Source organism: Cornus florida, unplaced genomic scaffold (assembly GCF_030987335.1).
Source record: "Cornus florida cultivar Cherokee Brave unplaced genomic scaffold, ASM3098733v1 CherokeeBrave_3.0.0_Hap2_Chr10, whole genome shotgun sequence".
Classification (NCBI taxonomy): domain Eukaryota; kingdom Viridiplantae; phylum Streptophyta; class Magnoliopsida; order Cornales; family Cornaceae; genus Cornus; species Cornus florida.
This window is the reverse complement of record NW_026775580.1, coordinates 58,630,891-58,702,979: the sequence shown is the minus strand read 5'-3', so window position 1 is coordinate 58,702,979 and position 72,089 is coordinate 58,630,891. Positions and strand designations below refer to the sequence as shown.

At 35.1% G+C, this 72,089-nt stretch overlaps 4 protein-coding genes across 5 annotated transcripts; 2 read left to right on the top strand and 2 right to left on the bottom strand.

Annotated features, from left to right (window-relative positions):
- Positions 1 to 5,231: 5,231 nt before the first annotated feature.
- Positions 5,232 to 17,716, top strand: LOC132277336 (uncharacterized). 2 transcript variants are annotated; one of them, XM_059779177.1, is made up of 9 exons: positions 5,232 to 5,392; positions 5,883 to 5,969; positions 6,099 to 6,186; positions 7,375 to 7,554; positions 7,634 to 7,816; positions 9,403 to 9,576; positions 9,667 to 9,821; positions 9,989 to 10,115; positions 17,373 to 17,716. In XM_059779177.1, the coding sequence occupies exons 2-9, from the start codon at positions 5,923 to 5,925 to the stop codon at positions 17,382 to 17,384; spliced, it is 966 nt and encodes a 321-aa protein (XP_059635160.1). In that variant the 5' UTR covers positions 5,232 to 5,392; positions 5,883 to 5,922; the 3' UTR covers positions 17,385 to 17,716. The 2 variants fall into 2 exon arrangements, with proteins under 2 accessions (XP_059635160.1, XP_059635161.1); XM_059779178.1 differs by lacking the exon at positions 7,375 to 7,554.
- Positions 17,717 to 19,075: 1,359 nt separating this feature from the next.
- On the top strand, positions 19,076 to 24,667 carry LOC132278707 (uncharacterized protein C6C3.02c-like). Its single transcript, XM_059780565.1, has 5 exons — positions 19,076 to 19,219; positions 23,031 to 23,093; positions 23,349 to 23,429; positions 23,555 to 23,724; positions 24,252 to 24,667. The coding sequence occupies exons 1-5, from the start codon at positions 19,192 to 19,194 to the stop codon at positions 24,348 to 24,350; spliced, it is 441 nt and encodes a 146-aa protein (XP_059636548.1). The 5' UTR covers positions 19,076 to 19,191; the 3' UTR covers positions 24,351 to 24,667.
- Positions 24,668 to 29,536: 4,869 nt separating this feature from the next.
- Positions 29,537 to 36,358, bottom strand: LOC132277668 (disease resistance protein RPV1-like). The gene is made up of 6 exons (XM_059779510.1): positions 36,160 to 36,358; positions 33,200 to 33,573; positions 32,969 to 32,981; positions 31,698 to 32,848; positions 31,323 to 31,617; positions 29,537 to 31,232 (listed from the first exon to the last, which is right to left on the bottom strand). The coding sequence occupies exons 1-5, from the start codon at positions 36,356 to 36,358 to the stop codon at positions 31,582 to 31,584; spliced, it is 1,773 nt and encodes a 590-aa protein (XP_059635493.1). The 3' UTR covers positions 29,537 to 31,232; positions 31,323 to 31,581.
- LOC132277669 (disease resistance protein RPP2B-like) lies at positions 29,976 to 31,364 on the bottom strand. The gene is made up of 2 exons (XM_059779511.1): positions 31,323 to 31,364; positions 29,976 to 31,232 (listed from the first exon to the last, which is right to left on the bottom strand). The coding sequence occupies exons 1-2, from the start codon at positions 31,362 to 31,364 to the stop codon at positions 29,976 to 29,978; spliced, it is 1,299 nt and encodes a 432-aa protein (XP_059635494.1).
- Positions 36,359 to 72,089: the final 35,731 nt, after the last annotated feature.

Below are 72,089 nucleotides of genomic sequence, written 5' to 3'. Positions count from 1 at the left end.
TATACTATGAGACTGTTTTGGTTACTGCTGTGCATTGAGTAGTGTTTCTAGATCATATACCGCGAGACTGTTTTTGTGAATATGTACATATACTATAGTCTATAGACTTGCAGATGATAGACTGAGCAGGCTTCTGAAATTCCTTAACTTTCAATACTTGTAGTATGTGAACTGTCGCCTATACAGTTCTATCTCTATAATGTAGTTCTTTTGAAGTGGCTAAATTTTTTTATAGATATGTTCTATTTGCATCATATTTTGCTTTATATTTAAATTTCTGCCTATAATAAAAAAAATCCATTTTATATGATAGCAGGTCAAGTGTAGAAAATACCCTTAAAGTATGCATGCAGTGCGTATCACTCCTGAATTGCCAAAAAAAAATTTTAAGTTTCAATTTGTGTAAGGAGTGTTTGACTAAAATGCCCTTACTAGACATTTTATAAATTATATTAAAAAATACCAAAGGAATGACCAAATAAGTCACAACCTATGTTTTGTGACATTTTGATGGGTTGTTGATAAGAATTTGTCGCTTGAAGTTATGGAGTTTGAAGCTCACCCAAATGCGGTATGAATCTTGGTCAGAGACTCTTTGTTGGTGTATATATATATATATATATATATATAAATCTAAATCTAAATATAAATCTAAATTCAAACAAACCTCTTTCAATAATACATACTACTAATGAGAAAAGAAAAAATAAATCAATCAATCAATAATAACAAAAAAGAATGAAAAAATAATATTATTATTATGGAGAGTATGAATTGAATTAGATTGATTTGAGGTTGGATTGAAGCTTGAGATGGGTTTGGATTTATTTGGTGGATTTATTTATTTGAATATAATCCATCAAAGAAACACATTTAATTACATAATATGTATCATTTAATTTTAATGACCTGTAAGGGTAGGATAGTAATTTAGTCACTATCCTTTCTTTTCTTTTCTCTCCTCTATCTTATCCAAACAAGAATAACTATTCTTTCTTTTCTTTTCTCTCCTATCTATCCAAACACGAATAAAAATTATTACTATCCTTTCTTTTCTTTTCTTTTCTCTCCTAACTAATACTATCCTTTCTTTTCTTTTCTCCCCTATTTATCCAAACACACCCTTAGAGATTCTAAGACCCTTAGTTATGATTTCCCAAAAAAAAAACCCTCCCGGTCAAGTGATTTCCCGATACTGTCACACTAAAATAAGAATATCTCTCAATCGGAATGGAATCTAAAAATGATATTGGTACCATTGGAAAACTAACTCAAAATGATTGAACTTAGACTCAAGAATGACCTAATTTGGATCTGGAATGAGAGAGATATGACTGTTGTAATATCGGGTGAAAAATCTGCCCAATGCATGAATAGTGGTCATTTTACCCCTAGTTTCATATTTTATCCGTTTTGACCCTTTTGATCTTAGCTTCTGCATTCGTCTTCTACTTGAGTCTCGTGATTTCTTATAAGGTCATTTTTTATTTAATTTTATTTTATTGTTTTCTTTTAGAGGAAGTGTCTATCTCTAAAGATATCCTTTCTTTTTTTACTTCCACATTTCGGACTCGTTATCGGGGTCAATTTTTGAGTTACTCACTGACGCTCTGAGTTATAGAAATTTGGGCTGTCACGTGTGTGTGTGTGTATATATATGTATACAAAGTGTTGGTCTCTTACTCACCGTGGAACAAGAATTTTTATCCGTACCATATATAATTACTATGGATATAATCCTACGGTCATATTACAAACCCACCATTTTTCTTTCATAATCCAACAAAACCACTATCCTACCTGTTTAAAAGTTTCTAAACCACTTTTCTCCCCAATTAAAAAGTTTCATAAACTAACATTACTAAAAATAAAATAAAATAGTATTAATCAATAGTTTTGGTGGGTTTGTGTGTCTGTCGGAAGATAAAAAAAAATAAAAAAAACTGAGAATAATGGGGGAAAAAAGAAGAAGAAGCAAAATCAAAGTTCTTATAAAAACCTCTCTCTCCAAATATTGAGCCATTCTTATCTAGACTTGAATGTCTTTCTCTTTAGTCCCTCTTCTATCCATCCTACACATATAAAATTAAAATTAGTTATTGTACCTTTGAATACTAAAAGAACTATATATCAATGTGTTTAAATTATTGATTAATTTGAAAAAAAAAAAAACGTTATTTTTTTTTATATTCAATTAAAATTAGGATAAATATTTGTTCTTATTGATGCATCTTCCTGAATTTTATCACTTTTTATAATGTACACTACATATGATTTGGCCAAAATAAAGAAAATGAAAAATAAAAAAACACTTTGTCTTCTATATGTGATACTAGAGTAAAAAAAAAAAAAAAGAAAAAAAAATTTGTGACATGATCATTACCCTGAGTAAGAAATTATAAGACTAATTTTAATTTACTTGATGTCCATATCCTAATGCAAAATAAAACTATCAATTAACTAAATATGAAAAAGGTTACATGTGATATTCTTATTGTTGATAGTTTATTTTTTGGTTTGGTAATATTAGTTTAGGGAATTTTAAATAAGAAGAAAAGATAGAATAGTAGTTTTATTGGATTAGGAAAGGAGAATGGTGGGTTTGTAATATGACCATAGGATTATATCCAATTGTCAGTGTACATGGTGTGAATTAAGGGTGTTCAAATAATTTGCTAATCCGTCAAATTGATCCGAATTAATCCGATTCGTACAGTTCGGTTCAGTTTGTTAAACTAATGGTTTTCGATAATAGTTTTAAAAATTAGCAATTCGCAATGAGCGGTTTGGTTAACGGATTAAATCCTGAAAAAATCGAACCAATCCGTTAACTGATCTGATCCGTGAATATATAATATATATATATATATATATATATATATATATATAAAATTATATATGTATACTGTAATATATTATCTGAGTTCTATGATTCAAATAAATGAACTTTAATTGTGCATTTTTTTTTTTAATATGTGTATCTGTTGTAATTTGCTGTGGATTGGAGAGGCAAAAGGGAAAGAATGTTTGGGATTTGTTTCTAAACTGAAATGTGATGTGATGACCAGTCATTTGGCTTTTGTAGTTAAATGCTTAGATCTGATTTACTTCTGTTGCATGTTCGAATTGGTGTGTGTGACCAATTTATATGTTTTTTGTGTTTTGTTCTTGTTCGTTTCATGATATTTTTTCTGATTGTTTTTATAAGCTCAATCCATGGGAATCGAACCAAACCAATTGGTTTGGTTCGGATTGAGAGTTATCACGGATCGGTTCGGTTTCAGATTTAGCCAATTCGTGAGGATCGGATTGGTTTGAATTTTACCCAAAATCGAACTAATTCGATTCGTGATCAGCCATAGTGTGAATAAAATTTCTTACTCACAAAGTATTAAATACCTTGGCGGTATGGTACTCAGAGTCATCCTAACCCTTGAATAAGGTGAGACCGACCATCACATCCATGATTCAAAGGTTGTCATTGTGTCATGGTACCCCTTACGTATTTAATATTTTCTCCAGCAAAGATCATCACTCTTATGTATAAACACACTATTATATATATATATGTGTGTGTGTGTGTGTGTGTGTGTGTGTGTATTTTAAGGCCCATTTCATGTCAACTTGAAGTCTTAAAAGTTTGGCCCATCCCAACCATATGACATTGGCCTTCTTAAGAAACTAAACAGCCCAAACCTAATATGATATTAGCCTTTTTAAAAAGCTAAACAACCCAAGCGCCTATACACTAACTATATAATTACTTATAAATTTATTTATTTATTTTATTTTTTATTATTATTTTTTTCAAACTCACATACCACATACACCACACACACACCCACTTTACTCATTTGCACCCACTTTACTCACTTGGAGAATCACTGAATGCCATAAAATCTTGATAATTATTTGTAACTTAAAAAAGCTATTTTATTTTTATTTTTATTTATATTCTTTTGGAATTTTGTTTAACACGAGAATAGAGTAAATTTTGAAGAAAAAAATACTTTCTATAACAAACTAATTTTTTCATAATTAAAACGAAAATTTTGTTTAGCTGATATGGTTTTTCATTCCAATTAGGATGTAAAATTTACCTATTTTATTTATTTATTTTTACTCCACTTTCCAATTTTAATTTTCATTCAACCGAACGAGCCTAAAAGGGTTATTTATTTATGGGTAAAGTGCATTAAACCCGCTTAAACTATTGGTCATTTGCAAGAAATCCCCTGAACTACAAAAAACCCATTGAACTATGTTTTTGTTGCAATTTACCCTCTTGAACTATTGGTCATTTGCAAGAAACCTCCCTGAACTACAAAAAACCCTCCTGAACTATGATTTTGTTGCAATTTACCCCCCTGAACTTTAATTTTGTTGCAATTTACCCCCATGACATCAGCTTCCGGCACCGAAAATTTTGAAAGACCAGTTTACCCTCGTAACATACTGTGTCGTTTTAACTTATACACTTCTTACCTTTTTTTTCTACCAAAAGATGTTTTTCACCCAACAAAACCCAAAACAGAGAACTAGAGAGAGAGGAAGAGACCAAAGAAATTTGAGGTTGGCGGGATGGCTCGGTCTCGGATGATAGCGGCTTGTGCACGGAGGACTCGGCTGTGATGAGAGCTCGGTTGACTCGGCCGTGAACTGTGGAGGCGGCGACGAGCTCAAGGGGGCTCGGCGGTGAACTGTGGACGGTTGTGTGCTCGAAATACGGACGGCGGTGTGCTCGGCTATGGAGATGGTAGAATAGGCCGGCGAGATTAGAATGGACGGTGGAATGGACCAGCGAGCAAGGTGAGCTGAACGGCGGGCAAGGCGGTAACAGCGATGGGCTGACGCAATGGTGCAGAGAAGTGCGATATATATGGCCGACGGATCTGGCAGGTGGTGCAACGGTTATGATGGAGCTATGACAGGAGACCCACCGATCCCAGCAACAAATTCCTCGACTTCATCGTCCCTTTCAGTCAATCAATTCGCACAGATGGGGTAAAGTGCAAAAAAATATATAATTCATGGGGGTTTCTTTCACATACCCCAATAGTTCAGGGGAGCTTTTTGTAACTTTTATAGTTCAAGGAGGTTTCTTATACATACCCTAATAGTTTAGGGATTTTTTTTTTTTTGTAACTTTTATAGTTCAGGAATTTCTTGCATATACCACAATAGTTCGGGGTTTAATGCACTTTACCCTTTATTTATTTATTTTTAGCACACCTCTGCAAGTCATACGCAGGACAATTTGCCATATTCCCAACATTCACGGGGTCTCTCCCACACTTACTCCACTGACGGCGAAGAATCCAAAGATTCCGTCGGCCTGAACGTTGTTCTCCGGCGACGACCTTCAAACAAAGGTTGCTCCTCGCGTACACTGGTAAGCATCTAAAAGCACTGAGTTGTTTGTTACATCCACGATCTTTTTCTCTCACGGTCTCTCATCTCACACACCACTGAGTTTTGTGCTTGTCCCTCGTCGGTACGAAGTTAATAAAATCACATATCTCTGTACCTTTATTCACAAACAAAGTTTGCTGCGATGACTATCCATGGTAATCCCTCCAATTGGCTACAAATTCTCTACACAATCGCAGCCATTCTTGATTGTTTTTCATTTGAAACCCTAGCGCCTGAAATTTTGGTTGATTGAAAGAAAACACTAGCAGTACCCGACTATGGTTGAGCTCGGGTTAAGGGATTTCTATATATATATACATATATCCAGAGACACACTCATATATCTATGTATATTCACATAGAGCCCATTTATTTTGATGGAAATAGATTTTGAAGAACTTTTACCAGGAAAAGAACAATTTCTTTTGAATATCAATGGGTTTCTTACCGTGGTTTAAAAAATTATATAGGAAAACAATTGCAGTTTTGCCTGTGATATTTGGTAGAAGCATGGAGGCGACAAATAACTTGTCGGGTCACAATGAAAGAATAAACAAGTAAGTTTGTTGATAATATTACCTACCAATGAAAAATAATTGCTCGTTGTGGATGATTTCATGTTTGATGTTTATCTCTTAACAAAGTTATCGGGTTGTTGATTTTGGTTTTGAATTGCTTTGGTTCAGAGAAGCTCCTCAATTGGTTTCTTTGTTAAAAGAAATGAGGGAAGGGTTAGATGCAGTGAGGAGTAAAGTGCAAGATTTAACTACAAAGGTAAGAAGCACACTTTGAGACTCACATTTATTCCGGTGGCATTTTCCATTCTTGAATTTGAAGAAAGAGAAACTCTCGGGAATCAAGGGAAGCACAAAGGCTAAAGGGGGTGCTAGGACTTGCAAAACTTGTTGTTTTTGAAATAATAAGAGTTTGTTTTTCTCCTTAATAATTCTTCTTCTGTGACCACCATAGAGACATCCATTAGTGCCATTAAAACTGTCACAACCACAAAAACTTTTAAACAATCAACACCATATTGTTGCCACCACCAGTAGAAGTGGCAATTATTGGCATGACGTGCAAGCCACACTTAAATTTGACACAAATTAGAGGGTCTGGGTTGATCTTAAATACATTTGGGTCATAAATGGATTGACACGATTTACCAATTAAATATACTGGCTGTGAACCCATTTAAAGGCCCTTTTAACATTTGTACTGTGTCAACGCTAATACAACACGATCACTTTAGCTTGTTTAACATGTAATAAACAGCATTTTTAGTGAACATATACATCAATTGACAGACATTTTCATGGTCCAATAAAGGATACACGATAAAGAGAATATGGCAACTGGGTTTCTTTAGTTTATCTGTTTTATTCAAAAACTAAAAAAATTAAATCAAGTAATACAATATTTGTAAATATAAGATAAGTGGATTTAAATTGTTGGTATGAGAATAGGTTCACGGGACAAGTCAAAACTCACATGTTTAAGAAGTAGGTTGTGTTAGGTTCACTGTTTGCATGTATTGATATGGTCAATGAATAGGTCTGTTCAAGTTGACCCATTTAATAGAGTACCCTCACCTTGACACAAAACGATCCAACTACCACCTGTGACTACCAGTGGGTTAATGCCACATCCAATCTTGTCGAGAATCTACATCCAATACTTCTTTTCTCATTGCTGCCATTACAAACAGCTCTGTCTCTGTTTTCAATACAACTTGCTTGACCATCCCCGTTACACCACTTCGGTTGATGCTGCTGCTGGACAAATTCTTATAGTATAGTAGTAAACTGATCTTACTTTTACTTTCTGCTTTAATATTCAGCAGTAGAATGCTAAAGCAAATGGAGTTACTTTTTGTGCCTATTTTTTAGTACTTACAGTATTATTTGTCTCCTTTTTTTTTTTACTTTAACTTTTAATACTATATATGTGTCTAATTTATCTTAGGTAAAAGCAGATCATTTTCGAACAGCAGATGGGATAAGCTATCTTGAGACCAAACATTTACTGCTTCTAAACTATTGTCAATCACTTGTCTATTATTTGCTCCGCAAGGCAAAAGGTTTCTCAATTGAGGGACATCCTGTTGTTCGGAGCCTTGTAGAGATAAGATTGTTTTTGGAAAAGGTTTGGTTATGCTTCCTTTTCACTTTATTCAGATTTTGGCCTGATTTCTGATAGTTTCTCATCGGTCTGTTTTTATCAGATACGCCCAATTGACAAAAAACTACAATACCAAATTGAGAAGCTCACGAGGGTTTCAGGAAATGCAATGGAGAATGTAAGTGTGACTACGAAGGAAGTAGATTCAACTCAGAAGACAGAGGATCCGTTGAAGTATCGCCCAAACCCAGACATGCTTGTTAGCAAAACAAATACAATTACCGAGGTGAGTTTTTTTCCCCCTAAATGGTTGAAATTTTATAAAATAAAACAGTAATAGTACAGATAGCACAGAGGACATACCCTTCGAATGAAACCCAGAAAAACAGCAAACACGGTATAGCATAGAGTAACAGACTACTCCAGCGCAATAAAAATGAAAAACACAATCAGCCACAAGAGAGAGCAGCTTCTCCATAGAAGGACTCAATGCAGCAGCAAGTAAAATTCTATAAACATAAACATAAACATAAATTCCTCCAACCGTATCTTACTAGCCTCTAGCACCTCAAAGAGTACTGCCCTAGCAAGATCAGCAGCCTCTCTCTTCAGGTTTTGTGACACCTTGAGTTTCTCTCATTCCATAAGCCATGGAGGCCAGCTGTGAACAACAATCTACGATTCTACACACCTTGTCTGTGATGGACGCAGTCCCAACAGAAGAAAACCAATCCACCAGAGGCCAGAATGATTGGAATATTGGTATGCCCCATTTGAGCACATTGTCAAACCAACCCCAAAAAGACTGGACGTATGAACATTGAACAAATAAATGGTTTCTAGAGTCATTTCTCTGTAGACAGCGGTGACAAACAGAAGAACATACACACCTCTTCTCCTAAGGTTGCTGAATGTTGGAAGTTTGTCATGAATGATTAGGCACGCAGTAAAAGAGGTTCTAGGTAATTCCATACCAAACTGGCCCATTGAACCTGCGGAGCAGCTACTCTGCATTTATCCCATGCTCTCTTGAAAGAAAACCCACCACTATCCCACAACAGCTCATCTTGGCCCGAAATGTAAATTTGTATAGTGGACAGAAAGTTCCTAAAATTCTGAAGGTCATCAGAATCCAGAAGTTGAAAATTCCAAGAACCATTTGGAATTAAAACATTCATGCTGGCTGCTCTGTCAAAAGGCAGTAGTCTGTAAATTCTGTGCCCAAACTTCTGTTTAATAGATATGCCAGCACACCAAGGGTCATCAAACAAGTTTATAGAAACTTCATTACCAATTCTATATGTGATCAATTTTATAAGTGATGTTCTTAGCTAGAATGTCTCTAGTTGAAAGGATGTCCTTCCAGACAAGAGAGTGAGAGCTAGCAGCAGTACAATTCGAGGAGGACACCCTGTTAGCATACCTTGACTTCATCCGAGCAACCCAGATCCTGTCCTTATTTACAAGATAATCCCAAGCTAAACAACATTTTTTAGCCATGGACAGGTCAGCAACTTTCCTCAGTCGAAATCCACCTTCCTGCTTAGTAGAAGACACGATATTCCATCTGAGAAAGTGTAGTTTTTTAGTAGACTCAGAGCTGTCTCATATGAAGTTCTTAATCTTCCTTTCCACAAGCTGAAACCCAATATTGCAAAATAGACAGAAATTTGTTAAATGTATTAATGTATCAATGTAGTCATTCCAGAAGTTGACTACTGAGGTGAGTTAAATGTATTAATGTTTAAAAATTTATTATTTATTTACTTCTGTTTTCGTCTCATGCCATTTTTTAAAATAAAAATATATCATTACTCAATTTAAAATGAATTTTTACGGTTACGTGTTTATGTCCATGTATATGAATTTTAGGATGGCGTTGGTGTTTATCGACCACCGAAATTTGCCCCTACTTCTATGGGAGAAGAGAAGATCTCAAGACAGGAAAGAAATGCTTTGAGAAAGGAGAAAGAGACCCTACGACAAGCTCGGCAAAGTGCATATGTGAGAGAACTGATGGATGATCTTGAGGGAAGACCTGAAGAGGTAAATTCTGTTCTCTCGTTTCATGGTTACCAATTTTATATGATTCATTTATATAGTATGCTAATTTATAATTGGTTATGGAAAATACAGGTAAGAGAAACTGTTGGAACTGAAAGTAGAGAACTGACTCAATATAAGGCGAAAATGGAAGACCGTTCAAGGCGAGAAGAGGAGCTTTTTACCCGTGCTCCTCTTACAAAAATGGAGAAAAAGAAAATGAAACATTTGAAGAAGTCAAGAAATGGGTATGTGGAATTGAATTTTAATATTGGCTATAGTTGTCTCATTAGGCCTTCATCTATTTGTCTATAATTTCAGTTAATCTGAAAAATCATGATATTTCATATTCGTGGTGCATATTTAATTATCTAGTATTTAATTTGGCCCTACTCTTTGTTATTGGTTGTACCAGGTTGCTTGGTTTGACAGATAGTTTCTATGATGAAATTAAAACTTTACCTTTAGAGGACAATGTTGATGAGGCAACAACAGGCTTCAACGACGGTGGCAGTGGAGAGAGAGAACTCAAGAAGCGCAAGGTAATTTAATTGAAGGGGACTAAGGGACTGTTTACTGATATATGGTCTGCTGTTCATCTGTTTTAAAGTTGTCTTGTTTTGAAATGTTATATTTATGTTGAACTAAAATGCATTAACTTCACTTTTGTTTTTTTAATGTATTATTCTTTTGCATTGTTAACTTTTGAGTCTATGATTACTTATAATTTTATGGAGTCAGATTACATGATCCCTTGGCTTGGTACATTTGAGTATTGAGACGTCTTTGGGGGAGCTTTAGAAGGACTTCTAAGTTCTAATAATAAACCTGGGGTGTTAGTTGAGGCAAGACAAATGGACTTCCAAGAGAAGCCTGATAATGTGAAAGTCTATTTTGCCGAAGCCAATAATACTATGTTTGGTAGGAGGGAAGGAAGGGGGAGTGAGCAAAGAGAGGAGAAATGGAGGAAACTTCCATTGTTTGGTAGTAGGGAGAGGAAGAGGAGAACGATGAGAGGGATGCCTGGAGAAGGATGATAGGGATGAGGCATCCCTCCTGGTCCACCATTCTGCTTCCATCCAAAAGTGGGAGGAAGAGGAGAGAGAAAAATGAAATATCTGTTAGATAAATTTGAAAAGGTGTCCTTACCCTCATTTTGATGTATCAATTTATATGCTTAAGGGTTTCTTTTTTTTTTTTTTTGACAAATAAGAATAAAATAGAAAGCGTTCAAGAGGGGAACACATCCTGATACGTATTTAGGGGTATCTTAGTAAAATAATAATAACATATATTTCCTTCTCTTCCATCCAACCAAACAGAAGGATGCCTCATCCATCCTCTCCATCTCCCTTCCATCCATTTTATCATCCTTCATACCAAAGGAGGCGTAAGAGTCACCTTCGAAAACTGATTCTCACAAAGTCAGATCATTACTTAAGTGATACATTCTAAATGAAAATTTTGTCCCTCATTTGTTAGGTTGCTATCTTGGAAGAAAATCAGAGCAGGTATACTTATCTGCTCATAACTAGTCACAGAGATAGTCTGAGATCCATTCTGATCCATATTTATTCTGTAATATTATGCCAAGGTATGATTTTCTATGGTTACATATGTATTTGCATACACACATGAACAGACACACATAGGGTGGAGGGGGAGGAGGACCATTCATAACCAATGACAACTGTCACAACAGGAGGATTTGATATGATGGTGGCAGCTGCCAGAGGTGGCTTGAAGATGGCTCTCTTGGTGTAGAGAGATATAAGGTTCACTAAGTAGGAGATGATCAAAATCCAAATCATTTCTTCTCGACCGTTTAATTTGTTATATCTACATACATATATATATACACACACAATAGTGTTCAGGTGCTCCACGTCGCAAAGGGAGTGCCATACGCGACTTAAAAAAGAGCCCTTGGATTTAAATCCAAGGGATGAAAAGCGAAACCACTCGTTTCCCTTCAGCTGGTTTATGAAAGAAAGAAAACCACTCAAAAGAGCATTAAATGCGCATTAGTTGTTTCTGCCACAACCTTTCAAAAAAACACTTCTCTGCCATTTTGAAATCCTAACTTGCACAATCTTATGGGTTTTTGTTGATGTGAGTATTTTAGTGATATAGAATTTTTGCTTCCAATGATGCAAAATAACCTTGTTGTCATATTTCCTATAACCAATGTTTAAAGTGGTCTCTACTCTGCTGTTATTCTTCAGGACATGCTGTGACCTACTCGCTTTAGATGATTCAGTTGTTTCAAAATTTTGATTCTGTGTTTTGTTACTCACTTGGGTGGGTTGTCTGAATGTTGATTATTTTCGTCTCCTTGCTGGTTTGGAAGTAAATGATTTCGTGACTCAAATTATTTGGATTCAACTGTCAGAGATATAAAACATCTCTCAAAATGAGGTTGGGGTTTCAAGACCCATTCTAGATTATCGTGATTGCGGAAAATTCTACTTGCACAACCCTTCTCTGACATTCAGAAGCAGAGGACAAGCTCATTTTCTAACGGGAAGCAATCCGTGGATGAATTCGGTGTGACAGTGTCATTAATTGGGCGGATATTGAGAAGACAAGATGAGCACTAGTGCACTACCAGAGGACTAATTCGTTTTTATTTTTAAGATTTTGTAATTAAGAATCTGGATATCTAGAATTAAGATTAGCAATGGAAAAGTTGAAAAACAAATAAAATGTGCATTCACTGACATAGTTCTATGAATTGGAAAATCAATTTGCAAAACAAAAGCAGACTCATTATCAATTTGAAAACAGAAGTAGACCCAGTAGAAGGAAGTGGGAGAAAACAATAGAACACGCACTGTAATTTTGCCCCAATTTTATGATTGATGGATTCTGCAAATTAGGATTCCAAATGACGGGGATTGAACAACATGAGAGGAGAGGTTTTGATTTTGTGAAGAGAATAAGGGATTTCCTCTCTGCTAGTGTGTGTGTGTGTGTTTTTTTTTACCTTCCTATCTAAGAACCTTTGGTTTGGTTGACAGGATATTTCAGTAATTACATCCAGCTTTTTAGTTGGAAGCAACTTATGTGCATGTAATGCTCTTTTGAGTGTTTTTTTTTAATAAACCAGCTGAAGTGAAACAAGCGGTTTCACTTTTCATCCGATTTGATCTTTATACTGGAGATCTTTTTCTCTCTTAGAAGAACTTATAGATTAATAGGAAGGAAGCTTAATCGGAATGAATCAGATATTTTCTTCTATGATCGATCGGTATAAACATCAACAACTCCGAATTGGGTTAGTTTCTCCAATTACCTTTCATTTGTAATTTGTAAAGGAGCCCCACAACACTTGAGGGGAAAAGACCGTTTTCTCAGGACAATAGACATTAGTCTAGGTCCAATCCTTATTAATCTTTCAGTCAATCTCACGAATGAAAGTTCTGAATCCCCTTCCCGATTTTCATAAAGGTGACCACTGGCTGTAAAGCCCCGAGTTGGTTCCCTTTTAAGTCGCGCGTGGCATTCCCTCCGTGACAGAGAGCAACTGAACACTACTCTGTGTGTGTGTGTGTGTGTGTGTGTGTGTGTGTATACGTGCACCTTCTACAATAATTGAGATGTGAGCTTTTGAACCAATTGATCATGGTTGTTTATGGGTGGCGGTGGAAGAGTTGACGGAAAGGAGGGTGCCGTTGATTGGTACTCAATGGTAGAGAAAGGGTTGGAGGTGGAATACCCTGGTAGCATGCCAAAGTTGGTCATAACTCTACGATGAGTTTTCATCGTAGAGAGCCGAGAAAAACATGGGGGTATGGTATATTTTTAATATGGAAACATGAATATGCCATTTCTCATATTAAAGAAACAAAATTATAGTATTGACATGATTTAATACAGGAGCAAAACTTGTGATACACCTTATTGCTGTTATGAAATATGGAAGTCCTTACATCATATTTTTATCATGTGGTCTGTTACACGGACTCTCCTATAATCAACCATCCACATACCCATCGACACGACATTGGTGTGAGGACAATAGATGTATTTGACACGAGTCCAAATCAGACGCCCTGATACTTTACATGAAATGATTGAAGAAGAAAAGCTCAAATTTAATAGTAGAGATGAATTTCCTATCTTTCAGATAGATTGAAACCCTTCCCTTTTACTACAACTGATTTAATTTGAGTAATATTGAGTGCATTCTGATAAAACAACGTTAAACATTATTGGGAAAACTACATTTAGGTAGAGACAGGAGCCCTAAATAACAAAGGGATCTATTTTAAAAGTTTATTTTTCACTTTAGTTGAATTAAGTAAAATAATTACATATGCATAAAAAATTATTGTTCAAGTCGAAAATACCCTCCAAGCTCTTATTTCAAAATACTAAATTATCCTTCTTAAATCAAATAATTCCTTCAATAATAACAATAGTAATAAAAATTGATGGCAATCAAATGAGGATTTGAATAATAGGATCTCAAGCTATAAACCAGAATGAATAATCTATTAAATAACAAATAAAAGATTACATGAAGTAATTAGAACAAAATAACGTTTGCATGATATAGCAGGCCTTGAGAAACTGAGCGATGTTTCTCAAACTAAAACATTGAAAGTCAACCAAACAAGTTAACAGAAAATTAATTAATGTGGCCTTCACGTTAACTGAAAAGTGGTATAACCATTGATCAGGTATCCCATTGTCTTTCCTTGAGGCCAGTCTATTAGGAATTCTCCAGAAATGAAATTGATGATAGCAAGTTTCGCCTATCACATGCACACCTCTAAGAAAAAAAGAAGAAGAAAAGAGCGGGGCGTCACGAATTGCCATATCATCAATAACTATTGATTACTTTCTTATGGTGCTGGCAATGCTAGACACATTCAGTTTCTGTTCCATAAGCACCGTACAATTGCTAGACATATAATATATTTAAATTTTATATACGTAGCATGTATCTACGTGCTTGTTTTCAACTTTTGGCAACATTTTTCTGTATCTTAAGATTGAGGATTTGAGGAGATTCGACACTTACACCTGGACTCGATACACTTATGCGAGTCCAGGAAACACAGGACTCAGTGGAATTATCTCTTAAAGTGGAGCTTTCTTTAGCTAATTGAAAATGGTATTCATGAGTGACACTCTGTGCTCAAATGATAAAATCAATGTTGGTTATTATCGAGTGTAAAGGATAATTTTCAGTCGAAAGTTTTTGTATTAGTTAAATGGACTTCTTAATCTTTTGAGGAAGTTACTTCTGTAAAGGTCATTCAAATGAAAGACTTTTATAGATTTTAAGTATTAGGAAGCTCCCCCAAATGCTACCTTCATCTAGTAGTAGGATTGTGGTTGCTTTTTATTTAGGAATGTAGCTTCATCTGGTAGTCTCTTTAATGCTATTGGTTCATAGACATGAAGGACCTTATAAAAAATTTTGGTGAAGTGGGTAGATGCTAGAAAAAAAGGTCGATGAATACTTGAAGCCTGATACAGTGTTTTCTCACAATGTGAAAAATGTGGGGCAATATATATACTTTTTAGCTGTTTATTCATAAAGCATTGATTCTTTTTACCCATTCAGATTTACATGCTGGAGGCCATACTTGAATTGTGGAGTTGAATACATGGTAAATGATCTAGGCAATTTAGGATCCAAAGCGAGATCCATCACGCTAATGACAACATAGTATGCAGTCACGTCTTGTACAGTTTAAGGGATGGTTGATGGAACTATTTCATGCATGCATATCTTACTGCTTCCTACCTCAGGAGAATAGTTATCTAGGAAGAACTGTATTTAATCATTTCTGGCCTGTTGAATGACCCTCAAACTAATGACTCGCCCAAAAAGTCCGAAAAAGAAGAAAAAGAAGTGGCCTTGCTTGGTTTGCAACTCCTAGAAAAGTTTTCTGTTTTGGGAGTCACAAAAAATCAGAAAACTGATTTTAATCTTGCTCGGAACTGTTTTTTAAAATCAGTTTTTGGAAAACTGAGATACAAGAGTCCAACTTTTTAGAGAACTACAAAATGTTGTTCTTGGAGTTTTGGGTTTCAGTTATCAAAATGAGAAAACACGGAGCACTGTTGTCCACTTAAAAAAAGAGGGAAGGTCGTATCTCATTTATAACACGGGCCACTGGTGGGCGCATCTCTTTCTCTCTCTAAAGCTCACGTCTCTCTCCCTAAAGCTCTAGTGCACGTCTCTCTCTGTATTGCAAATCTATATGTCTCTTTGTGTATCACAAATCTCTGATGATCGTTCCCCTTTCTCTGTACTGCTAAGCTATTGTGAACGTTCTTGTTTTAGATCGCTTTGGATCAATTTGTTATTATATCATTTCGTTAGAGGATTGTGTTATATTTTTGGGTATGCAGTGCAGAAAAGTTTCAATGGGTTAGTGTTCAAGTGTGTGAGAATTTGAAAGAAAATACTCAAAACTAGGTTATTCATTTGGGCAAGAACATCCAGGTTGTCAGATTTTGGGACAGACAGTGACCATGAATTGATTAAAGGAATAAGCCCATTTTTTTGAAAGGAACAGAAGTGAATCATAAGTTCTTATATGTGATTGAGGTAGGATGAGAATAAATTATGATGGACATTATGAAAATTTCAGGCTTGCTAGGTTGTTAATTATAAAACCGTGGCCCTAAAAAAATTAGCACAGGTGGTTTTTTTTTTATAAGGATTCCTTTTTCTAATGCATGTTCAAATAGATGTTTTCTTCGATTTAGTCTTGATCTTCTGTAAATCTTTTTCTTAACTTGAATCAATGAAATATGCTGGTTTAATATATATATATATATATATTCATAAGCAAGTGTGAAACATGCTGGTTTAATATTTGATCCCGAAGATGGAACAAATTGTGCATGATTTGTCATAAGAGATAGTTTGTAAGGCTATTATCAATATTTACAATCCTGTGAGTTTTCAAAATTTTGTTATTTGAAAACTATTTTGTAGTTTTACTTGCCAAGCCAATTTTGATACTCAAAAAATTGAAAACTGTTCTCTGTTATTGTTCTTTGAAAACTATTCTCGAAAACAATTTTATGAGACGCAAACCAAGCAAGACCTGGTTTTCAAAGGTGTCTTCATAATTGGATTTTTTAAAACTTTATTTCAGTGTACAAATTTTGACGAAATGATTTTTGTATTATTTTCTGTTTTTCAGTTATCTGATAACAGAAAGGTATTATGCACAGCTTCATGAGTTGATATTTGTAATTTTGATGGGTAAGACCGAGTTTGTGCTGGTTAAGTACCATCTAAATAGTGGCCGCAAGGCATTGTCTCTAGACCATCATCCTCATTGACTATTCTTTAAAGTGAATATAATACTCTGGAATGACACTGAAAGATGTTGGAATTACTTTTTTCTTACGTGATAATACAGAAGGAATGTATGACACAACTTTGTTTTGGACACGATTATTCAAATCAGAGAAGGTTAAATGCAAATAAATTATGGACAGGGAAAGCCTTAAGTATGTATCTATTATGTTAGTGCTTCCCATACTCCTGAACAAATAACGTGTATAATTATTTTCAAGATGTCTTTCGGTAGGTAAATCAAACATTCACACTCCCATTTGCCCCATTGGGGACTTGAACACTTGGGTTTAGCTCTTGGTGGTAATCTAGTACTTGATTATTTATTTCCTGTTTACATGTCTATATGTTTGTTTTTTTCGTATATGAATATATATTCTGTTCCATATTATATGGTTTTATCTATTGTGCAAAGAGAATTAGATATCCTTGATGGGAATAAACTGACATTTATGCCAATTTTCAGAGGAAGCATTGAGGGAGAAGAAGCTCAATCTTTGGATGCATAGAGCAATGGCAAGCATGCGTTTTTTGTCGTTGGATAAATGTTGTAATTTCAGGCTTATATAGACATGCAAAATATGAATTTTTATTTTTTACCCAGTTAGCTCTTATTTATTAGGCAGTTTTTGTTGCAACAGGTTGACGATGGAATTAAGATTCGAGTCTTTTCCCTTTATAATTTTATATATGTGGATTCAAAACAATTTTTTAACCGTGCGATGTATTTCAGATCTGGGATTGTTACTTAGATGATGAATATATATTTTTTGACTGACTAAAAAATAATTGTATGTTTCATTTTGCTAATTATTAGTAGTGGTGGAAAAGTCTGAATAATATGTTTCCATTGTGCTCATATATGGAAGAATCCTTGATCTTGCTTTTTTAACCTATTGAAGGATATTTATGTGAAGAAGAATGGGATCTTCTGTAGGAGGGTTGTTTCATTGGGTAGTTCAATTAATGAGAGAGGAGATTTTGAAAAATGAGGAGATTTTTAGAGAGAGAAGGTTGACCAGGGAAATGGAGAGACAGCTCTCAATCCCTCCCAAACTATCAAGTCCTCTGTTCTCAACTTTTCTCATGGTTGGATATATTATTGCTGCCTTAACATGCATTGGTATATGTTCATGGTTTACAGAACGCTTTGAATCAATATTGAATATATCGAAGACATCGAAAAATCTCTAATTTTCCTTCGAATCTCCAGGAAAAAATAAAATTGGCGATTCTCTCTCTCTCAAACTAAAAAAATTCCAAGAACTTGAGGCTGGCATCAAACCATAAATTCAAATTTCTAATTTTCCATCCAAAACACATAGCAGTAGCTCCAAAGATGGAGATTGGAGGGACACCCACTCTCGATATTTGAAAAGTATGGGAGTTCGGTTTTGTTATCCTAAATTTTCTTTTTGAAGAAATGGAAGAAAAGACTAGCATTTTTTATTAATTAATTAATTAATTTTTTTAACATCCACACACTTTAACTTAAAACCTCAATTTTTTAGTTTCCTATTAATGAAACTTTTTTTATACCAAATTTACCCTTACAAATCTATGGAAAAAGGTATACACTCATTAAAGTAATTTCATTTCCAATTTTTTTTTTCCATGGTTAATATTTTTCCTTCAACCAAATACACTGGTTTTTTGTTTTTCATTATGCCAAACATAAGAGAAAGAAGGAAAAAAAAAGATTAAATATTAGGAGTTGGTTTTATTATTATTGTTTTTTTACTCATAAGGAGGGGAAGGGGAGATGGTGAGTCGAAGGGCGAGTTGAACTGACTTTCTCCATTGACTTACCATTTGGTGGACTTTTAAAAAAATTAAAAAATAAAAGAAGGATCTAATATGTTAATTTATTGATAATATATTAAAATTAAAATACTGCATGGTTTGATATAGACATCACACGTTGTTGGTAAAAATAATTAAATAAAGAATCAATCTCTTCCTAGAAAACAATCCAGTCAAATTGGGATTTACAACAAATGGCAGATTTTTCTAAAAGTGAAATCGAAAATAAAAAATTATATTTGGAAAATAGAATATTCGAGAAGAAATAGAAGATCACGTGGCAAAGAATTGCTACGCGACACGGTCTTACCGTAGCCCAGGCGAGACCGAGCCCCACCCCGCACCACCTATAAGTACCCTTACCCCTTTCTCAAGTCTAAACCAGGCTTCTCAAGTTTTCATTTCCTCTCACATATTCTCTGTTTCTTCATCTCTCTCCCTCTCTCTCTCTCTTCATCTCGCTTTCTCTCTCTTCGCGTACCATGGCTCGCCGAAGCCGAAGCTTTGGAGGTCCGTCCTCTCTCTCTCTCTCTCTCTATATATATATATACGTAGTTTCTAGTTTGTATGTGAAATGTTTATGTGAATGTATCGATTGAAATGTTTATGCCTTTTATGTTGTATGAGATTATGATTTTTAGAACATTTTTAGTACTCCTAGGGTTTTTGTTGTACGGACTGATGTTTCCGGTGTATTGTGAATATTGATGTTGTACGGAATGATATTTCCGGTGTATTGTGAATGTTGATTGTCCATGTCATCTTCTCTGTTTCTTCATCTCGTTCTCTCTCTCTTTCTTCATCTCGCTTTCTCTCTCTTCGCGTACCATGGCTCACCGAAGCCGAAGCTTTTGAGGTCCGTCCTCTCTCTCTCTCTCTATGTATATATATCTGTAGTTTCTAGTTTGTATGTGAAATGTTTATGCGAATGTATCGATTGAAATGTTTATGCCCCTTTTATGTTGTATGAGATTATGATTTTTAGAACATTTTTGGTACTCGTAGGGTTTTTGTCGTACGGACTGATGTTTCCGGTGTATTGTGAATACTGATTGTCTATGTAATATGTATACGTGTAATTTGTGTGTGTAATGTTTATGTATCGATTTAAATGTTCTTGCCTTTTATGTTGCATGAGATTATGATTTTTAGAAATTTTTGGTACTCCTAGGGTTTTTGTTGTACGGACTGATGTTTCCGGTGTACTGTGAGTATTGATTATGCATATAGTGCGGGACAGTCTGATTATGTTGTTGTTTGTACATTTTAGTATTACCTTTTATGATCTTTTAGTTGATTTTGTGTTTGAATGATTTTGTATGTTCAGATCTGCGAGTATCAATTTCAAACCTAATGTCTTATTGTTTGGTTGCAGATAAAGAGTGAATTGAAAAGAAATTGTGATTTTGAGATTTTCATTCCTATTTAGAAAGCAAAAATAATGGTTCATTTGGATAGTGAATTTGAGTTTAAATAAGAGATTAGCTACTAATAATGAACATCATTTTTTATGTGTGTGAACTTGTGTGTCTAATTGTCTATGGCTTACAAGAAGAGGAGACGCTACATGTTTTTAATGCCCTTTTATTTTTGTTCCTTTCTATTCTTTTTAATTTTAATTAAATGGTTTAAAGCTGTCAATCTGACAAAAATTGGAACAGAGTTTTTCTCAGATATAGTAGGTATTAGCAGTAAATTGAATTGTACAGGTTACAGCAACAATTAGCCGCGTACTTTAATATTCATATAATCTATGAGCACAATATTCTTTCATACGAGAGTCATATCTCCATTGTACATCGAGATGTCAATTTGCTTTCCGCCCTGAATGAGATGGGGAATTTGTAACCCCCTATTTATACGTTTGGGCAATTATGGATATTAATACTTCTCGGATTTTTATAAGATGTTTGCTTCTCCCTAAATTTTTTCATAATTTGAATACCATATACTGTTTTGACCACGTATCCAATTCTCATGTATCATTATGCGTAAAATTATAGCCCTACTTCAAATACGTGGACTATTTCAGAGAAAAACAATTGAGATATAATGAGAACACATCATGTGTTTTTTAACCCAAGTCCATTTTCATACAACATTACTCAGCTTTCCCATATGATTATGTTAGGACAAGGGAATTTTTGTCATATATATGTATATAGAGAATGACAAATAATAATTATTTTAATTTTGTATAAAGGCACAAATTTTTATTTTTTATACATACATACATTCAACATATGCATGCATATATATTATCATGTCATTAGCATGTATGTCTTCTGTTTTTTTTTGCTTTTGTTGTAGAGTAATGTTCACATCGTGTCGTATGAATGAATTTGAAAGTAAGGAATTTGGCCTTAAATAAGAGATTAGCCACTAAATTAGATTCAGAAGTCTAAGTTGATGTTAAATAATGTCTTGTTCCTTTATTTGAAATTCACACATGTAATCCTCTCAAATCAATTCATGATTGTTGTTAATTACTAATTTAAATCTAAACTACATGTTTCAGTAATTTTATCTGAATCCATTCATCTGAAATCCTTCAATCCAAATGGAGCCTAAGTTTTATCTTGTTCTAAGATTCACTATTTGGCTTGATCAGTCGGTTGACACACAGCCATTTTATATATGTGTAAATTTGTGTGTCTATGGTTTATTGGCTTACAAAAAAAGGAGATGTTACAAGATTTTGTTGCCCTTATTTTCATTATTTTTCTCCTTTTAATTTTAATTAATTATTATTATTTTTCTCCTTTTAATTTTAATTACAATGGTTGTAAGTTATTAATCTGATACAAGTCTATGATACAGTAGGTATTAGAAGTAAATTGAATTGTAGGGGTTATAACAACAATTGTCTGCATAGTTTAATATTTGTATCATCTATGAGCGGCTGAGCGCATATACTTTCATATGAGAGTCATATCTCCATTGTATCCATATCCCTATGGATACCAATACTTCTCTGATATTTATAATATGTTAATGTATTCATAATTTGGAATTCTCAGGTATTTTTACACACATTTGATATGCTTTGAACATTAAGTTGTACCATTTCAAGTATAAAATCTAAAAATCATAGTTCAAATACTTGTAGTCTTTTAGAAAAGAACAATTAATATACAATGAGAACATATCATGTGTTATTTAATCTAAAGTCCATGTTCATAACATTACTCTCAGCTTTCCCATATGATTCTTATTGTACAAGGGATTTTTTGTAATAACATGTATATAGAGAATGACATGATTATTATTTTAATTTTATAGGGGCACAAATATTTTATTTTTCATACGTGCACATACGACGTATGCATGCATTTATTTTATCATGTCATTAGCATATCTGTATTCTGTTTTTTATGCTTTTGTAGTAGAGTAATGTTCAGATCGCGTCGTGTTAATATCGTATTTCCGTATCATTACTTCATAGCATATGATGTTGGTTTTATTTTAGCTCGATAGTAGTTCGCATGGAAATCTTATCATTTTTGTATTTTCTGTATTCTATTTTTATTTTTGTTGTTTTTTATCCTTGATCTGTAAGATCAGTCTGTTTTTATGCTGAGCTAGGAGTGTAAAACTTGAATAGGAATGCTGAATGGGAATGGACATAAATTTACAGTAACAATGATATGTAAGGGGCAGAGATAAAGGGATGATAGAGGAAGCAACTTTTGCTGAATTCAGCGTTAAAAATACTTAGTCAAATAGTCTGTGACAGAACTGAACATGGAAAAAAATCTAAACTATGCTAATTTGGCTTAACTTTTTTCAAGCTAATTTCGTATTGGGCGTGTATGCATAGTGCATAATTATTGCAATCTAATTGTCTTAATATGCTTTTCCCACCCAAGGCATGATTATTCCTTCCATTTATTTTTGTAAGTTGAATTTAGTAGTTGGTTGTTTGGCATCTTTTCCCAATTGTATTATTTGAAGGATGTAGTGAAGTGGGGGTTGACACCTGTCAACAGGAAAAGTAGCTGGGAAAAGTTCATTATATTGTGGTTTACTGGGGAGCAGGTTGGTGACTGAAGGGCAAATGATTATATTCTGCGATATTTGTTTGAATGACCAAATCTACTTTAGGTTCAAGGTTGTTGTAGCCTTGATGATATATAGTGATTTAGCGGACATTCACTGTGTCTGCAAATTGAGTATTGCAAGGGAACACATAAAAACTTTCTAACAGAATTCATATGTGACCTTGCTTGTGTGTAACACATTAAATATATATATATTTTTTTGGAATAACAACTAAATTGTTAACATGTGGATACAAAAATGATGGTCTTATCTTTTGCAGGAAAGTCAGCTCCTCGTCCTCGTGCCGCTGCCAGTTCTCCATTGCGTAACCCTCCAAAGCCAGGTAGTCTGCTATTCTTTTATACAAATTTAAAATGGAAACATATACTCTATGGAGGGCATGTACTACAACGCATTAGTTTTTTGTTGCTACGTGTGTCATATTTTACCTTTGCTAGATTAGGCATATCCTGGTTTGGTCATATCGACAGCTGGTTGGACCTTTGGATGTTATTTATGAATTGTTGCCATGTTATCACCACTTTTCTTACTTTTTTGGCTAAGATTTAATATGTTGTGAAATAATTGGTTGTTGCAGTGACTCCTGCTCCTCCCCCAGCACCTGCACCTGCACCACAGGGATCCGCTCTGGGAGGACTTGGTTCTGTTGTTGCTGAAGGTTAGTTGTCCCTTTGCATTTATATTGTAGTGGCACTACATATCCAATGTATGTCAATAATTTGTTTTCGGGTTATGTAACTCCGTAATACTGTCCGATATTTATGTTCATTTGTTGATGCACAGGCATGGCCTTCGGTGGCGGAAGTGCAGTAGCTCACAGGGCTGTGGATGCTGTGATGGGTCCTCGTGTCATCAATACCGAGGTGATCTCGGCAGCTCCTCCTTCTGTTCAGGCACAGGCCGCAGCTCCTCCTTCTGGTGCATGCGATGGTCAATCAAGGGCCTTTCAAGATGTATGTTTCTTAAATTCACTGCATTTCTACTGGTTGCTCGTAGTCTTTATTACGTCCTTGAGCTGCTCGTAAACTGGTCTTGAACCTGGATGTTGTCCAATTTTGAAAAAACTTGCACGGAACATGACTCTGGGCTGGTGTAATGGCTTGCATTTTGGGAGTGACCTGTGTAGGGTGGGAAGGAATGTTGCCTGGGTAACTTTTCTTCCGACTTAGGCATCAGTATTTAGACAATTTGGGAGCTCCATTGTTGTCTTGTTTTTTTAGCTGATTGTTATTTTCCGTTTGCAGCAGTATTTCTAGTAGCTACTAAACAATCACAAGGATAATTTTTGTATTAGGAAGGAAAAGGAAAGATGAAAAGGTCTTTGTTCTTACTAGGGTTGATTGATACAGTTAATTGGTTTATATTATTATTATGAGAACTGTTACTCGTTAGTAACAAGATGGTTTCAATTAAATCAGTATTAAAATCGACTTCGGTGTCTCTTTCTGAACCTAAATTTATTTTGCGTTACCCATTGCAGTGTTTGAACCAGTCTGGGAGTGATATCGGCAAGTGCCAGTTCTACATGGATATGCTGTCGGAGTGCCGCAAAAACTCTAGCAGTGGTCTGAATGTTTGATGCTGTTCATGATTGAGTCCGAAACTTAACCCCCCAAAACTCTAGTCTTGGTCTGAATGCTTGATGTTTGTTGTTCATGATTCAGTCTGAAACTTATCCTAGTAGCTGCAATGTATAAACTAGGTTAGAGAAATATTTTGCAGACTAAAGTGGCTTTTGGTGACTTGGTTTCACATATTATATCTCACCTTCTACAGAATTTCTCGTATCATGAATTCTCTCTTTCAATATTTGAGGGTGAACTTGGGTTAGATTGTTCGGGTCAGTTGTTGCCCTAGCCTTTGTCCCCTCGAGGTTTAAATTGATTAGTCATATTGGATGCTGGAGTTTTAAAATTGAAAACAAAGAAACGGTGGAATTTATAAGGAATCTCTATGCATTCTGCCTGTTGTTTTTGGCTTGATTTTATTGGTGGAAACTTCTCTTGGATGACGCGTATATATATATAGATTGATATATATATATATATAATGTTTAATTGTTTCCTGATGAGCAGGGAGTAGTATATTCACTATTAATCCTAATCGTAAACTAATCCAATGGACATTGTTTAATTAGCTTTCTCATAATTATTTTTGGAAAGAAACTTATGTTTCCTATTAAAATTCAATTAAAATGAAATGACAAAATTAGACATTTAACAAAAATTTAACAGTTGTGTTACTCTTTTCATTGATTGATTGAATTAGAATTAGGGAAGTAAAAACAAAAAAAAATTCCTCTTTTTCTCACAAAGTTAGACTAGAGATTTTCTTATTTTTTTCTGAATAAACCAAATCCTTTACACTTTACCCAGATTAGTTTAGGAAAGTATTATTTAAAAATCAGTATACTCTAAACCAATTTTGTTACTGGTAAAACTCTAAGCAAATTAATTAGTTTGAAAGTGTAGTTTTTTTATTGTAGTTTCACCAATCAATAGCCTATTACATCTTCCAATTGCAGGTCTTAGCTGCTTCTGATTGCCCATCTCTCCATCTCATCTTCGCAACAATCATGAACTATCAGGAATCAATAGTCTATTGGGGAGTAACGAAATTGTTAATTTTTATTTTTAGGAAAGTATATTGTTAAATTTTTGTTAAATGTCTACTTTTGTCATTTCATTTTAATAGTGTTGAATGGTAATAAAAAATTAAGTAAATTTCCAAAAATAATTATAAGAAAGCTAATTAAATAATGTGATTGAATTAGATTTTACTATTAGGATTAAAAGTGAGTATACTACTCCCTACTCACCAGGAGCAATTGAACACTATTGTATATGTATATATATACATATATATATAGAGAGAGAGAGAGATAGAGAGTTTTTAAATAATCTAAGTAGGGAATCTATGGTAGAAGAAATAGTTATTAGGATATACAACTTTTGGTGGTCTTGAAATATAGTGGTGAACAAATTAAAATTCGTTACTTCATAATAAATTAAGCAATGCTTGCCTGGAGGGAAGAATATGAAAATTTAAAAGAAACTCCTTTTGTGATATTCATTAGCTAGCCATGATTGGTTGCAAACTTATTTGTTTCATAATCAGGTTACATGATGACTAATACTAATCAGATTAGATAATGATATCATCGGATGGGTCTCCATCTACATCATTAAGACGAACAAATCTAATAATGAGTGTTTTAATGAGTAAAGAAGCATCTGAAGCTATGCAAATAATTGATGTCTAGTGTCCCCCGAACACACACAGTCTGAACGGAAAATATGGTTCTTCCGGAATATAGATCGCCGGTAACCAAAAGTAGCCGTTCTCGGTCCATTAACCCACAGGAAATAGCAGTATGTATCAAATCAAAGCATTTTGTAGTAATGTCACCAAACAAGATCATCGATCAGTCTAACTGAATCCTGATTTAATCTTTACTCATTAAAACATTTTTCGTGACGTCAAAGGAAACCGAATAGTTTAACTAAAAATTCTTATTTTCATTCAAAGATTCAATCTTTATACATCAAAAAGGGCACATAATAACATAATTGTTCATATAAGCATACAAATTCACACATATTTAGCTAACTAGGGCATGGACGATCTAGCACGCTTTGGAGCAGTTTTTGGTGCCATTTTAGAGTGAGAAGTTGGTTGAGGTTGAACAGTTGACTATAGTATATCTTTGGTTCAAGTTACATGCTTTCCAAGTGAGTAATCAGATTACATAATGAGTATAGTCTGTCTAGTGGTTCCCTTAACACTTTCAAAGTGGGAGGTGCTCATATGAATAATCCAGTTAATGGTGATTATGCTACCCTTGTCAGGACCGGACCTTTTTCAGTAGTAGGCTTGCAAGGAAAATTATGAAGCGTGCGTGCTGAAATTTTATGTTAATTAAATATCATATATTATTCCCATTATTTATTGGAATGATATATTTGACAAATTCTATCATAAATACAACTATTCTCCTCGTCAATAAATCTATTTGTTTATGGTGATAATCACTGCCGACATAGGGGAGGCCATTTTTAGATTCGTAGATGGAGTTCGGTAGATTCAATTGAATTCCTAAAACAGCAGTACTGCTACTCTACCTATAGGACCAAGCATTGTGATAATCACATTTCAATATTTTGGATGATATTTATGTTTTATAACCAACATTCAAGAGATTGTTACTGGTTCACCGATCTCTTTAGCCCTTGCTTGGCTTGCACACTCCCACATACTTACTATTCAAAAAATGTTTTACACCAGGCTACCTACTCACTCTCTAATCAACTCTCTAAGGCGCTCCCTAGAGGAGATGTTTTACAAATGAGACCTTACGTAATTTATAGGCAACCGTCTCTAATCAATGGTTAGGATGCATCTGAATCAACTATTGAATCACTCCTCTAGAATTCTCTACAAAAATCTATACAAGACTATACACTACTAAAACATTCTCTACACCACTACACTATTCTAGAGTACTCTACACTATTTTGGAAGCCTCTAAATACAAAATCCCTACACTTGCAAACACCGTGCGTGTCGCTTACGTAGCGTAACCTCCTTTGACGGGGCGTGACATTTAGCTCAGATATTCTCGAATATAATTCTCCTAGAATAATGGCAGGCAAGGCTTTGATAACATACCGAAAAATCTGAATTAATGATAGATGGCTTAATTCCTTTCCACTAGCCACTTTTCTTCCTCAAGGTGTCAATATCCTTCCCCAACCTCTTAAAACTGCCAAGCTTTTTAAATTTCTATGATTTTTAGGCCAATGATGAAAATTTTCTACCTATTTTTTGACAAGCATAGACGACACCTATTGTGGTTGTCCTTTCAGACCCTGCCATATATTAAAACTTCTCGAGGTGTAGCTCAAAATGTTAAATAATGAGAATTATAAGGTATCTCCAAAAGACTCACAGAATCTAGAAGCAAAATGGAGATCTTCAAAAGTAACTTGATGGAAATGGCTATAACCAACAACTCAAAGAAGAGGAAAAACTTGTTGTCAAGAGAGAAAAGTTCTGAATTAGGAGACCAAAACACAAGTTCTTTCTTTAAAACTGCTAATCAAAGAAGACTTGACATTAATTGAGTAAAATCAACTGAAATGGGAATAGTTCTATAGAACATCTTTATATATATATATATATATGTATAATCACGCATCGTAAACAAAAAAATACATATCTAATTCATTACTAAACGATTATTATCACAAAGACAGTAAAGACTAGGGCGGATCCAGGAATTGTTAATGGGGTGAACTAAATTTTTTTTTGAATGGGCTAATACTAATAATAATAGTTTTTTTTTTTTTTTTGGGTGGGCTCAATCCTAACACTTGGATACGCTGTCCTAAGGCGTGCAAAACCTGAAGCTATCTTGCTAGTAAATGCTGCATCCAAAATGAAACTAATATGGAGATAGTGTTGGTTTTCTGTGCCATTTTTCAAACCCTCGTAAGTAGGGCTGGGACTTGGTTGGGCGAAACCCAGAGCAACCCGAGTCCCGCCTAAAAATTTTACAAGCATGGGTAAGGTACTTGGGATCATGGGACGGGACTGGGTTTAAATTTTAGAGCTCAAATTTATTTTGGGTAGGATTTGGACAAATGTTTTACTAACCCGAGCAACCCAAAGAACCCGGAATACAAGAAAACTATATAATTTTTATATTTTTAATGTTATACATTGCTTATGTAAAATAAAGTTAAAATTAGATTATTATTATTATTTTTTTATAGTAGGTACTCACTTAACTAAAACATACTTGCTTTAAAAATTTCAAGTAAAAAATTTATGGTAATTGAATTTTAGTTAAAAAACGCAAAATAATAAGGATTATAGATTTGAGTTCTTTCCATATTCTAAAAAGAAGGGATTTTATTATGTCCACTAGTTTCCAAATTATAAATTGATTTTTGTCACATGATATTAGTGTTTTTATTTTTAAGTGTACGTAGTTATATACTCTAACTCAAAAATAATAATAGTAATAATAATGTTTATTTATTAGTATGATATTATAATTTAGGATTACCCGAGTAATTCGAAAAACCCAAGAAATTCATGCGTATGGTGTGGGTTGAGATGTGATGGGTTTATCGGGATTTGGGCTTGGCGTGGGCTGAGGTGTTAGAACCTTGGGCTTGGCGTGGGCTAACCCCCTTGGCCCGCCCAAGTCCCACCCCTACTCTTAAGTTCTGGATGGCCTCTTTCAAGTCAAGCCATTCTTTCTATTTCATTTGGCCTCTTTCAATTCCATTATGGGGTCCTTTAGATTAGGTTACTTCATTGCTCTGGTCCCTCTTGTGATTTTTCAATCCCTCCTAATGATGATTTTATGCTACAATTAAGTTTAGGAAAAGCTCAATCCATGACATCATTTGTGATTTTCTGAAAAACCAATGTAATATTTCAGTATTTACTTACTATGTGAAACAAGAACAGCTGTAAACTGAGAGGCACTTCAAACTCTATTCCCTGTTGTTCATTCTTTATAGCCTTTATAGAAGTCATCAAACTACTAGTAAAAACTACTCAGGTAGCTAATTATTGAGTAATCAAGTTATTAAAATACTAGATTACATGAATAGCAAGTAAAATACCCAGAGAAACCTTGGAATGACATATTTCCTGAAAAATCCCCAAACCATAAGAGAAACACTACATACACAACATATGGATCCTAAAAAAAATCATATCAAAAAGAAAAAAAGTTAGAAAAGAAAAAGGAAAAAAAAAAAAGGAACTTTGTTGAATGAAGTCAAAAAAGCAATGAACTCAATGAATTGCTTCCTGCAGAAGTTGGTTCCCACCAGCTTCAACTCAAAACTCTTCCAAGACTCTGAAGTCTGAACCTCTTTTACCCATACAATTCAAGCACCCCAAAAATCAGCTTCTGAGCACAAAAAGCCGGACGCAGCAGCGTTTGAAAAGCCATTCCAAACAGGGCCTCAGAATGAAAGCCTAGCACCATGATGACAGAGGAACATCACCCAAGCCACTTGATATGGTGACAATATATTCCCATCACTGTCAGACTGATGGAAAGGAACAGTTTGTAGCATTGTTTCTTCATTGTTTGATTGCGTACTCATCTCGTGTTGCTCATACACAAGGTGGATTCCACACTTCCTTACCTCAAATCCTATTGCCATGGAGACTGAAACATTCACTTTATCCCCAACTTCCAATGGCTTATCCACAACATATCTTCATTAGCTCCTGGAAGACCCCAGAGTGCAGGGCTATAGGTCCATTCTAGACCTTTAGTCTCATTCCTGATTTTAGCATAATGATCATAACCGAATATATTTTGCTGATCACTTCGTAATTTATATACAACACATATATTCAAGCCTTGAATCTTGCGATCAGGAAGTGGAAGCACTTCCAAAGATATCCTAGAACCATTATCATAGACAAACCAGTTTGGAATATTGCTCCCGGGAATAAATGTGGTCAATATGTCACACTCACACAATACCTGGAGGGGACTCTTTCTGTGGGTGTGAGTCAGACCATTGGCCATTTCCACATTTATGTTCCCCGTGGATGCCAAGTCGAACAATCCCACTTTGCTGATCATTTCCATGTCAGTGCTTCTTATGGGTTCTAACTTGAATGAACCCTGTATCTCAACTAGTTTGCTGCAACCCAAAACACCCAAGTGCATTGATCTTGAAAAATTTGGTAAATAACCAATTCTTTCCAAGGACGTGCAATCTTTTGCAAACATCTGTATGCTTGTTGGAAGCTCTGGAAGTGATTGAATCCTTTTGCAACCTTCTAAAATAAGGCTGTCCAGATTAGTAAGACCAATAATGCTTGTTGGTAGGCTAGAAATTGGATTTCCACTCAAAGACAAATACTGCAATGAGGATAGGTTACTAAGATCTCTTGGAATGGCGTCGTCTGATAGATTGCAGTTCGCAAGATTTAAGCTTACCAAGGAGCATGGTAAAGAAGCCAACGAAAAGAAACTGGTGGATACTGGTTGTTTTTTGGCTAATAGCCAAGACAAGAAGAGTGAATGCAAAGATTTAGCTGTTGGGAAGCTGAAATTACTTAAATTATTAGGGATGGAAGGTAAATGATTTAAAGTTGTGCCATCTGCATGGAGCACCGTAAGTGATTCCATTTCTTTCAGATTATTTGGCATCCCCTCAAGGTTTGAGCAATCAGAGAGAATTAATTTTTTCAGAGACTTCAGCATAGTAATTTCACTTGGAAGCTTCTGAAGACTTTTGCAGCCTTTCAGATTGAAAAGAAGAAGCATCTTCAGGTCTCCAATGGATTCATGAAACTCGACCAAACTAAGGCAAGATTTAAGAATTAACCTCTTAAGGCTAGGGAGTCTGGAGAAGTTGGGAGTTCTTGTAAGCCCACAAGAATGACTCAGATTTAGGCTTTTCAATGATCCAAGAAACTGTGATAAAAAGGAAATAAATTAATTTTTATAAATTATGATGAAAGGGGAGAAGGAGGGGAGGGGGTCAAAAGAATGAATTTATTGTACCTTGATTCCCTTCCAGACTTGTTCCAAGCTACTGTTGCGCATATCAAGAGCAACTAGATTCTCCAGATGGAAATTAATAGGAATGCATTTTAGAGGAAATCCATGCCAACACAGTCATCGTAACTTCTTAGGAAACTCTTCATAGGTTCCTTTAAGCTGTACTTAGTTGAGATGGAGAAGCCTCATTCTGTGCATCCTTGAAAATGCATCAGTTTTCAATTCTATTTTATATGATTTGGAAAATGATTCTGTTAAGACATTATTTAGGATAGAGGCCCTCAATTGTTTCTCTACCCTGATAATAAAAAGACAAGATAAGTTGGTATGCTGCCAAAAATAAAATATACAAGTGTACATAAAGATCATGATTCTTACAGTTTTTTCTCTCAATACATCAAAGACATCCTTATGATGCAAAAGTCTGCTGCTTTTACCAAGTTCCTTTGGGGATTCTTGGCGAATGATTTCCCTTCCCATGTCTCGAATTAACTGATGCATCACCAGCTTGTTGAATTTATTAATTTTTAGTAGACATCTATCTATGAGATTTTGAATTCCAACTGTTGTGTAGAAACCACATTGATCAAGTATTTCAACAGTGTGATCTTTGTCCTTTCCTACAAAGAAACAAGCAATATCAAGGAATAAATTTTTGTCATGATCATCTTGTAGAGAATCGTAGCTTATTTTAAGTACTTCTAGGATTTGACCATCAGGAATTGCTTCTAATTTCTCTAACGCAATTTCCCATACATCTATTCCTTTGCCAGATAAAGAAGAACCTAGAACTTGAAGTGCTAATGGAAGCCCTCCACTTTGAAGCACAACACTTCTTGAATGCTCCATGAAACCTTTTGTTGGGTGGTCTTTTCCAAAGGCATGCCAGCAAAAGAGCTCAAGAGATTCTTTATCACTCAATTCCTCAACTCTATACATCTCACAATCTTGATGAGCCTCTAGCAAATTCTCGTGTCGAGTTGTTATGATGATTTTACTTCCCGGATAGAGCCAAGTTCTTATTGCAAGTATTGCATTTGAATGCTCAGATTTGTCAACATCATCAAGGACAAGAAGAACTCTTTTACGGTGCGTAGCTCGTTTAATCTTGTTTGTCCCTTCATCAACACTATATATTTTTCCCATTTTCCTCTTTGAAATATCTGAGAGAAGCTGTTTTTGTAAATGAAGCAAACCATTTGATTGCTCCAAAGTTATTCTTATATTTTCCAGAAAGCCTCTACCTTCAAATCTCTCAAAGTTTAGATTATAAACTTTTCGTGCAATAGTTGTTTTCCCTATGCCCCCCATCCCAAAGATCACCATTATGCCAACATCACTTGACCCATCTTGTAACCATAAATTAATTCTTCCGACTCTTGAACCTAATCCAATTGGGTACATGGCAAGACTCAAGACTGCGTCATTCAGTTTATTCTCAATCTCTTTGACAATATTGTGGATAAACTTTGACTCATACCTACAAAATGTGATCGAAGAGTAAAGGGGAAAAAAAACATCAATGAAACCTCAATAACCACCTATATATATTGGTGAACTGAGGTTGAAAGAGAGAGAGAGAGTACCATTTTCTTTTTATGTGAAATTATATTACCATTTGTTGTATTTATATCTTATGTAAATTTTGCATGCCTCGACAGTCTAAAATGATTTAAAAAAAATAAATAAAAAATTGGTAGTGTTGGTATACTTCAATCAAGTTTTAACATTATATTTCACAAATGATGAGGGAATTAGAAGCATCAAACAATAACAATTGAATAAAGTTCAAATTTATTATCTTTTTAAGTCAAAGGGTGACTATGGAAAGGACTTTCAGTTCAGGAAATTAATTACCCATCATTCTGATTTTGTAGTACCATCCCAGCTGAATTTGCAACTTCTCCAAGTGCTTCCCTCCACCCTTTCATCTTTTCCATCCAATACTCCTTTTTCCTTTCATCAGTTTCCATCCTGAGCTTCTCTTCATGTTTAGCAAATGCTTCTGCAAAACTCCCTGTTTGGTTCCTTACTTGGGATGGATACACGTAGTAGAATACCGGCAAAATTGTCCTCCCGGAGTTGATCCTCTTGCATTGTAGGATCTTAACAAGTTCTTCCAGACACCATCTTGAAGAAGCATAGTTCTTTGAGAAGACAATTATCGAAATACTTGACTGCTCAATTGCTTTTCGTAGTTCTGACTCGAAATTCTCTCCTCTCTCGATTTCATCGTCCCAGAACGTTTGAAATCCTGCATGCACCAAAGCTGTGTAGAGGTAGTCGGTAAAGGTCTTTCGAGTCTCTTCACCTCAAAAACTCAAGAACACATCATAAGCACACATGGGTGGAGAAGAGGAAGCTTCTTGGGCTCTGCCAGCAGCCATTGAACAGATATCTAAAAGTAGTTTGTTTAGTATTCTGCCAAAAGCACCATAAAAATGTATGGAAGATGACATATATATATACATATAGAGAGATAGAGCGAGCGAAAATTAACTACAGAGCAGTCTACCTTTGCCTTGGTGGCTTTAAGTCTTAACTCCCAAGTCAAGGTTTCAAGAATGGTAGAGAAAAAGAGAGGGGGGAATACAAACCTACACACAGTACCCCTGACTTCTGAAAAATTACTGTGACCTCCCTAAACGTTTGTTTTTTTGTACCACTTTCCTCCATCCCTAGACCGTGAGTGAACATTTGAGAAAGTTGATATCAGCAGAAAAAACTAACCCGATCCCATTTTTTTTCCCTACTACAAGGATGACAAAAAGACAAGATTGCCCTTAGCTTCATCTACTTATCAACGATATCTCATTTACCTCTGATATAGATATTTAATTTCGATTTATTTATCACAATTATAAGTCTACATTACAAGATTAATTAATATAATTACATACAATTAATCTAATCTAAATAGTAACTTATAATCTTATTTAGACATATGCAATTAAGAAAAATACACATTTCTTTTATAAGCAATAACATATGCATTTATGAAACTAAATAAATAAATAAAAGAAGAAGAAGAAGAACACACATGCATTTAATATCCCCTCGAACCCAACACTACACCAACTTGCACCTTCTCGTCATTGACGGAGAAGTTGATGTTTATTACCAAAAGACGAGTTATATAATCTGTGATGAACACCATAGAAACCCAATTTAAAGTTAACCAAAAATGAAAAATCAAAAGAAAATATACTGAGAAATTAAAAGGCTTACCATAAAATATTTTTCACTTTTTCATTCGTAAAGAATCACCTTTTCACCTGAGAACAAGCCAAGAAAAGCCATTAACACAAAAATAAATTTTTAAATAAAATTCAATATATAACTTTTTAGAGAGATTGAGAGATCCTACTTAGAATTAGGGCTATGATTGAAGCAATTCATGACAATCAATTCAATATTTAAGTATTATTGGCTTCTGAGTATCTAAAAAATTTAACCTTTTTGGTGAGATTGAGAGGTCCCTACAGAGTGAATGAACATAACAATATATATATATATATATATATATATATATATATATATGTATGTATAATTATACATATATTCAGAGAGAAAATTAATCAATCATATATATTGGGAACAAGTGTTTCTATGTCTACCATTTAACATGTGAGTTCATAAAATAGATACTAAACCATGAATCAGTATATCTATTGAAGCTGTGTGTGTGTGAGAGAGAGAGAGAGATTACTGGATGGAAATGGCCGAACTGAAGGTTCTCCGTTTCGGCTCCATAGTGAAGATTGCCCTCTTACCAATCTGATTCACAAAATATGATCCTCTAATATGGTTATTTTGGACGTCTCTTACATTCTATTGACTTTTTAATTAAAATAATAATAAAAAATAAAGGCACAATGATAATTTACAACATTTGTTATGCGACAAACTTCGGTAGGAGATTCAGTGTAATTTTTCAAAACTGGAACACATAGTACTAGAGTGTATGTTTAATAAGCTCCAGGAAAGTCATATGTAAATTTCCACATATACGTGTATTTGTAATAATCAAAGTCAATGGAAACCCAAAAAAAAAAAATCATGTAAAGGAAAGTGTCCAGGCGTTAACACAATTTGGAAGATTGAAAAATACATAAAATTCAAAGTCAATGAAAACCAAAATATGGTGGGGTAACACTCAAGTAACAGATTGATTCATGGTTTCCACATGAGGCTAGACATAAGAGAATAAAAATGACCAGAAAATTGTGCCATTTTCCAACCATGCTTTCATGTATATAGAAAGAATATTAAATTTTTTCTAAATAAAAAGGTGAAGAAATGTTTAAGATGACTTAAGCAAACCGGGTATGAAACTTGCCATTTAGTACTTCCTCCGAAACAAACTCAACGACACAAGCTCAAGACGATGATGTTGAAATGAACTGGCAATTGCCGTTTTCTGTCTTCCATTTTATATTTAAACCAGTTACGTGCATATTATTCCTAGCTTTAAATTATCTATGTTTAATGTTCTGTTGTGGGGGAGAAGAATTGAGGAAAATGATAGAACACCTAGTGGGCAACTTCCCATTTTATCAATGTCATGTTATTGAAGACTTCTAAATTCCCAAAACTTCGGAGTTGGACAGGGTCAAGCTGCTCATCATTTATGCATAAACATTTAACCACCATCTTCTTTATAAACTAAAGCAATTCATTACAAACAATGCAATATTTAAATATATTGGCTTCAGGGTATTTCAAAAAAAAAATTCAGAGATCGAGCAAACTAATCAATCACGTGAATACATAAAATAGGTACTAAAACATCAATCAGTCCATGAATTGCAGCATGGAAACGGAGAGAGACAGAGTTTACCGGTAACGGAAAACTGTTTACCGGACGGAAATCGCCGAACTCGAAGGTCCTCCTTCTCCGTTTGGGCTCCATAGTGATGGATCGCTCTCTCTCTCTTTACTAATACACAAATGAAAACTCGTTTGTTTGATATCTCTCTCACCGATCTCTCCCTCTGCCCACCATCTTTACTGGTAACGCAAAACTGTTTACTGGGCATCCATTAGCTCCGTCTTGGCCCCTGGGTATAAATGAGTTACGTGTTAGCCCACCTAATAATTTACTTGGGAAGCACCTGACACGCTACAATCAACTATAAACATGTAGTGCGAGTCCTCCGAACTATGTTACAATAGATCATAAACATGTCAAAAATTCCGGACCATGGTCGCTGGATCAATTACAAAAAGTTATGACTCTTTCAGGCATACGGCTGCGTGAGTATACTACTTGGGTATGCTTGCTTTATACACCAAGGGATTATGCTTCTTATCGGTTGTACTTTGCGATGTGGGACTTCCTTACTGCTGAAATGACTTCTATTATGGCCATTTCAAGTTTCAATCTGCATCTCTCTGCCTCCATTTTATTCCCATCTTCATTTCTCAACACACGGCTGCGAGTCTAGCGTTTGTTTTTTTAATCTATCTGAGCCATGCTTATCAAAGTTGTTCAAGCATGTTCATTTTATAAGATTCAAGTAGAATAAAAAAACAAGAGCATCTTTGTGTCACTCAGGAAAGTGGGGGTAAGAGCAGCTGTAGTGGGGTAGCTTAAAATCTTGAGGCCCACTTTTCCTCGCGGGCCGGCTCGCGGAATACTGCTAGTCGGCTCGCGATTGTTATAATTTTTTTTTGTTTTTTTCTGTTGCAAAACGGCACTGCTTTCGGTTGCCTTTTTTGTTTTATTCTCAAACGCTCCTAGAACAGTGGCCTGGAACAGGGCTCAAACAGTGCCTTGGCAGATTTTTTTTTTTGAAAAAACCTACAAATAGGTTATTTTGAGCTTTTTTTTTTTTTTTTTTTTTTTTAATAAAATTCATTAAATAAAAAATATATTGTTTAGGCACTGTTTGTGTATAATTTAATATATATATATATTTAAATTCATTAAAATAAAAATATATATATATATATATAATTTTTTTTTACATTCAGGAAAGTGGGGGTAACAAGACAACATGCAACGAGCATCTTCAATCATTGTGCATAATTTTTTTTTTTTTTTTTTTTTTTTTTTTTGTTTGTAAATCTGATTTGTCATAATGGATTTATACAAAAAAAATTAAATTATTTATTTTTAACTCCAGCGGTTATTTTATACTTTTTGTGCAAAAAAAATCCCCCAATAACAACCAACTAGTGTCATGTCTGGACCCCACATAATTTTTACAAACCTACTTAATATAGGGTTGATTAATGAGCAAGAGGGAGGAGAAATGAAATATGTTGATGTGGTAGTGTAAAAAGGTTAGGTAAAATACACAATAATTTTACACATCAGTGACGTAGTAGTGTATCTTAACAGACTGTTAGAGATAAAAAAAAATTTACACATCATACCTGACAGTGTATATTTTACACAAAAGAGTATTTTAACAGACCGCGAGCATCTCCAACCGTTGTGTATATTTTTTTGTGTAAATCTAGTGTGTCATAAGAGCTTCGTTGTGTATATTCTTTTGTGTAAATTTAACGTGTCATAGCAAATTTACACAAAAATTTTGAATTATTTATTTTTAATTCCAGTGGTTGTTTTGTACCTTTTGTGTAAAAATATATTCCCCAATAACAATCAACTAGTGTTATGTCTGGAATCACATAATTTTTACAAATCTACCTAATATAGGGTTGATTCGTTAATGGAATGAGAAAGAGGGAGAAGAAAGAAAATATGCTGACGTGGCTGTGTAAAAAGGTTACATAAAATACACAATAACTTTACACATTGGTGATGTGGCTTACAAACTTACTTAATATAGGGTTGATTAGTTAATGGAATGAGAAAGAGGGAGGATAAAGGAAATATGCTGATGTGGCTGTGTAAAAAAGTTGAGTAAAATACACAATAATTTTACATATTGGTGACATAGCAGTGTATCTTGACAGACTGCTAGAGTTAAAAAAAAAATTTACACATCATATGTAGTTGTTTATATTTTACATAAAAGAGTATTTTAACAATGTGAGGGAAAAATCTCTCTATCCAATTATAATCAACCACGTCACCATAACATTTTTCACTATATTTCCCTTAGGTCGCCCGACTCAGAAAGCCTAACGAAGTAAGCCCAGGATAGGGGAAGGTTTGAAGACAGGCTAATCCCATATCTTCGGCCCAATCCAAAGTCTGCCATAAAGAAAGTCCACCATATCTTTTTTTAGTACACGTATTATTTAGTGATTGATTGGAATTAATGGATTCGTAATAATTTATTGCAACTATAAAACTAAATAAATTCAAAACATTTAGTTGTACTTGAACTATTCAATAATTTTTTGTAACACGCGGCTTTCTTTGCATAAAGTTAAATGCGAAAACAAATATAATCCATTGATATGGTTATTATTTCATTTTTTTTTTTCCATAGGAAGACGATAATTAGAAGGCACAAGAATGAGATCTAAGGTATTGAAGATGAGAATGGGCGTTGGCTTGATAGTAAAGAGGCGATTCGTGGAGTGGCCGAACGTTACTTTCGAAACTTTTTTTCCTCATAATCAACTGTCGATTACTCTGATCTCTGGCATATTCTCCCACGACGGATTTCTGAGGACATGAATGGAGACCTTATGAAGTTGGGCACGGAAGCTGAAATCAAAGAAGCGTTTTTTTCCATGAGTCCTTTTAAAGCCCCTGGGCCAGATGGCTTCACGCCTTTTTTTCTTCCAAAAAAATTGGCAGCTTGTCAAAAGGGATCTGGTCAATGGTTTTAATGAGTTTTTGTCCTCGGGTAGCATGCTCAGGGGCTTAAATCACACCAACATTGTTCTTATTCCTAAGATCAAGCATCCTATAACTATGTCTCATTTTCGGCCTATCAGTTTGTGTAATTTTATTTACAAAATTTTCTCTAAGGTCCTCGTCAACCGTCTTCGACCTCTAATGGCTATCCTAATTTCGGACCATCAGATTGCTTTTGTGCCCTACAGAGTCATTCATGAGAACGTGTTCCTCGTTTATGAATTCATGCATTACCTCAAGGCCAAAAGGAATGACAATTTTGGCTTTCTGGCCTTCAAGCTTGATATAGAGAAATCTTATGATCGTATTGAATGACACTTCCTTGAAGGTATGCTCCAGAGTTTTGGTTTTGGTAACCAATGGGTTTCTCTCATTTTGTCCTGTGTTAACTCAGTTTCTTTCTTTGTGCTGATTAATGGCAAGTAAGGAGGCATTCTTCAACCTTCCAGAGGTCTGCGCCAAAGAGATCTGCTCTCGCCTTTTCTTTTTCTCTTATGTGCTGAGGGTTTAAGCATATTGTTGTCGCATGCTGAACGGAGTAACACCATCCATAGGGTGAAGATTGGCCGTGAATCTCCCTCTGTTAGTCATATGTTGTTTGCGGATGATGAAATCCTCTTTTGTAGGGCTTAGGTAGAGGAAGTCTCCTCTTTGATGAATATTCTTGATCATTATTCCTCTCTATCAGGTCAACGTATTAATTTTTTTAAATCCGGCGTTTTCTATAGTCGCAATACCGATAACTCTGTGCGCTCTCATCTATGTCGCATCATGCGAGTCCAAAACTCTAATTAGGCGAATAAATATCTTGGTCTTCCTTCTATACTTCAAAGATCTAAAAGGGAAGCGTTTCATTTTTTGTTGGATAAAATAGATTCTAAAGTCAAACTGTTGAAAAACAATTATCTCTCTCGAGCTGAACGAGAGACGTCATTAAAATTAGTCTTAGCGGCCCTCCCGACATATACCCTCCAATGTTTTAAAATGACTGACTCATTTGCTCAAGAGATTTCTAGCAAACTTCGTTTTTTTTGGTGGAAAAGGGTGGGTGAAGGCTCAGCCATTAATTGGGTTAAATAGGAGTGACTGTGTGAGCCCAAATGTAAAGGTAGTCTCGATTTTCGCGACATTCTGGATTTCAATTTGGCTCTTCTTACTAAATTCGGATGGAAAATGATTCAAGAGGACTCCTCCAACGAGCACTCTTTATTTTAGTTAATTTTCAAGTCTAAATATTTTCCAGACTTCTCCTTCCTTGATTCTCACTGTCCAGCAAATACGTCTCGGGGATGGAAAAGTATTTCGGCTTCCGAAAGTCTTCTTTAAAAAGGGCTCCTATAGGTTGTTGGTGATGGTTTTTCCATTAATATTTTGAATGACAATTGGCTCCCAGATGGAAGTCGCCCAACTTCTTCATCATCATCGTGCTGTGCCCTGGTCCAGAAAGTTGAAGAGCTTATTGATCAGGATTCTAAGTCATGGAATAGGCCCCTGATCAATCAGCTCTTTAATCTCAGAGATTCGAGGCTCGGCTTTCAAATTCCCTTGAAGATTTCTGGTGGAAGGGATCGTCTCTCATGGGGGCCTTCTTCGAATGGGCTATTCACAGTCAAATCAGCATATAAGTTGGCTTGAAAGGGATTGCAGTTTGCGGATTGCCACCGCCCTGCTTCTAGTATCATTCAAGAGAGGATGGTCTTTGGAAATCTATATGGCATTTAAAAGTTCCAAGAAAGGTTATTTTATTTATTTGGCAATGTTGCCATGACAGGCTTCCTGTTCATGCTAATTTGGTTTTTAGAGGATATTGGGTTGATCCCCATTGCAAAAGGTGTGGCTTCGAGATGGAAACGATTGGGCATGTGTTTTTCTTTCACCCCTTTACTAAGGTGGTTTGGAAAACTTCCCCTCTGAGAGAGATTATTTTAGATGAGTTCCCCCAATTTTAGAGCCAATCATGGTCCATTCTTGTTGATAAATAGTCCCTCAGCCCCCTTAAAGATGACTTATGCAGTTTGGGTGCTCTTATTTGCTGGAACTTGTGGAAGTTTAGAAATGATTATGTCTTTCAAGACATCCAGAGTGATGTGGCTAAGGTTATTTATTAGGTTAATGCCGATTTCTTGAAGTTCAGTGAGGTTTCTAGATATAAATCTCTATTCTCTACAAGGTCGTAACTCGTTCCCCCCATCCCTCTTGGTGGACCTCTCCCCTTGAAGGATCGTTTAAGCTTAATGTTGATGTTTCTTTTGACTCTCAATCGAAGGTCTGTGGTGGCGGTTTGATTCTTAGAGATTTCAGGGGTTGGCCTATCAAGGTTGCTTCCATTTTCTTGTGCCATATCTATAACTCAGAACTTGTGGAAGCTCTTGTTCTTCGTGAGGGTATTCGGTTGCTCCTGCGTTGGGGTTATGATCAAGTGGTAGTGGAAGGCAACTCTCAAAATGTCATGAGAGGCTCCCCTTGTTGCGGTGGTGCTTGAGGATATTTCTCATCTGCTTCATGTTTCTCCTGGTTTTTGTCTAGCCTAGGTTCTTAGGTCATGTAATGGTGTTGCTCATACTTTGGGTAATCATGCCCTGTGATAACCCAGATTTTTAAGATTTAATTTATTTCATTATATTTTTAGTTGTCATAATTATTTATTTAATTATGATTGGATTTACCCAATTGAGATATTCAATTGGTTGGAATTGATTTGTTGTTACATGATGTATATATATTTATAAATATATATATATATATATATATATATATATATAATCTGATGGAAGACTTGAGATGCATGTAGCAGGTGGCTGCGAAGTTAGAGACAAATAAGAGAGATTGATAATGTTTTCATGGGGCCCACAAGATTATTAATGGGTTTGGAGTTGGTTGATATGAAATTGTATATATATATATATAGTGTGCTAAAGAAGTAAAGAGATGCACTGCCAGCTGTGGGAAATGAGAAATGAAAGTCAAATTTTTTTTTTTTTTGGTTCTTTGCGGGTCCCACGTGGTGGCTTTTTGGGCATAACATTTTCCTTTTTACTTTGGCTTTGTACACATGGCTCTGTGTTGTGTATACAGAGGAATGAAAGATAAGTGATAAGGGGATAAGGGTGAGCTGTTGGCATTGTGTCGGTGTGAGCAAACAGAAGAGAAAGAATTTGAGATACAGAGAAATATTAGAGTAAAGATTGAGACAGAGAGAATTAGAGAACACAGAGAGTGAGCCGAGATTTTAGAGGACACACACACATACACACACTTTCTCTCTCTCTCGGTTGGAACTCTCCCTCTGCCTCTTTCTATTTTTTTTTTCCTTCAAAGCTTCAAGCTTTGAATTCTCCCTTATTTTTGAGAGTTTGTTGGAGCAGTTTGTGGCAAATCGAAGCCCACGACGAGGCCTTCAAATCTATACCAGTAATTTCAGCATTTGGCCACTTTAGGGAGTCCGAAAATTTGGACCCATTTTGAGGGTTTTGCACAATTTTGAGGTAGGAGTTCTTAATCCATGCAATCTTGTGTTTTTGTGAGTTAACCCTTCATGAATTGTTGTTTAGCATGATTAATTTGTATAGAATCTAGCAAATTATTTGGTTGTTATGTATATAAGTTAATGTGTAACTATGTGTATTATTTGACCTATGTGAAGAGCATGCCTAAGTGTTGATTTTCATATGCCTATCATGCTAGCATTTGATTGTATGAAAGCATGTTGTAATTTCCTTGGAAATTATTGCGAATCATATTATGTTAATTAAATTTAAGCTAGTTGTGGGATGATGAACATGGACATGGCGTGCTGCATACATGTACTAGCATTGGGCATGTGATGGGATTAATGTGATGTGAAAAAAAAAAAAAAAAAAAAAGGAAAAAAAAGGGAAGAATTTTGGGAAGAAGTTTTGATAAAGATGGTTTTGAGAAAACTCGGTCGCCGCGGGGGTACCAAAGAGCCGGTTTATTAATATAGTCTAGAAGGAACTAGGGAGATTACCCTAACGTGGTTGAGTTAGCTGAGCCCCAAATGACGCCGCGGGGGTACTAAGGGTTAGGGACACTAGCCAATCCATCTCTCGTGTCGCTGTGGGGTCACTAAAGGGCGTGTTATATTAACAGTTTGAAAGTGAAGGTTTTTGAATGTTGAAAATGGGGAACGACATTAGCATGCATTGCACTCCATAGCATCATATTGTTTATGTGAGATTAGATATTATGTTGTACTTTCCCGATACAGGATGACCCTGTTCCCTATTGTCCTATTCCTTGTTTGGATTCACGGGGTCACAAAAGGTGTGTCTTAGGCACCACCTACTGAGCAATTTGTTCACCTCATTTTATTTAACATTTTTTAGGGTCGGAAAAGGAATTAGTAAATACCGATCCCTTTCAAGCATGAAGAGGACTAGTGTGATACCTCTCGATTCTAGAGCCACGGGTGATCAAGTTCGAACATAGATCCGAGGGATACCAAACAATCAATATGTAAACAAGCAGGAATAAAACTGATTAAGATTAACATAATAATAAAACAGAAAGAAAACTAAAATGAAAATCCTCAAACCTTTAAATAATAAATTAATATAATTTAAATCCGTACAATTCGGGAATCCACCTAGTGGACCCCTAATTCCAAATCTTTAAATAAATTTACAGAATTAAAATCCAAAATCAAAATAGAAAGGAAATCCTATGTAACCAGAAGAGTGAGTGTCTGTATCTGCATCAACACGATCAAACTCTAAGCCTGGTACTGGCGAATACCTGAAAAATAGGAATGGGTCAGGCCCACATGCAAGTTCCAATCTACTACAATCCGTAAATAAACCCGATACGCAGATACATCCTAGATAGCTCGGTAATATCTACAATAGTCCATATATATATATATACACACTATAGGATGTTCACTAGCATATAACACAGTTCAGCCTGGGTAGAATGTGACATATAAAACACGCTTTTCAGCGGCCAAGTACCTACACCTACCAGAGAACATTAGCTATATCTAGCTACTCAACCTTTGCAATATATGCACCCTAACCGTGATCAGGAGACTCAAGCTCGTATCACGGTACCATAAGTATATATATATAAATTCCTTCCTAATGCAGAAAGATAAAACAAACATTCGTTATGTTGTTCAACTGTTTTAGTTGACAGGACATGCATCCATGTAGGATTTAACTGTTTTAGTTAATCTATTCCGTATGTATGAAGGGGTAGGACTTAGCTTTTTGATCTAATCTATCCCTGATATGTCACCGTCCTATACCGGTACATATTATGCAAATGATCCACAAATGATGCACATCTATTAGAACATCAAATACATCCAGAGTCTGGCACAATAACAATCAGATATAAACAAAATTCTATTATGCATACAGTACATGATTAAAATCACGAAACATCCGTTTAAATTGCTAAAGTAGTGATTAACAATTTAAACTATCCATTTCCATATAATTGACAGAACAGAAATACAACAGTTCAGCAATTAACATCCATAGCATGATATATTGATTATCAGAATTATGAACTGAGCACATTATACTATACATCCCAAACCATACTCTTATACTAGTTCTTTTCGTTTGCTAAAATAAATCTAGTAATCACAACTTGCACTATCCTTAACGGCATGTCAATCAATGCTTAAATTACATGACGTCCCTAACCATAGCATAACCAACCTTCTTGGAACCAAAGTAGGTCATTCAATAGTTTTATTGATATGACACAAACATGAGTAGGACTTAGTGTTTCGAACTAATCCATCCCAGAATAGGTAGGTCTTAGTGTTTTGAACTAAGCCACCCCAAATCCATTTATGAATTAATGTAGGTAAACAAATATTAAGTTTCCTGAACATTGTTTAATTCGTTTAATCATTAATTTCAATTGTCAAAGCAATTAAGTTATACTTCCATCCGATCTAAACAACATATAAGTTATTTAAATTTCCAAACCATCCACCTTCTTAGCATATATAGATATAAGATGCATTCTAGGATCTTCCTAAGTCCATTAAATCCATTTAGGTTAATTAAAATAGGTTTAGAAACCATTCTGGGCAATTAAAACCAAAATCCAAGTCGCGGCCCAACTTAGTCGGCTCAATTGCCAACTGAGCAGGTTAAGTTGCTAACTTAGTCGGCTCAATTGCCAACTGAGCAGGCTAAGTTCCCAACTGAGTCAACTCAGCTCCCAATCGAGTCGGCTCAGTTTCCAACTGAGTCGGCTAAGTTGATACTAAAGCTGTCTTCTTCGTCCGTTCAGCCCCTGTAAGCTCCAGAACTCCATTGTTAAGGCCTCTAAGCTTCAACCTACGTCCCATACGTCCATACTAAATTATTTTAAGTATTTTAACATGCAAAGATTTATCTTAAACAACAATTATGCATCAAAACTTCCACAACCATTCAAAATAAGAAACTGAAACTAAAAACATATACCCTCTGTTTTAATCCAGTTAAGTATGCATAATTACTCAATTTTAGCATTCATTAAACCCCTGGAGTCTACATAGAATGCACAGAACACAGTTTACAGGAAAGAAATAGACTGAAACTTGCCTTTAGGTTTCGGTTCGAAACCTTTCAACGCCGTTGCTAAATTCTCCAAGACTGTTCCCTCATCTGGTCACTGTTCTCTACCTCTGTTGCGTCTTGGTTCATCCCATGCACAACCCTCTTAATTAATCTCTCAAAACCCTCACTGTGTATCTCTCTTCACGTTCCAAAGCCTCTATTTTTCCTTTTCAAGATATTACGTGAATAGGGTTTTCTCAAAACCTTTGCAGACATATAAGAATATATATATATATATATATATATAGCCGTCCTGAATCCTAAATCTGCTTATAACCTTATATATATATAGTTTTCTGTAAAACCTTAATCCTAGTTCCAGCCTAATGATATGTCGGCTACTATATGAAATAAAACCCTAAACCTAAACTATAAATACAACACACATAAATTATATAAGCTACCAAAATTAAATTAAAACAATAATCAAATAGTGAAATTAACCAAGAATTAAATTAAAACAATTACAATCAATTTAAACAAACACAATTACCAGTTAAGCAAATAAATCCATTAAACATATAGCCAGATAATCATATTTAAATTCACACAAATCAAATAATCAATTAATGAATTAAAATGCACATAAAATACATAAATAAATTTCAGTTATATCCTTTTGAGAATTAGGGGTATTACATTCTTCCCCCCTAACAAAAGGAATTCCGTCATTGGAATTCACGAAATTCTGAATTCTTTTATTGTAAATTCAGTTCCATTCCATTGTGGACTTTGCCCTTATTTATGGGTTCCACTGAATTCCCAATCCTTCAATACACTAAGTGTCTATGTACTAGAAATAGTATAACTGTACAACGCCTAGGTTGTATCTAGCAACACTCCAATCTTACCCAATATTGAGCGAAGGGTAACGATCCCTATTCCTCCAAAGTCCATAGAACAAATGCATAAAATTTCTATGCATCCAGTGCTAACGAATTGGTAACGCGAAAACAAAAGGTTATAGCCTAAATCGAGAAACAAAATCCTAAAGTCAGTGTAAGACGTAAAACTGACCTTCCTCCAAAACCATTGTTTCCAATACGGAAGTCCTCCCAAACAACCATTTCTTGATAGGACACTCCTATGTACGAGTTCAACTATCTACAAAATTCGACTGCCGCCTCCAACCCGCGCGCAACCATTACCAAAAGAGAGTATTTTTCTCCGATGTATCCTTAAAGAAAGACAAGGTCCTACTATATAACCTCGCTTCCATGCCCGTCCAACGAGTGAGAGATCTGCCCACATACTATCCAAAATCCCAAACTTGTCGCACTAACCTCCTTGTGCCAACAATAGCACTAACAATATGTGATACCCCTCGAATCCGAGACACAGGTTGATCAGGCCCAGGCTCAAACCCGAGGGAATATCAAACAATTAATATTTTAAAATGAACACAGAATACAAGATAAGATAAAATAATAATAATAATAAGCTGGAAGAATGCTAATTGAAATCCTCATAATATAACTATTGAAATCCGATAAATCCAAACTCCAAACTCCATAAGTTACAACTCGGGAATCCATCTAGTGGACCCCTTATTAAAAACCAAAAGAAACTAAACATCTGAAATAGAAACTAAAGGTAAACATAGCAAAGATTCATACGTAGTCGGAGGAATGAATATCTGTATCTGCTCTGCACGTCCAAGCCCTAACCCTGGAACTGACGAACACCTGAAAAATAAAAGAGTGGGTCAGGCCCACATGCAAGTCCTATTCTACTACGATCCAAACAGTAATCCGATACGCAGATACATCCTAGGAAGACTCAACAATATCTAAAGTAGTCCATATGTATATATATAGTACACACTATAGGACGCTCACTAGTCCAGTAGGTCTGTCTCAGCCTGAGTAAAGATACCATGCAAATCGCACAATAATGTGGTCATATATACCTAGACCTACCAGGGAACAACACCTATATCTAGTTATCCATCCTAGGCGATATACGCGCCCTAATCATAGTCCTGAGATTCAAACTCATACCATGGTATCATATAATATATATATAAAATCCTTGTACTCCTAATACAAAATATCAACCATCTGTATTGTGGTTTGATATATGTATCACCAATTCATCCTGAAACCACCACAGGTCATTCAAACGTTTTATTGATATGACACAAATATGAGATGAACTTAACTTTTTTTTCGGTTAATCCATCATTAAATCTAGATTAGGTAGAACAAGTGTTTGAAACAGTCCATACCCAGTATGCCACCGTCCCATACCGGTGTATACAATCCTCCATCCAACACAGTTTACAAAAATAGCACCATATATATTTATTAACTATACTCCAGAATCAACATACAACCAATCTAATCTGTGTATGATTCAATTATACATTCAATATAAGATATAGAAATCCTATTCCAGTCCTTCGAATTTAGAAAGAAAGACTACACATATAACTCATCCAAAATAGTACAGTAACTGATGAAATATACCGTATAATTAAACATCAATTAATTTCCATTCAAGCATACTTATTTTTGTCCAGAATAAATAATACATGCCTATAAAACAGTTGAAACATGAATAACAGTTTAGAATCACGCTAGAAACCAAATTGCCTTATGGAAACAATAAGCAATTGTCAAAGTATAATTCAACCTTCCACATATAGTGTATTATTGTAGGTTATCTCATGCTTCAATATTAATATTAACATGCTTCCCGATCCTTTTTATATCTTTGGGACAATTATACAGACCATCCATATCCCTTGAACCAACCTAGAAACCTTCATACAGGCCAAACTGGACCCAAAACCACGTAGAAACCAAGAACAAAGGTTGGAGCCGCCTCCCTCCACATTGGAGCCACCTCCACTGCATGTGGAGCTGCCTCCACTGCATGTGGAGCCGCCTTCAATGCATGTGGAGCCGGCTCTACCCCTTGTGGAGGCGGCTCCACCCTTGGGGTGAGCCGGCTCTACTCCACTGTGAGCCGTTGCACATAATCTGATCATCTTCTTCGCCTCCGGTGAAGTTCAAAGGCTCTGTACAATTTTTATAACTTATTCTAGAGTTTAATTGATGTTCCAGAGTTAATTATAAGCATGGTCACATCCCACATACATGAAATATTTTCAGATTTAAACATTAACGCAAACAGACTTTCAAGTGAGAACTACTTCCAACCAACGACAGAATTATGCAACGATTTAAAAATTGATACAAACATAATTACAAGATGAATTATGATATTTATCTAATCCATTTTAACGTTGGTTTAATCCCTGGAGTTATCCTAAACATGTACAGATCACGAATTAAAGGGAAAGAGAAGAATAGTGACTTGCCTTTGAGTTTCAGATTTGAAACTCTCAACTATCGTCTCCTGAATTTTCCGACGAAGTTTCCGACTATTGTTCCACCTCCGTCACTCTTGGTTTAGTCTTAGTTGAAGCCCACAACCCTAGCTTCCCTCCTTTATCCCTCTCTGTAAGCTCTCAAGTTTCCACTCTCTGTTTTCTCAAAACCACAACTGTTGCTCTTTGTATTTTCACTACGTGTATGGGTTTTGTTTTTAAAACCCTAGGTAGAACTCGTACATGTATACTTATAGGTGTTTGTAATACACAACCCTAATTCTAGTTGTAATACAAGAAGGAAACCTACATATACTAAGTCGGCTACCATGAAACCTAAAACCCTAATTTATGCATCAATTAAATAAGTATAGTAAGTAAAATAGTAAAAGACAACTCATTAATAAAAAAACACTTAAACAATTAAGTCCAATTAATTTCAATTAATGTAAGAAAATACAATTAATCACTTAAACAAATAATTCCCATTTAGTAAACAAATAAAACAATTAACAATTATTCAAATAAAAAGACAATTAAAGAAAACAAGTTAATGAAAAATAAACAATAAAAATAAATGCAATTTAAACAATTTAATAAATATCAGGACTATCCCTTTTGAAATTAGGGGTATTACACAATAACTGAAGAGCTAAGTAACGCTTTCAATTACCCATGCCAACCTAGGATATATATCCTAAGCATATTTGCCATGATTACATATTTTTTCGCAATCTGATTTCCCGTCTAGAGATGCAAAACATAGTTGTTGCTCGAACACCTTCAAAACTCCATTGACATAGCAGTGTTTAACTCCTATAGGAGATAACCATATACTACAACCCCGTTATCAGTGCAATGTAGAACTGACATAACACGCCAAAACAAACACTACCAACAGTGATGTCCACCATCCAGCTTGCTTGATCCACGACTCTTAATTCATATGGAATGAAAAGTCCAACCAATGTCTGGACTTTCTACCAACCATCCCCTCCTGATTAGTCCTACTTCCCTGTTGATATAGAAAGTGGCTAAAAACCTCCAATGACATTCAAGTATCAACTTTCCTCCTTGTTAGCAGGTGATAAACTTGGAGACAGTGATATACATGTCTCTATTCGTACCGGCTCACCAAGACGAGCCGGGTAAGTCATGCTGTAACTCCTATCCGTTTGACTGCACCGTAAAATTTATGAATTTTACATCTCAGTCACTCCAACCTTCTTAGAATCAGAAAAACAACTGCTTATTCTCCTTCAGTACCCTATCTCATCTGAGTACGGTACTCCCTCATATGGGGTCAACCCAAGTATTCCAAGTTGACCGCTTCCATGTCCCTGGTAATAGTAAGTGTTATTGTTTCCACATGCTAAAACTTAACTGCCTTCCAAATAACCACCAAAGGCTCAATTACCATAGCGGTTAGTAAAAACATCCTCCTCCCAAGTCCCTCCACTAGACGCAACTTAATGCAAAGTGTGAATAACCCCAGTTATCCATCTAAGCCGTCTCGTGATCCGTGCTATTCGTAGGAATTGATTTCTTACCAGTTCCAAAATAGACAAAGTGAAGCTGATTTAATTTTATCAGCCAACGATATCCCAACCAGAATCCTGACCCTTTTTATAGAATCAGTAATCTCTCATCTAGATTCGTGGAAACTACTCTGTTAGTCCCGCTCTAGCATGAGAAGTGGCAGCAAGGATCGAATGATCTCTGACCGTCCATCTAGATTATTTACTAGATATCAGACTTTGAGACAAATCACCATGTCCCTCCTCCTACTTGTCTTCCAAACATCTGCTTCCTCTTGCGAAGCGTCACGTTTCTTCCAAGATCCCTAAAGAACTAAGAGTTGTGAACTTCAGTCCTTACATCTTCCTTCCAGTTTGTCTAATGAAAGTATTATTAGTCTGGTAACACCAGCTTCCATAATTAGATGTTCGGTCTCATCTTCAAGTCTTTGACATTTTACTTTTCTAACACAAGTAAGTGTCTATGAGACATCCTGTCTAACTGCAACCACATATGGAAATCTTTTCATCCTCCAAATAGTCAACAATTTCTGAGCAACAACCATTTGTTGCAAATTGTGACCAAAAAAAAAAAAAATTCATATTATTTGTGCAAATGAAGTGATTTTATTTCCTCCTCGATATGCAACTCCAGCAACTCCTCTTAACGACACGCCCTCATAAATCAAATTCTTGATTAAGGATAGACTGACGAATAGTTAATCTGTCCACTATCCTCAATTCGTGTCATTCTATTCAAGTACTTAAACCAGTACCAAATCCTCCTGCTGACTTGGAACTACCTCTTGTAAAATTTCTGAGAAGATATTCAGCCAAGTTATTTCCTCCAATAAACCATCGTGACATTACAGTTGATCAAATGAATCTATATCATTTGACTCGACTGCTGGTTTACTTACTGTGATACCCCTCGATTCTAGAGCCACGGGTGATTAAGTCCGAGTACAGATCCGAGGAATACCAAACAATTAATATGTAAAACGAACACAGAATACAAGGTGATTAAAAGAAATAATATAATGAGCTGAAAGAAATCTAAAATAAAAATCCTTAAACTTTAAATAATAAATTAATATCTTTTAAATCCTTCAAATCCGTACAACTCGGGAATCCAACTAGTGGACCCCTAATAATCCCAAACTATATATAAATAAATTTACAGAATTAAAACCAAAACTAAAATAAAGAAGAACATCCTATGTAGTCGGAAGAGTGAGTAACAGTCTCTGCTCAGCACGATCAAGTCTATGACTGGAACTGTCGAATACCTGAAAAATAGAAGTGGGTCAAGCCCACGAACAAGTTCTATCCTACTACAATCCAAACAGAAACTCGATACGCATGTACATCCTAACCAATTCAACAACAACTAATAGTCCGTAGATATATATATATATATATATATATATATATATATATATAATCACACTACAAGACTCTCACTGGACTACAGGCCCGTCTCAACCTGACTAATAGGCACTATGCAAAACACACCTGAGGTGAGCATGACTACCTAGACCTAGCAGGGTACACATCTAACCATCATAGCCAGCTATGCATCCCAATGCATATACGCTCCCTAGCCAACGACTCTGAGACTCAGGCTCATATCGTGGCACCATAAAAATATATTTAAATTCCATCAGAATTCATAGTAGTGCCGCTCAACTAGTTGTTGCCATGACACTATAAATCTATAGGATTTAACTTTTAGTTAATCCATTCCTTAATCCAGAATAGGTAGGTCTTAGCGTTCTTTTTGTGCTAATCCCCCTAATATGTCACCGTCCCTTACCGGTGCATACAAACCATCCATTCAACATTGATAGTATATATATGACAGCATAACATATCAATATCAACATATCCAATCATAAGCATAACAAGAATGTTTAACTAGCATGCTTGTTCAATACATCCAGTACCCGATTCTCCAACAAATTTTAAATACAGAGAATAAATATAACCATCCTATAACTCACAATAAGCATAATAATAATATTAACAGTGTTTACATGCTTACTTGTGATTACTCCACAACATCCCACAAGTTAACATAAACAATTCTTGGTAAACATTAACAAGTTTCTTATTAAGTATTAACTGAATTTATATTAGTTAACAGGCTTAATCTCTTACCACTATTATATGATTTACATATCGAACTCTTAATTCAATTGCTAAATTTAAAAATAAGCAACTTGAATTGTCTGTAAAAATATCGTCACACTAACTTTCTTAAGTGTTCCCGACCGTTCCTACCTATGCATAACAGAGAGTTATCATACCTGACCTGATTATTTTTCATAATACTGTGATAGGATTTAAACCTCAAATACCTTAAATCAATTGCTAATTAAATATGAGCAACTTAAATCATTCACATCCCAACGAATGTAGCAACTTTCTGAGGAGTCTTGTTAAGACAGTTGGGATTTGAATAGGGGTCCACTAGATGGATTCCCGAGTTGTATATGGAGGATCAGTTGTAGCATAAATGTTATTTATTAATGAAATTTTATTTCTGAGGTTTTCAAATATTGGATTACTCTTTTAGTTTTCATTTCAGCAAATTTTATTTATCTCTTTTGATATAATTATTCTGTGTTCGATTATTGCTAATTGTTTTGATATCCTCGGGTAATCAGGTGTGGGCCTGGCCAACCTGCATCCGAAAATCCGGGGGTATCACAGTTGGTATCAGAGCACTCCAGGTTCTAGTGTCCTTAGGAGTGTTTTCATTATAGGACTTCCGCGTTGCGTCTCTTAAAATTTAGAGCCATATTAGGATTGGTTGTACTCTACTTACGGTTCTTTAGGAGGAACGGATGTCAATTATATTCCATAGTTATGGCATGGTTGACACTAGGATAAGGATGGGGTCCACAACGAAAGCAATACGAACCTAACGGAGTAAAGGAGTATGTTGTCGATTTCTTTGCAAGAAATAGAACTTAGGATTGAAGGCTTAGTTCTAAGATTAGCATTGCTTAGAAAGTGTACGCCAAGGAAGGATTAAGGTGTAGGTGGTAGGTCACCGTTTATTGGGACCAACACAATTTCAGTTGTGTTCAAAGAGGAGAGAAGCGAAGAGTAGGATTCTGAAGAGGATCCTAAGGAAGGAGATTTCGGCGTATCCAAGAAAAGGGATACTGAAATTTGAGGATGACGAATCGCACAAGTGTGTTTTCATTCACCAGTAGTATAGTGAATGATATTCTGGTAGAGTTGGTGTGAACCAACCTACATATGGATGAATTTGTGTATCATGTCTTAAGGAGTTAATTGAAAAGTACTCTTTGGGAGTTTGGGAATCGGATGGAGTTCTTGTCAGAATAAAGACGTGATTTTATATCACATTCTGGAGCGTATAGGAATTAGGATGTAACGTGCTAAGTTGCTTTAATAAAGCCACGATAGACGGTTTGCGTATTAGGTGGATGAGGGTTAAGCCATTGGATATTTGCTTAAGCAAACGATTGTGCAGTTAAGCTACGGTTAATGGATCAGTTTCAGGGTTGGATAATTACCAACGAAACTATGGAACAGACTTTTGCGAACTTGAATTCAAAGGAGGTTTTCTTCTTTGGAATGGAGGATATCTTAAAAAAAGGATTATATTTTGGTTGTTTTATGTGTTGTGTGTATCTACGTGTTTCATCTTGATTGTTATGTGTTTTGGTTTTGTTATTACATGTTTTATTTTTGTTAATTAGTTCGGATTGGGAGTATGGATTGGTTAGGGACACAAGTATGTGATCAATCAACTATTATTTTAATGACATGGGTAATAGCGCTATGTACGCTAGGATTTAGGAAGGTATGGTCATAGGATTAGGTAAAAATGCAAATTTCTAGCCAATCTATTAGACCTGGATCTGCATCAGTATGGGATGCTACTTGGGATGGGATAGTTAACCTATCAGTACGTGTTGGATAGTTTTTGTGTGTCCTTTATATCATATATATATATATATATATATATATATATATATATATTATTTTTTGGAATGTGGTGGAGCCTATACACAGAGGCAAAGTCCACAACGGAACGGAAATGAATTTTAAAATATAATTCAACATTTCGTGAATTCCGAGGATGGAATTCCATTTGTTAGGGGGGAAGAATGTAATACCCCTGATTTCAAAAGGGATAAAAATGGAATTTAAATTTTATTTTTGTGCATTTTAAATTGATTTTGTATCTATATGCTTATGTGTCCAATTGTTTGTTTATTTTAATTCATTGTATTATTTTTTTTAATTGTTTGTTTATTTTAATTAAGGGTGTAATTCTTTATTTGTTTGTTTATTTTAATTAATTATTTTATTTATTTTATGTGTTTTAAGTGATTCGTTGCTTGCTTATTTGATTTAATTAATGGGTTTTATTAAATTAATTATTTATTAAGTATTTAATTTTTGAACAGGGTAATTATGTAATTCCCATTAACTGGGGTTTTAGATACGTTTTAGTTAGGGTTTTTGGAGCCGTCTTATAAGCATCTGATATGTAACTAAACTGGGTTACTTTGTGGGCCGACGAAGTTAGGGCTCTGTGGATTAGGGTTTTAATCTTGCAATTATAAATACCTCAGTATATGTTAAACCTAGGGTTACATATTGTCGTAGCTTTTACACGGAAAAGTCTGCCAAATAGAGAGAGTTACAGAGGGAGTTTTGGTGAGAACAGAGCAGTTTGTGAGAATTTCGACTGGGGTTCCAAGGTTTAACCAAGGAGAAGGAAGGAGCAGAGGTTCTAGGAGGTTAGACAAGTTTCAGTGGATGTTGAAAAAAAACTGAGACCAACGGCAACAAGGGTTTGTTTGCAAACCTATTCAGGCAAGTTTTATCTTCCTCTTTCCCTTTGAGCCGTGTTCTGTGCACCTAGATATGCTCTAGGGTTTTAAGGAAATTAACAACTAAATCATTCATGTATGTTATACATCAAATTAATCATATGTATGCTTTGAATTATTTCTGTGATGATTTCTGCAGTATCTGTTACAGTGCATGCAAGTTGGTTCAGTTTTATGTCCTTTAAGCATGAGGGTTCTTGTCGTAGTTTTTGTCTCTGTTTTTTTATTGCAACTACTGTAAACTAAGTATGGAAAGACTACGGGAGTTATGTAAATCTCATAGGAAGGTTGCTAGTTTTGTTTTAGATCTCTGTTGCATTTTGCTTCGTTGTAATCCATGCATGAGGTTTCAGTTTTTGCACAAGTTTACTTCTGTTAATTGATTTAAATTGCTATAATCAAACCTTGGGGATGCTATCAGTAGGGTGTTAGATTCTTTAGATCAGTTTAAGAAACAAGCAGAGGGGTAGGAATTGATCGGAGAAGGAGCAGATTGACGGAAACGGAGCAGGGATGAACTGGAGGCTCTCAAGAGGGAGAGAGCCGGCTCTAGAAAGTCAAGAGCCGGCTCCCCTTCAGCAAGAGCCGGCTCCTAGGGAATTGGAGCCGGCTCTTCCATTCCAAGAGCCGGCTCCAATCTGTTTTACGTCCAGAAGTGTTTTCTAGGGCTCTGTTTGGTGTTTTGAGCACTGTTTGAGCTTTTGAGTGATTCTAATGAACTGTAGGGACTTAACAGAGGATCTAAGTAGTTAATTTTAAGTGTTATTAAACTTATTGTTGTATGGTTTAAGTCTCTAAGACAAAGGATGAAGCAGTGTAAAAATATACAACGGTGTATGCTACTAATAGAAGAAAGGAACTAAATGGCTTGATTAAATTTTAGAAATTTAATGAGACTTCACGGAGGGATTAAATAGTTAATTTTTGGGTGTTATTAAGACCCTAAATTGATTTAAGGTTAATTCTAAATTAACGGATCAAACTGTATAACACTTATGTACATTGTATACGGTTAGTGGATAGATGAAGTTTTAAATACTTAAGCTTATTTTTAGGCATTCCAGTGGGATTTAATATATTTATAAAATGGTTTTAAATATATTATAGGGTCATTGATGTGTTAGATGTGATCTATGCAGGCTCTGGATGTTAGTTGTTGATTTATTAAATCATCTCCTGCAACTATATTGTTAATTGTTTGGATTTAAATTGCTGAAACATTTAAAAATCTTCTGTAATTAATTGGATATTGGTTTTGGATTTTAAATTGCTGTACTATCATTCATAGTCTGTAATTTACATGGTTTTGGTTTTAAGTTGTTGAAATACTAAATACTATTCTGCAACGATGTGGATGGTTGGTTTTGGACTATAAATTACGTGCTTATTATTTATGCCTTGTAATTTACTTGGAATCATATATTGGATTATAATTGCTGAATTCTTATATTAAATTTGGTCAATTATTTGGAATTATGTATTGGATTTTAATTACTGAATTCTCACATTAAAATTCTGTCAATTATCTGGGTTTGGCTTTGGATTGTAAATTACTTGCTTATCATTTGAATGTTGTAATTTACATGGATATGGAGGATGGTATGCACCGGTATGGGACGGTGGCATACTAGGTATGGTTTAGCTCAAAATGCTAATTCCTACCTTATGGATTTGAATTGGTGAACAGTTTTACCTGTTCTATCAATTATATGGATTTTGTGGATTGTATGCACCGGTATGGGACGGTGGCATACTAGGGACGGACTGATTCAAAATACTCAGTCCTACCTATTTTGGAAAGAAGGGTACGAATTATAAAAACATAATTCTCCTTATATTTAAGTCTGTGCAGTTGAATAAACTGAACGACTTACTGGATCTCTTATAAGTCTGTGCAGCTGAATAAGCTGAACGATTTATTGGAGTTCCTATGGATGGATTTGAATGGACTTTAAATATATGGTTATGGTACCACGAGATGGGCTTGAGTCTCAGACTCGTTGGTTAGGACGCGTATATGCAGTGGATGCGTAGCTAGCTATAGTAGGTTGAGGTGTACCCTGTTAGGTCTAGGTACTCATGCCCACCTTTGGGTGCGTTTTCGCATGTTGCCTTCTATTCAGGTTGAGACCCCTATTGTAGTTCAGTTAATGTCCCATAATGTGGATATATATATGTATGGACTAGATAGATATTGTGAGGTATCTACGGTGTATCTGCGTATCGGGTCACTGTATGGATTGCAGCTAGATTAGAACTTGCTCGTGGGCCTGACCCACTCTTCTATTATTTTTTTCAGGTGTTCGTCAGTCCAAGCTATAGAGCTTGATCGTGCTGAGCAGATACAGTTATTCACTGCACCGATGGCATAGGATTCTATTTCATGTTAAGACTTGAGTTTTATTTCCAGCTCTTTTGAATACAGTTGGGATTTGAATAGGGGTCCACTAGATGGATTCTCGAGTTGTATATGGAGGATCAGTTGTAGCATAAAGGTTATTTATTAATGAAATTTTATTTCTGAGGTTTTCAAATATTGGATTACTCTTTTAGTTTTCATTTCAGCAAATTTTATTTATCTCTTTTGATATAATTATTCTGTGTTCGATTATTGCTAATTGTTTTGATATTCTCGGGTAATCGGGCGTGGGCCTGGCCAACCTGCATCCGGAAATCCGGGGGTATCAACAGTCTCCTACTATGTCCTACCTTTGCTTCCTAGGATTTATTCTGTGTTACCATAACTTTCGAGATGTTAACATGAGTTTAATCACTACTGAACAACCCCAGAACAACCCTTAAATAAAACTGGAATTCTTAAAACCCAACCACAGTAGCCCATACACACGCAGAAAACCAAAAACTGCAAAACCTTTTGAAGGAGCAGGCTCCAACCAAGTTGGACCCGCCTCCAAACCACTTGGAGCTGCCTCCAAGTCACTTTGAGCCGGTTCCAAAACCTTTTGGAGCCGCCTCCAACTTCCTCTCCTCCTATTTGCTTCTTCTCTCCAACTGTGTCCTCTCCGGCGACGACCAGTTCATCCGTCTCAAATTACTAAGGCTACTACTGGTTAAAGTTATGTCCCAGTGTGATCCAAAGACAGTTTAATACCTTAGTCATTCGCCGACAACAATCAAAACAAGAGTTAAGCAACAAGAAGTTAGAACGAGCAATTTACCATTCAAGAACCCACCCTATTCTAAGTGTATCAATCATGTGAACCAGAGTAATATTAAAGCTTCCCAGAGTGTTATAAACTAATTCAATTCTTTATACATCAGTTTACATGAATCATACATCCAGTTACATGAATTAATTTATGAGTTTCTTAAACGAAGGATTATATAACAAGCAGTAACTCATGGTTACGTTCAGTTTAAAAATAACAGAGATATGCAACCCAATTTACTTTTAATCCTTATACGTTCCTGGAATTGTGTTAGATATGCAAAGAACACGAGCCTAAGGGAGAGAGTTAGGAATAGAACTTGCCTTTGAGGTTTGGGTTCAAAACCTCTGCGTCGTCTTCCTAAATTTTCCAGTGACTCTTTCTGTCCTTAACTCCTCTGTTTCCTCCTTGGTTCAACACACGAGCAAACATTCCTTTGCCAAACCCTAGGTTTCCTTTCTGTTTTCCTCTTAAACCTCTCTCTATTTTGCTCTACCTCTAGTACGTGTATAGGGTTCTAAAACCCTTGGCAGATTATATATGTATATATGGCTTATAAAACTCAACCCTAATTCTAATTGTAATACAAGAATGCAACCGACAAAATAATTAATTCTGTACTAAGTCGGCTATATAAAACGTGACTACCCAGAAACAAAAACCTAAATAAACAATTGAAACAAATAAAACTAATTTAATTAAACAACTTATTAATTAACCAATTAAATTAAAACAAATAAATAATTAATTTAAATAAAGTTAAATCAAAATTAAATAATTACAGCAAAACAAATCCACAATTAAATACAAACCAAATAAACCATTTCAATTAAACACTTAATCAATTAAGCAACCAAACACATAAGTCACATAATTAAATAAAAATGCAATAAAAATCAAAATGAAATTCCCATTTTATCCTTTTGAAAACTAGGGGTATTACATTTACCCCATCCTGAAAGCGTACTATGACCTCACATGTCTAGGTTCATCAGATTGGCTAAAAGTTGGTATACCTACCAAATCCCATGACCACATGCCCAAAATCCTAGCGTAATTAACGCTACTCCTCCAAAACGGTAGTTGACTGTCCACTCACTTGTGTCCCCAACTAAACCGTAATCTCGATCCTAAATAATTAACAAAAAAAAAAAAAAAAACACATTAAGCACACACAATAAAACACAATAGAACCCTACGTAAAACATTGTTCCTCCTAGCAAAGAAAATCTCTTTTAGAAATCAACTTTACCCGATTAGTTCATAATCTCCTTTCTACAGTTTCGAAGGTAATCATCCAATCTCGAAACATAAGCTCAGATCATAGCTCAAAACAAAATCCATTTGCTTCAGCAAATTCCAAAGGCTTAACTTTCACTCTCCTTATTCACGGAATACAAACCGTCTAATGTAGCTTTATAAAACAACTTAGACCGTCACAACTTAATCCCCAAGGTTAACTATCCACCTTAACTCTATGAGTATCGTTCACTATACTATTAGCGAACAAGATCACTTTCACGTGATCCTTGATTTTCAACATTCAATACCCTCTTTCTTGGATATGTTGAAATCTCCTCTACTAGAATCCTCTTTGGACTCCTATTCCTCGGTTGTCTACTTTATGAGAACATCTCTACTCGTGTTGGTCCCTCCATGCGGGGACCTAAAACACACTCCCAAATCATTCCTTGGCTTATACTTCTAAAAGTAGCGCAAACCGAAACTAAACCTCCGATCCCGAGTTCTGCTTCTGATAGAGAACTTGATAACGTACTTCTTTACTCCGTCGGGTCTGATTTGCTGTTGCCTTGGACCCCATCCTCCTCCTAATGTCAACCATTCCATAATTATGAAATATAATTGACATCAGTTGCTCCTTTTAACGAACCATAAAAGAGTACAATGAATCCTATTATGGCTCTAAGTTTTTAAGAGACGCAACGCGGAAGACTTCTAACGAAAGACACTTCTAAGGACACTACAACCTGGAGTGCTCTGATACCAATTGTAATACCCCTCGATTCTAGAGCTGCGGGTGATCAAGTCCAAGCACAGATCCGAGGGATACCAAACAATTAATATGTAAACAAGTAGGAATAAAACTGAATTAAGATTAACATAATAATAAAACAGAAAGAAAACTAAAATGAAAATCCTCAAACCTTTAAATAATAAATTAATATAATTTAAATCCGTACAACTCGGGAATCCACCTAGTGGACCCCTAATTCCAAATCTTTAAATAAATTTACAGAATTAAAATCCAAAACTAAAATAAAAAGGAAATCCTATGTAACCGAAAGAGTGAGTGTCTGTATCTGCATCAACATGATCAAACTCTAAGCCTGGTACTGGCAAATACCTGAAAAATGGGAGTGGGTCAGGCTCACATGTAAGTTCCAATCTACTACAATCCGTACACAAACCTGATGCGCAGATACATCCTAGATAGCTCGACAATATCTACAATAGTCCCTATATATATATATACACACTATAGGATGCTCACTAACATATAACATAGTTCAGCCTGGGTAGAAGGTGACATATAAAACACGCTTCTCAGCAACCAAGTACCTAGACCTACCAGGGAACATTAGCTATATCTAACTACTCAACCTTTGCAATATACGCACCATAACCGTGATCAGGAGACTCAAGCTCGTATCACGGTACCATAAGTATATATATATATAAATTCCTTCCTAATGCAGAAAGATAAAACAAACATCCGTTATGTCGTTCAACTGTTTTAGTTGACAGGATATGCATCCATGTAGGATTTAACTGTTTTAGTTAATCCATTCCGTATGTATAAAGGGGTAGGACTTAACTTTTTGATCTAATCCATCCCTGATATGTCACCGTCCCATACCGGTACATATTATGCAAATGATCCACAAATGATGCACATTTATTAGAACATCAAATACATCCAGAGTCTGGCACAATAGCAATCAGATATAAATAAGATTCTATTATTCATACAGTACATGATTAAAATCACGAAACATCCGTTTAAATTGCTAAAGTAGTGATTAACAATTTAAACTATCCATTTCCATATAATTGACAGAACAGAAATATAACAGTTCAGCAATTAACATCCATAGCATGATATAATGATTATCAGAATTATGAACTGAGCACATTATACTATACATCCCAAACCATACTCTTATACTAGTTCTTTTCGTTTGCTAAAATAAATCTAGTAATCACAACTTGCACTATCCTTGACGGCATGTTAATCAATGCTTAAATTACATGACGTCCCTAACCACAGCATAACCAACCTTCTTGGAACCAAAGTAGGTCATTCAGTAGTTTTATTGATATGACACAAACATGAGTAGGACTTAGTGTTTTGAACTAATCCATCCCAGAATAGGTAGGTCTTAGTGTTTTGAACTAAGCCACCCCAAATCCATTTATGAATTAATGTAGGTAAACAAATATTAAGTTTCCTGAACATTGTTTAATTCGTTTAAACATTAATTTCAATTGTCAAAGCAATTAAGTTATACTTCCATCCGATCTAAACAACATATAAGTTATTTAAATTTCCAAACCATCCACCTTCTTAGCATATATAGATATAAGATGCATTCTAGGATCTTCCTAAGTCCATTAAATCCATTTAGGTTAATTAAAATAGGTTTAGAAACCATTCTGGGCAATTAAAACCAAAATCTAAGTCGCGACCCAACTTAGTCGGCTCAATTGCCAACTGAGCAAGCTAAGTTGCTAACTTAGTCGGCTCAGTTCCCAACTGAGTCGGCTAAGTTCCTAACTTAGTCGAATCAGTTCCCAACTGAGTCGGCTAAGTTGATGCTGAAGCCGTGTTCTTTGTCCATTCAGCCCTTGTAAGCCCCAGAACTCCATTGTTAAGGCCTCTAAACTTCAACCTACGTCCCATATGTCCATACTAAATTATTTTAAGTATTTTAACATGCAAAGATTTATCTTAAACAATAATTATGCATCAAAACTTCCATAACCATTCAAAATAAGAAACTGAAACTAAAAACATATACCCTCTGTTTTAATCCAGTTAAGCATGCATAATTACTCAATTTTAGCATTCATTAAACCCTTATAGTCTACATAGAATGCACAGAATACAAGTTTACAGGAAAGAGATAGACTGAAACTTGCCTTTAGGTTTCGGTTCGAAACCTTTCAACGCCGTTGCTAAATTCTCTAAGACTGTTCCCTCCTCTGGTCACTGTTCTCTACCTCTGTTGCATCTTGGTTCATCCCACGCACAACCCCCTTAATTAATCTCTTGAGACCCTCACTGTGTATCTCTCTTCACGTTCCAGAGCCTCTGTTTTTCCTTTTCAAGATATTACGTGAATAGGGTTTTCTCAAAACCCTTGCAGACATATAAGAATATATATATATATATAGTCGTCCTGAATCCTAAATTTGCTTATAACCTTATATATATATAGTCTTCTGTAAAACCCTAATCCTAGTTCCAGTCTAATGATATGTCGGCTACTATATGAAATAAAACCCTAAACCTAAACTGTAAATACAACACACATAAATTATATAAGCTACCAAAATTAAATTAAAACAATAATCAAATAGTTAAATTAACCAAGAATTAAATTAAAACAATTACAATCAATTTAAACAAACACAATTACCAATTAAGCAAATAAAACCATTAAACATATAGCCAGATAATCATATTTAAATTCACACAAATCAAATAATCAATTAATGAATTAAAATGCACATAAAATACATAAATAAATTTCAGTTATATCCTTTTGAGAATTAGGGGTATTACAACTAGAGATCTATTTTGGCACCTTTTGCGTATTAGTTAATCTTTTGTAAAGTCACAAACTGTGAAAAAAAAAATAGTAATATTCATTTTTGCAAATTATGGCCATGTAACTTAACTAAGATACTTGATTACTTATGATATAAATTGGGACTATGTAAATGCTTATGTTGAAAGGGAGGATGATGTTATATCTTTGAGAAATTAGTAATGGTTATATATGTGTAATGTGGTACATTTTGCCGTGAATTCGGAAAGGGTAGATAAATTTTGAAGGTCCAAGAGAGGCCATTGCATATTTTTTTTTATGCATTTAAGTAGGTTGGCGTAAGCCCCTTTTTAGCAGAGGTCATGCCGATTTTTTTTTTTTTTTAGTATATGGTATCATTTTCGGGTCGTGACAAAATAGTATCAGAGCATTTTATTAGAAAATTCGAGGATGTGACATGCCCTTCAAGCTAAATCCTCTGATTTCAATTGGGAGGTGTGGCCTCTCTGGCTCTCTCAGGTGGTTGATAAGGATCTCATTTCGCTTCTTAGCTGAGGCTCGTGGCTTTTGCTTTTTTTGTTTTGTTTCTCATGTTGCTTTGGTTAAAATATATATATATGGTTATTATTTTAATCTTCTATGTATTAATGACTTTGGAATTTTTCGGTGACTAATTGTGATACCCCCAGATTTTCGGATACGGGTTGGCCAGGCCCACGCCCGACTACCCGAGGATATCAAAACAATTAGTAATAAACGAATACAGAATACAATTAAGATAAATATGAATAAATAAAATTGCTAAAAAAAAACTAAAATGAAAATCCAAAAACTGAAACCTCAGAATAAATTTTATAAATAAGAAACTATTCTGATACATTCAACTTCTTCATTTCTAATACAACTCGGGAATCCATCTGGTGGACCCCTTATAATACTCCAACACTGAACAACAACAACTGAAGGAAATCCAATGCTAAACCATGAAGAAAACTCTTACGTCGTCGAAAGAATAAATAGCCGTCTCTGCTCAGCACGAACAAGCTCTCAGACCTGGAACCGTCTGTTGCCTGAAAAATAATAGTGGGTCAGGCCCACGAACAAGTTTTATCCTAACTACAATCCAAACAGAGACCCGATACGCAGATACATCCTAGATATCTCAACCATATTTATATAGTCTGTAAGTATATATATATCCACACTATATGACTCTCACTGGCCGATGATAAGGGTCTCAACCTGAATAGAAGGCAACATGCAAAACGCACCTGAGTGGGCATGACTACCTAAGCCTAACATGGTATACCTCAACCAACATAGCCAGCTATGCTACCTACTGCATATACGCTCCCTAACCGTCAACTATGAGACTCAAGCTCATATCGCAGTACCATAAATTATATATATATAAATTCCATCCAAATCAAATGTTGTGTCAGTCAACTATTCGTCGTTCAGACATGACACATAATTAGGATTTAAATGTTTTAATTAAAACCCTATCCTTCATAATACAGAAATATAAACAACCATCCAATATGTCGTTCAACTGTTTTAGTTGACAGGACATGAAATCATGTAGGATTTAACTGTTTTAGTTAATCCATTCCGTATGTATGAATGGGTAGGAATTAGCAATTTTATCTAATCCATCCCTCCATATGCCACCGTCCCATACCGGTGCATATAATGCATATGATCCGTAAATGATGCAACACTTTAAACAGTACATCAAATAAAATCCACATAATCCATATAGTTGATAAAAACATAATTTAAACAGTTCATCAACTAAAAATCCATAATAATATCCATGTAATTGACGAGACAAAGTTTAATCGTTCGTCAATTTAAATTGACAGAAAATATATAATTAATTCTTCAATTAAATTCAGGAGAAACATGACAGAATCTAATATGTATAAGACCTTATTATGCATCCAAAACAATTTTAAAAATCCTAATCCAGTTATTTAGGTTGGTAAACTAAATGTAAGCAACTAAATACTTTATAACCGTCAATCGTGTGCAACATTGCTCTAAACTTCCACACGGTGAAAACCCTTAGCATATATAGAGATAAATTATGCCCCGTGGGTTCAATTACCGCATAATATCATGTTTAGAGTCCATGCTACAATCCTTTAAAATTTTAAAACAAGATTAAACAATTCAGTCATTCCTATCCGTTAGCAGCTTACAAAGTTGCTTATTTTTATACTGTTTATTCCATTTGCTCTACGGATCAAATTATGCAATTAGGGAGTTTAAAATCCCTTGAAATTATTTTTAAAATCCTCAGTCTAGTCCTTGAAACAATTTGGAATCCCAAACACACCCAAAACAGTGTCCAAACAGTTCCGGAACGCAACCAAACAAGGCCAAACCAAGGGAGCTTGCTCTCTAATCAATAGAGCAGGCTCTATGCACCTTAGAGCGGGCTCCCTAGCCCTTGGAGCCGGCTCTATAAAGGGGGGAGCCGGCTCCCAACCTCCTGGAGCCGGCTCTCTCCTCCTTTGAGAGCTCTGGTCCACTTCTCCTCCGTTTCCGACCATCTGCTTCGTCTCCAGCCGCTTCCAACCTTACTGTGCTTCATCTAAACTGATCTTAACAGTCTATTATATATCTAGTATCATCCCAATCCTTTGTTTATAACAGTGAGACTTAATACAACAATTAAAACAATACAAATTTGCATGTTTTAAAACAGACGATGAACACCAAAGTTGGAAGAATTATTTCAGACAAGATAAACACATACAGATGATCAAGTTGACATATTATAAACATGCAAGATTCAATTAATAATTAATTAAAACCCTAGAGGCTATCTAGGTATGCACAGAACACAGGCCAACGGGAGAGAGAAAGAAAAAAACTTGCCTCTGTGGTTTGTGAATCAAACCTCGTCGCCGTTTTCCTATGCTTTCCGACGACGTCCGTTTTCTGTCGACTCAACCTCCTACTGCTCAACCTTTCTGTAATACCCCGTATTTTATTAAAGAGTTTAGTTTATTTGAATTAATTAATGTGTAGATTTCTTTACCATTCTTATATTGAGTTCATTTAATTGTGCATGTATTATTATTAATAATTTTATTTGTTGATTATGTTTAATTAAGCAATATTAGTTAATTAAAGTATTATATTTGTGTTATAAAGTATTATGATGATATAATGTATTCTTATGTAATAATAATAATTATTATTATAATAGTTTATTAATAATAATAATAATAGTTATAAATCTTAATGTCATGATGAAATTAGAGATTAGGATAGGATTTCATTAATGTTTATGGGTAGACTTAAAGCCATATGGTTGGAAATGTGGTTAGTTAAATGTAAAATTAGATATTTGTATTATTTATATTATATAAATTGTATATAAATTAGTTAGCCTACCTTAGAAGGAATGGAAGGGAGTTAGAAAAAGTTATAGCTTTCAGTGAGCCATTGTAAAAGTGTGGAAAGGAAGAGAGAGAAAGAAAGGAGCTTGGACCGGTGTAGGAGAAATTTACCCGACTACGCGCAACCGACGGATTTATTTTAAATCCAAAAGGCAAGTTATTATCTATTTTCCCCCTTTGAATCCATAAATTAGTTGTTTAAATTATTTAGATTATGATGGAGCATTGAGAGCATGCTTAGATTTTAATAAATGATTTTTTTTTTTTAGTTAGTTTATTAAATTAATGAATTTTTATATATTTAGGATGATAGACAATTAGTTATTATCCTATGAAGTTCAAAATAGCTAAAAATAATTCCTTAAGGCATTAGGGATTTTTTTAGAATTTTTAGGAATTTTCCAGCCATTTTCTGCAATTTCCGACGACCCTCCGGCGAGTTTTCTGGTCGCCGGCAATGGGGGAGATGACCGGAGTGATCCGGTGTGATGCGGCGCACCATAGGAAGGTATGCGCGAGCATCTGGGCCATTAAAGGGGTGATTGATCCGGTGCACCGCGGTCCATGTTACCGCGGTACACCCGGATCTATGAGCGTTGGATTGAGTAAAGATAGGGTGAGATGATTCAGTGTAGCGCGCCCATAGCAGGATGATGCAGCCAACGAACCAGGACGAGCCACGTCATCAGGGGGGCTTAGTGCGTGTGTGGGAGCGCGTGCGCGTGCGTGGAGGATGCCACACGCGCGTGGCGGCGCGTACGAGGGCGTGCACGCGTGGGAAAGCTTGGCGGCGCGTGTGGGGAGCTCTGGGAGGCGCGTGGGGGCGCATGAAAGGCCTCTGCAGCTGCTGGAAAAGTCCAGAATACCCCTAGGGACTGTTTTGTCATTACCAGGACCTTCACTATACATTTTGGGGCCTCGGGTTGGCATATTTGGAATTAACGGGACATTACATTATTATTTTATTTCTCGTTAACTATTATAATTGTCCGATTAATATTTCTAAATATTAATTGTATCAGTTAAAGTGCGAATCGCTAATAAACGTATGTAATTAATTTAACAACTATTAATGGTATTATTACTTTATTAAACTGTAATAACCATTAATGTTAAATTAATTAGTGCTTGGTTTTATTCATATAAATGATCCATTATATATTATGGAATATTTATACTGTTAATCGTATATAAACCATGATTATTATGTTGTGTGCATTTCAGGGAATAAATGGACTGTTTATTATGTCGCATTTATATTATATGGATGTGTTGCCATATAGAACCATGTGAGCTGGCTAATAAGTTTAGACTCATTTATACCTTATGCATTCGTTGCTATAGACAGATGTGTGGCTGTCGGGGTATGTGGTTTAATATTATTGGCATGTGTTGCCTAATTGATATACTTAGTATATTTATTCATATTATTGGCATGTGTTGCCTAATTAACATACTCAGTATATTTAGTATTATTATTGGCATGTATTGCCTAATTGTTATGCTCAGTAACTCATTAGTACATTGAGATGCGTTATTACTGTGTAGTCTTTACAGTCTGTGTTGTCAGTACCGTGCACCATGTATAATAGCTGATTTCCCGGGTAGGAAAAGGAGACACTTAACCACCTAGTGTGAGTCTAAGTGATCACCGTCTATTCTGGTTGAGGTCATGTTATACATTGGATAATTCTATTAGGATGTATACAAATATAGTACTCATCCGGATATAAATGATTAATTTATTTGATTCTCTGATTTGGGTCATAGTAGAGAGGACTTGCTCGTGGGGTTGACCCACTATTGTTGTTATTTCATGATACGGTCAGTACCTGTTCCAAGGTTGAGGTTAGCAGTGTGGGACCACCATCCGAACTCATCTACTCTTACGATCCAGTTCAGGGTAGAAGTTTTATGCATTACTTCAGTTTCAGTTTTTATTTACTTTTGACGTTGAACTCTCAGGTCTATTTAGGGATCCTTGACATAGGATTTCCAAGTTGTAATGGAGTACTATATTAAATAAAGGATGGATGGATGTTGTATTATTTAGGGTTCCTTTCCTGTCTAAATTCTTTTATTATTATCATTTTGTATTCCATGCTTGTATATTGCCAATTGTTTTTGATATCCCTCGTTTTTCGTGTATAAGCCTGATCAACTTATGCGTGAAAAATGTTGGGGGTGTTACACTTTCCTCCTCCTAGGTCCGTCCTTTAATCTGCAGCCGCAACCCTAACGGCAAATCCCTCTGTTTTCCTTACAATTTCTCTCTCTGTTTTCTCTCTATAATACTGTACGTGCATAAGGTTCTAAAACCCTTTTGAAGACGTACAACAATATATATATGCACCAATAAAACCCTAAACCCAATTCTAATCAGCGATGGAAACCTAATTAATTCCCAATCTAGTCGGCGTGGGACATAAAAGACTAGAACACTATTTTAACATTACAATCAGAAATATAACGTTAATCCAATTAATTCCATTTAAAAAGAATAATAAAACATTTAAATAATTAAAACTAATAATTCAATTATAGGAAATAAAATACAATTAAAGAACCAATTAAACAAACAAAAATCCAATTAAAAGAAATAAAACAAGGAATCAAGTAATTAAAGTAAACATCCAAAATCAAATAACAATTAATTCCATTTAACACCTATGTAAATAAAACACCTAATTACACACATAACCAAACAATTAGGTCAAAAACATAAACATGAAATCACACCAAACTCATAATCAATGAATCAATTTAAAAATGCACCTAAAACAATTAATTAAATTTCAATTATATCTTTTTGAAAATTAGGGGTATTACACTAATAAAAAATATCCAACAACTTTTACACAATAATTAATAAAATAAAGGGTTAAGTACAAAAAAAACCCAATATAAGTTTTGTGTATAAATAATCCATTATTTTTTGAAAATGTGCATTTCAGTCCATAAAATCAAAAAAAAGTACAAATAAGCCTCACTGATCACTTTTTGACCAAAAAAAAGTAAATATAAAAACTCAATTTTGCCCTTTTTATTCTTATTTTACCCCTAGCAGAACGTGCATAAAAGCCCCGTACCCCAATTTCCTATTCACACACCCTCCTCCCCCCCCCCCCCCCCCCCCCCCCCCGCGCATAAAATCCTAACATATATATAACCAAAATCGCCACCGCTGTCGCCAAAAATAACCCTCTTAAGTTTGTCTTCATCTTCTTCACACACCCCCTCTCTCTCTCTCAAATTCTCACCTTTCTCTCTTTAGAACCAAACCCAGCAGAGCCAAATCAGATTGCACAATGAACAACCAAATCAGATTGAACTCCTCTATTAACGAAAAGCTTGGCTTGGATTAGTGGCGGCAACAGTGGTGTGAGAAGCGGAGATAATACAGACGCTTCAATCGAAATTTGGAACTAAAGGTTCATGATCGCATCAATGAGATCGATGTCAGATTCCGGTAGGTAATGGCATATTTGATGGGTTGAGTATGATCTTGAGGAGAAAGGGGGAGACACAGAGAGATAGCGAGGATGGATGAGCTGTGATTGCGTCGTCCAAGGGGCTGCGATGGAGTTGCTATTGAACGATGACGATGCAGGAGTAGCAACGAAGATCAAGCATATGCAAATATATATGTATATATTAAGGAAATTTTGAGGAAAATCAGTGAGAGAGGATAAAAATTTTATTATTGATATTTATATAGAAGATCTCAGATTGCCAAAAATAGAAATCAAAGAAAAAAATATCTTGGATTGCAAAAAAATTGAAATCAAATGAAGATATACCCAAATCCAACCAATTGATAACAAATTGTATAACACTAATAACATCAGCAAATAATACCAAACCAGGCAGCTGGAAGAGTTTTTCAATATCAAACTTTCATAAAAAAGGATAACATATAGCACATATGATGTAAAAAAAAAAAAAAAAAGCTTCACCGGTGGGTCTGTGCAGCTATGGATTATTGCCGCGGAGAGATGGATATTGATTATAATAAAATGACTCAATTAACCCTTAAATTAAAAGTCATAGGAGTATTTTTAAGGGTATATTTGTCACAAAAATGTTAGCTTTGTGGGTGAGTTTGGGAATTGTCTAAAATTGTAATTTTAAATTGCTTGATTTTTTTTTTCTTTTTTAATATTATTTCATTTTATTGACAAGAAGGAATTATAGTCTTTTTATGCAAACATGGGTATTTACACCAAATTGATAATATAAAGGGACTTTATACCACAGAGTAACTTTTTTGCACCATATCATAGTAGAGGGGATTTTTTTTATAAGTAACCCTAAAATAAACTCTCCTCTCTTGCAGTATTTCAACCTATGTCTTGCATTTTTTAACAACCTACCATGTTTTTATCAATTTTTTTTTTTTAAGTGATAGTAGCATATTACTAAGAAAGTAAGGATATACTGTAGTAATTTTATAATATACGTTAACCGAATTAGAGGACAAACTCCTTTTTTTATTTATTTATTATTTTTTATTTTTCTTCTCTTTTGGCAGGACAACCTCCAATTGCCGAGTGAAATGCATGTCTTATTTATTTAATCCGTATTTTTATATATAACATTAATTCATATATTTAAAAGATCTTTAACTAATACATTTTTATAGACCTTTGAAAGATATCATTAATCTATAAATTTAATAATCCGATCAATATGAATCTTGAAAGAAAGAAAAAAAGTATAAATTGGATCAAATTCACGAATTGACGAATTAAATGCCATATATCATTGGCAAGGTTGAAATTCGGGCATGTTAAGAATAATGGAAGTCAATAGAATTCAAAAGAAAAAGGAAAAAAAAAGTACCAAGGCGTTTTCGGAGGATACAATATACTGAGTATTATAAAATAAAAAAACAAAAGTCAACGAAAACCAAAATATGGAAGGGAAGCACTCGAGGTTGATTCTTGGCCAATAGATTGAAAGCAAATCTTCCAACGTTTTTTTTATTTTTTTATTTTTTTATTTTTTATCAAGAAAGTTTCTTTTAGTCGTATTAAAGCAAATGGGCTTTCCTAAGAAGGTGATGAATTAGATGAGCTTATGTGTTAGCAATATTTATAAATTGAGGATAACTAACATCTGTTTTGCAGATGATCTTTTATTAGTTCTCAGTGCTGGTCTTTTAGAAACAATGGAAGTTGTCAGGAATGATATGGTCTGATTCCAAGCACTCAAAGGTCCTTGATATGGTGTGGACAACAACACTAAAGCAGCCTTCATCCACTCCAATGGAAACTAGGAAGGACAACTTCCAGTC

Excerpts from the sequence above, each read along its gene's own strand:
- LOC132277669 (XM_059779511.1), bottom strand. The coding sequence starts at position 31,364 with ATGCGCAACAGTAGCTTGGAACAAGTCTGGAAGGGAATCAAG. Across the intron at positions 31,233-31,322 it reads AAGTCTGGAAGGGAATCAAG|TTTCTTGGATCATTGAAAAG; the intron begins GTACAATAAATT and ends TTTTTATCACAG.
- LOC132278707 (XM_059780565.1), top strand. The coding sequence starts at position 19,192 with ATGGCTCGCCGAAGCCGAAGCTTTGGAG. Across the intron at positions 19,220-23,030 it reads CCGAAGCCGAAGCTTTGGAG|GAAAGTCAGCTCCTCGTCCT; the intron begins GTCCGTCCTCTC and ends TATCTTTTGCAG. Across the intron at positions 23,725-24,251 it reads AATCAAGGGCCTTTCAAGAT|TGTTTGAACCAGTCTGGGAG; the intron begins GTATGTTTCTTA and ends TACCCATTGCAG.
- LOC132277336 (XM_059779177.1), top strand. The coding sequence starts at position 5,923 with ATGGAGGCGACAAATAACTTGTCGGGTCACAATGAAAGAATAAACAA. Across the intron at positions 5,970-6,098 it reads CACAATGAAAGAATAAACAA|AGAAGCTCCTCAATTGGTTT; the intron begins GTAAGTTTGTTG and ends GCTTTGGTTCAG. Across the intron at positions 9,822-9,988 it reads TTGAAGAAGTCAAGAAATGG|GTTGCTTGGTTTGACAGATA; the intron begins GTATGTGGAATT and ends TGGTTGTACCAG.
- LOC132277668 (XM_059779510.1), bottom strand. The coding sequence starts at position 36,358 with ATGCCCAGTAAACAGTTTTGCGTTACCAGTAAAGATGGTGGGCAGAGG. Across the intron at positions 33,574-36,159 it reads TAAACAGTTTTCCGTTACCG|GATTTCAAACGTTCTGGGAC; the intron begins GTAAACTCTGTC and ends TGGTGCATGCAG. Across the intron at positions 31,618-31,697 it reads ATGTATTGAGAGAAAAAACT|GGTAGAGAAACAATTGAGGG; the intron begins GTAAGAATCATG and ends TTTTATTATCAG.